General features: G+C 44.6%; 6 protein-coding genes across 8 annotated transcripts in view; 3 read left to right on the top strand and 3 right to left on the bottom strand.

Moving 5' to 3' along the window:
• The window catches only part of cemip (cell migration inducing hyaluronidase 1), a 68,579-nt gene extending 66,003 nt beyond the window's left edge, over nucleotides 1–2,576 (top strand). For both annotated transcript variants that reach the window (XM_062549392.1, XM_062549393.1), the window contains exon 29: nucleotides 960–2,576. In XM_062549392.1, the coding sequence (XP_062405376.1) occupies nucleotides 960–1,087 (128 nt within the window). In that variant the 3' untranslated portion in view covers nucleotides 1,088–2,576. The remainder of the gene's footprint in view (nucleotides 1–959) is intronic.
• A 2,122-nt stretch (nucleotides 2,577–4,698) lies between these two features.
• mesd (mesoderm development LRP chaperone) lies at nucleotides 4,699–10,241 on the bottom strand. Its single transcript, XM_062549832.1, has 3 exons — nucleotides 10,069–10,241; nucleotides 9,261–9,493; nucleotides 4,699–5,601 (listed from the first exon to the last, which is right to left on the bottom strand). The coding sequence occupies exons 1-3, from the start codon at nucleotides 10,225–10,227 to the stop codon at nucleotides 5,367–5,369; spliced, it is 627 nt and encodes a 208-aa protein (XP_062405816.1). The 5' UTR covers nucleotides 10,228–10,241; the 3' UTR covers nucleotides 4,699–5,366.
• A 2,781-nt stretch (nucleotides 10,242–13,022) lies between these two features.
• On the top strand, nucleotides 13,023–16,585 carry tlnrd1 (talin rod domain containing 1). The gene has a single exon (XM_062549443.1). The coding sequence runs from the start codon at nucleotides 14,888–14,890 to the stop codon at nucleotides 15,950–15,952; it is 1,065 nt and encodes a 354-aa protein (XP_062405427.1). The 5' UTR covers nucleotides 13,023–14,887; the 3' UTR covers nucleotides 15,953–16,585.
• An 8,294-nt stretch (nucleotides 16,586–24,879) lies between these two features.
• Nucleotides 24,880–44,814, top strand: il16 (interleukin 16). 2 transcript variants are annotated; one of them, XM_062549458.1, is made up of 22 exons: nucleotides 24,880–25,137; nucleotides 28,925–29,472; nucleotides 30,876–31,009; nucleotides 31,126–31,261; nucleotides 31,965–32,084; nucleotides 32,372–32,456; nucleotides 32,797–32,945; nucleotides 33,692–33,802; nucleotides 34,217–34,331; nucleotides 34,773–34,846; nucleotides 35,180–35,408; nucleotides 35,881–35,998; nucleotides 36,133–36,265; nucleotides 36,402–36,489; nucleotides 37,187–37,725; nucleotides 38,748–38,859; nucleotides 39,146–40,526; nucleotides 41,104–41,269; nucleotides 42,762–42,863; nucleotides 43,057–43,303; nucleotides 43,495–43,623; nucleotides 43,861–44,814. In XM_062549458.1, the coding sequence occupies exons 1-22, from the start codon at nucleotides 25,116–25,118 to the stop codon at nucleotides 44,046–44,048; spliced, it is 4,926 nt and encodes a 1,641-aa protein (XP_062405442.1). In that variant the 5' UTR covers nucleotides 24,880–25,115; the 3' UTR covers nucleotides 44,049–44,814. The 2 variants fall into 2 exon arrangements, with proteins under 2 accessions (XP_062405442.1, XP_062405441.1); XM_062549457.1 differs by having other exon boundaries at nucleotides 24,882–25,137; nucleotides 39,140–40,526.
• Nucleotides 44,815–44,924: 110 nt separating this feature from the next.
• Nucleotides 44,925–48,850, bottom strand: stard5 (StAR related lipid transfer domain containing 5). Its single transcript, XM_062549459.1, has 6 exons — nucleotides 48,339–48,850; nucleotides 48,129–48,178; nucleotides 47,816–47,948; nucleotides 47,397–47,514; nucleotides 46,760–46,853; nucleotides 44,925–46,386 (listed from the first exon to the last, which is right to left on the bottom strand). The coding sequence occupies exons 1-6, from the start codon at nucleotides 48,426–48,428 to the stop codon at nucleotides 46,242–46,244; spliced, it is 630 nt and encodes a 209-aa protein (XP_062405443.1). The 5' UTR covers nucleotides 48,429–48,850; the 3' UTR covers nucleotides 44,925–46,241.
• Nucleotides 48,851–49,037: 187 nt separating this feature from the next.
• LOC134095779 (transmembrane channel-like protein 3) lies at nucleotides 49,038–64,439 on the bottom strand. The gene is made up of 22 exons (XM_062549460.1): nucleotides 64,206–64,439; nucleotides 63,413–63,550; nucleotides 62,071–62,146; nucleotides 60,418–60,499; nucleotides 60,089–60,195; nucleotides 59,475–59,573; nucleotides 59,172–59,314; nucleotides 58,896–59,043; nucleotides 58,467–58,510; nucleotides 57,455–57,602; nucleotides 55,745–55,854; nucleotides 54,780–54,861; nucleotides 54,342–54,587; nucleotides 53,566–53,694; nucleotides 53,383–53,450; nucleotides 52,831–52,959; nucleotides 51,647–51,757; nucleotides 51,315–51,440; nucleotides 51,073–51,151; nucleotides 50,774–50,816; nucleotides 50,305–50,584; nucleotides 49,038–50,057 (listed from the first exon to the last, which is right to left on the bottom strand). Exons 1-22 carry the CDS (start codon nucleotides 64,304–64,306, stop codon nucleotides 49,166–49,168), a joined length of 3,381 nt encoding a protein of 1,126 aa, XP_062405444.1. The 5' UTR covers nucleotides 64,307–64,439; the 3' UTR covers nucleotides 49,038–49,165.
• Between the last annotated feature and the right edge of the window lie 5,766 nt (nucleotides 64,440–70,205).

Raw genomic sequence — 70,205 nt, 5'->3', positions numbered from 1 at the left:
GTCATCACTAATAATTAGGTCAGAGCGTGTCCACATAAAATTGTCTTCTTTGTGAGATTTAGGATTTCCACATTCCCATTGCTCTTAGGTGAAGTGTGCACTAGAGGGCAGTGTTGACCCTTTCTGTAAGATGAATGTGTACCGTATCATGCACTTCAGTATCCACATGGCTTTGTGGGTTGTAGACATGAAGTCATTAACCATCAGCAAGATTTATAGCTATTTCAAGCATGGATTACATCACATAAACATCCTTTCTACAGATTCCATGTGTATGTTTCTACACATAAAAATAATGCCTCACAAATGGACATAAGTGGATAAGGCAGATAGCAGTGTTTACTTCATAGTTGCCGTGGTTTCATCCCTTCAGCTTTCTTCTGTTATACATCTGGAGCTCTTGCTCACGGAGAGCCAGACAAACACATCCTACACGTGTGTGCAGTGCATGCACAGGGTGCCTCTGATGGCCATAATCATACATGCCAGAACAGCAGGGTCCTTCCTCTGTCTGCTACTCCTTATGTCATGTTATTTCCAATACTGCTGCTGCTGCTGCTGCTGCTACTGCTGAGAGCTACATCTGCTAGTTAAACAATTTTTACAATTTAATGGTTGTAGGGGACGTTTAGAAAATATTACATAGTAAAACTATAGAAAAGCACTCAGAGAGCGCAGACCTCTGACAAGGAAAAACATAATCGCCCTGGATCCAGATGGTGATCTCGATCACTCCCAAAATTTGACGGTTTCTTCCTTGGGTCATTTCAGACCTTTCCTGACAATTTCATCGAAATCCATTTATAACTTTTTGAGTTATCTTGCTAACAAACAGACAAACAGACAAACAAACCCCGATGAAAACATAGCCTCCTTGGTAAAGGTAATTACTGTAAGGGCAAGCTGTAGGTAAAAACAAATCCTGACCCCATCTCCATTGTCTCTATTTTGTGTTTCAGATAAAATGGTGTTTGTGGGATTCAAAGGGAGCTTCAAGCCCGACTGGGTGAAGATGGTGGTGGACGACAGTCAGGCCAAAATCCACCAAGTCTTACCCATCCCCATCGTCAGGAAGATGAGCCTATAAGGGAGGCCTGCGTGCGTGAGCACTAGACTAAGACTAGACTTCAGTCTCGCTCTCGCCACTGCCTCACTAAAGACTGTGTGGGAGCACAGAGTCGTCAAAAAGCACAGAGAGGACTACTGATGAACTCGAGGAGACAACGACAAAGACTTAAGACGAAGAAGAAGAACAAGAAGAAGATAAAACAGAACCATTCAAAAGCATGCGTTTGTGTTGCCTAGCTTACCCTCCCAGCTGGTCTCAATATCTGTGACTATGTGGACGTGAGTGAGTGTCGTCAGTTGAGTATACTTGACTTTCCTGGAAAAGAAAAACAGAAGAAAAAAAAAATACATTCCTCGTTTCGTCCTACTCGGTGATGTCAAATCTGTCTCATTCCAGAAGTTGTTTTTACTTCGCTTCTATGGGGTTTCCAGCTTAATATTGTGATGTTTTTCACAGTCGTCTCATATCAACATTTTGTGGTGTTATGTTTGAGTTCAAGTACCAGCGACCAAATTGTACTCTAGTCTAAAGGACTAAAATATTTCGGAATGAGCATCCTCAAAGATAGGGATGTGTTTTATCTTGGCCACTGAAACTATTATGAAATGTAAAAGTAGCAATTTCAGAATTATAAGTAGAAATCCAGAAGTAATGGCAATTTAGATTGGGCCACACTTCTAAATTATGCAGGGAAGATGATTTTATTGTCTTCAATTAAAATGAGTTGTTTACAATATGCAAACTGTGGATGACAACTTGCACTCTTAAAATGATAGCTTGCCATAAATACCTGTTATGTGTATTGGAATGGGGCACTCCATCAAAATTTTGAGATTAGAAATACTGGGACCAAAAAGAGATTAGGAAGACATCTACATGTTCAGTGGCACAACAGCATAACACCAGCGCACTGGTACAAAATATATGGGAAAGTTTTTGAAAGTGTTCTTTGTTGTAATAATTGATATTGGCCACTTCATCGACTCCTGGAGTAATTGTATGTGGTTTGCTTGCAACAACCGTTAGCTGGAGCTGAATTGTAAAGAGATTGTCTGCCATATAGCCATTTTTGATGGAATGCCTCCTTACACGTTGTTAATTAGCAACCTTTTGGCAAGAAGCCGGAGATTCCTTTTTGCCGAAATAGCTGGTCTTTTTTCGGAGATTGTAATTGTTTATGTTTTATATGTTTTATGTGTTTCTAAAATTCCTCAGATTGATAACAGAGATATATTTTATACTTATTTATTGTACAGGCACAATCAAACAAATATAGAAGGGACATCTTTTAAGTTGTAATGCATTTCTGTCCTTACTGTAAAAATATAATTTACTACCATTTAAATGAGTATACCACGCCAAGTGTATGATTCAGCATATACATCAGCCATTGTTTTAGTTGTATAGTGGTGTTATAAATGTGACTTTGAGAGAAGCAATGTAAACTCATTACTTGTTCAGAATATTTTGTACAGAAATAAAAAAAAGAGAAAAAAAAGAACCATCGTGTTTACTTTTTTGTATTTTTTGTCAGATTACATCAGGTTAACAAGTGACACCTAACTAGCTCTGCAAAGCAGAGTAGGGACATGAACTGGATGTTTGTCAACCGGTGTCTTTGAAATGGAAAATGAAGAATTTAATGAATGAGCATCGCAGTGAGCGCAAGTGTGATAAGAAGAGGCATCAGTAATGCGTACAGTTTACAGGGCCCGCCCGCCTATCTGCTGTCTGGGGTCCTGCAAGCTTGTGTTGAGGGAGTGGCTCTCAGGCCCCTTCTAAATCACACTGGAATGCTCTCCAGCTCACAGGAAGAGGGAGGAGATCAAAACAGGACTGAATTCCGATCACAGTCTTTTTTTTTTATACTTTTTTTAAATCATTATTATTTCATGTCTCTTCAGTGTTCAAGCAACAATATCCATCATCCTTCTTCAGCTCCTCGTGAAGCAATAACCCTCCACAGCATTAGGTGATCTGCTCCAAGAAGATAAAAGTGTTACGTTCTCACCTATATCTGCATCTCTCCACTTCACTCTCCACTCCACCAACGTGATCTGGCTGGGCTCAGTACATCTCATATCAAGGGCTGAGGCCAAAACATCTTGTCCTAATGAACAATATTGCTGTTCAAATCTGGGCCCAGCCTGGGCACGGGGAGCAGGGGGATAAGGTGAGATATTCGCCGGGTCTTCCCAGATGGTGGAGAAATGCGAGGGCCACTGAGGTCATGCTGATCTGGCTCGCCTTGTGGAGGTCAGCGAGTCACAGGGTGCCTCTCAACATCTCTCCTCGATCCTCGAGGGGCGTTCCCACTGATATTTAACTAAAACCGGATAGACTATCCCATAGTTGCCGCCCCATCATTCTTTATGTACAGTACATCAGTGAGGATCGAGGCCCGAGGAGCGAGGGAGGACGTCTAAAAGCCGAATGAGAGGCACCTACACAGAGACATCATCTGGGGCTGGGACCCATAGGGTGCCTCTCATCTGGTCTTTTATGCACCCTCCCTTCCCTCCTCGTCCTCAATGATCTACTGGAGAATGATAGGGCAGCAACAATGGGATATTCTATCCAGTGCTAGTTATAGATCAGTGGGAACGCCCCTCGAGGATCGAGGAGATGTTGAGAGGCGCCCGTAGTGCTTCAGATGCCTCACAGCTGAAGGAGACACAGAGGCACTATTTTCACCAACAGCAAAATCTTAGACTGAAGTAGTAGTGCATTCATTTGGGAGGGTGGACTTACATTTGTGTTCACAACACAAGAGATGGAAATGTTACAGATGTATGTCCAATGATACATGGCACCTGTGGTCTTTTATACACCCTTCCTTCCCTCCTCACTCTTCGATCCTCACTGATAAAGAATGATGGGGCGGCCAGCAACAATGGAATAGACAGTCTATCCAGTGTTAGTTATAGATCAGTGGGAACGCCCGTCGAGGATCGAGGAGAGATGTTGAGAGGCACCCATAGTGCTTCAGATGCCTCACAGCTGAAGGAGAGACCAAGGCGCCATTTTCACCAACAGCAAAATCTTTGGAGTCCTTTTTGATAGTAGTGCATTCATTTGGGAGGGCGGACTTACATTTGTGCTCACAACACTAGAAACGTTACAGATGTATGTGTACTATCCAATGATACATGATAATTAATTGTATTATAATTTATAAATGGATTAGAGTTCCACATTGTTGTAGATCCCATCAGGCACTGCAATTGTACACAATCAACTGTGACGAACATTCAGCTTTGATTTGCCTAAGGCAAATAGACACAGGGAACATGTATATATGTCCAATCATCACAACCATCCAATTAATTGTCTTATTCGCTGAACATCATCTGATTGAGTTCAACTAATAGATTATAGACCAAAGTGTGCAGAATTTCTTTGTAGAATCTGTAGTTAACAGCACACATTAGTCTTGAAGATCACAGTGACACATGATTCCAGTTAAGGGGGGAAATTGCATTGTCATTGGCTCCTACTTAACCTGTAGCTATAACTGTATTGTACTCAAGAAGACAGTATTGCAAGTCCACAAGCATTTTCTATGGAATATCAACTTCCAATTACAAGAAAAACTATTTTAGAACAAAAATCATAACCAAATGTAGGAGTTTTATGAAATAAATCCCTAATGTAGGTTTATTTATAGTTGGATTATCAGACGGAATTTTCAAAAAGCAATTCTGAGCCTTGATCTAGCCCACACACATTCCAAACCTTGAATTACATGCTTGTTTGCCTTTGCATTGGTTGTGTGCATGACAGGGGAAAAGGACATTCACAGTGAACATAAAACAGTGAACATTTTACAAACTCAGAAAACTCAAAAAGAAGTGCATTGAATCATAGAGTTAAACACTGAAAACACAAATGGAATTGTAATGCAATTATAAAGTAATTGTCATTACCATGTACCTTATTTAAAAATTGGATACATTTATCCTGTTCGAATAAGGCAAAATGGATATCAGCACAGGTAAACATGGATTTAAAAAGTCACTAGAAATCAACAAATTATCATGTGTAGGATACAGAACAGTACCGGGTACAACTCATCGTTAACAGTAAATGCATCAGTGAATTCTGTAACAAAAACAACCAAACATTTCCACTGAGCAAATATTGAAGGAAAAATGTTGAATAGCCTGGTTGACCAAGCAGTGACGTCACGACTGTCATTCCCAGCGTCCCTTGAGCTGTTTTCATGTGAAATCGCTGAGTCACAGCTGCCCTTCACGTCTCCCAGAAGCCGCTGGGAGGCCACTATGAAGACGCCACATCAGAGCTCCTGCTTGCTTTTGCTAGCTTTGTTGGCTGCTTTTTTATCTGTCTTTTTCTTGGCGTCTTTCTGATCTTTTCCCTTGGCATCTGGCTTGGCAGCTTTCCCAGGGTACACCTGGCCTTCCACGGTCACATCTTCACAGCGGTCCTGGGCCACCAGGAAGTCTTTGATCTCCCAAGCGTAGCTGCCGTCACGCAGCATGAAGATGGCACGGTTGGAGCCCACCACGAACCTGGAGAGAGAGCATCCCAGAGATCACTCAATATCTCTATTTGCGCACACACAAATGAACTGTCAGACACAAACAGCAGCAAGCGTGTCTGTCTGTCTGTTCGATTTTGTTATTTTTAGATATGGCAAACCAGGGACTGACAACCGAATGATTTTTATTTTGTTTCATTCTGAACAAAAAAATTATGTTTTCCATTCCTGGTTCAGTGTTGCAAGCATAGACTGTAAAGCCTTTCCTCTAAACAGTAACCGTTTAGAATGTTATAGAAGAATGGTTAACAACGGTCCTTTAAAAATTGCATTGCCATTTACAAACTGATTTATGGCAGGTCAGGTGGTGCAATATTATACAGTACATTCTTATTTCTGCCCAACAGTCTTTAAACTTAAATCAAAGGACATTAAATATTAAGGCTAACTGTTAAAAGCAAGATTGGAAAGAAGACAATTAGTCTGTACAATATTAGATCTTCAGGCAGACAAAATATCCTTGCTTTAAGCCCTGTGATAGCCTAAACTATGTGTGGTGCTACCAACTACACAACTGCATGGCTTATACATATTTTCCTAATGTCTCTGGTAGCCTGTTACTTCACACAATGTTTCAGTGATAGTGAAGTAAATAACCACAAATACCGTTATCAACCAGTTATCCAAAATTGAAAATAGTATTTTCACTCCAGAACAAGTGAAATTGATTTTGTTCCGGTTTTCGGTTACATTTCCCCCCCGATATTTTTTTTTCTTTCCGGTTTTCGCTTTTTGAACCGTTTATTGAACCAGTTATCCAAAATTGAAAATAGTGTTTTCACTCCAGTGGGGTATACTACGAATCTCGCTGAACATAACCAAGCTTTCTTAGGATAACCTGGATTGCTAAAAACGAAAGTCGCAATCAGAGTTGAGTGGTACTACGAAACTCACTCACGGATGAATTTATCAAACTAGGCTTTCAGCTCAGATCTGTGCGCGTTCTCGTGGTTGGGGTGACTTTGACCAATTGGGAAACGTGGGGACGCACAAGACCGCCTCGGTTTAAAAATGATAACTTCCGCATTTATGAGCGGTAGCAAAATCTGGTCTTTTTTAGTGTCCAACCTATAACATCAAACAATCGATGGTCATCAGATATTGTATGCTATGCATGTCCATAAAAGTGATATATCTGCATGCGCAACATAGTTAAAACGCCTTCGAGTTTCAAAATGTTTGAAGAGGCGAAGTTGCTCCAGTAGATGCGATGACAGATTCTCACACGTGAGATGACTTCGTTTTTCAAGATAATTGATTGGTCAGTAGTCAGTAGGATTAGTCAGAGGGTGGTGATTTTTCACGATTTGAGCTATAAGTTAGCACATAACCTGCTCCCGACCAGGGGTGCGTTTCCCGATAACGATGGATAGACACTCTTACGAGGGTTTTCTACGATTCATCTTAAGATCGATCGTTAGGATTTGCCGACTGTTTCCCGAACACGCTCGTAGCGTGAACGCGCGTGCACTGCTCTTACGATGCTCTTAAGGGAGCTGTCCACGATAAAAGTTCTGAAATATCCCCTAATTTGATGGTGATGTCAGGTGACTGCACGTCATAGCTAAGCCACCGTCTGAACTTCGGATCTATACATTAATTAACATCAATACGAAAATAGAAAACCTTTGACATCTGCATGTAAGCATTCCAATTAACCTAGGCCATGTACCACACGCATACATACTTTTGCATTATTTAACATTAGATTGTTGCCCCGTTTTTATGTTTGTTGGAAGATATGTATATTAGGCTTCGGCTAGCTTACTCCTACATCGTTTATGCGAGTTCTTTGCTAACCTACTTGTGAGAGCACGGTGTGCTGCCTGTGCAATAATGTTTCGTGTCACTTAAGCAGACGTTTGAATAAAGAGGTTGATAAGAAAATTAGGAAATGTGTAGGCTTAAATAACATAGCCTATAGGCTTAGATTTTGACGCAGAACAGACTATTGTCACATATTCCTTTCTCTGTTTTTACCTCATAAGCCTAATAAAAAAAATAAAATAAAAGGCTACACAAAAAGATAATGGCAAACTTTTCTGGCAACGTCTCCTTTCATAACTTGTAGGCTATTCTTGTCCGGTTTTAATAACATTATGTCCATTGAATGAATGCTATTTTGCACGCTAAAATCTGAATCATCACAAGTAAATTTACAATAAAGAATGGTAATGTAAGTTGGATCATTGTATTCTTAGTTGTAATCCCCCTGCATATCCTGCTGGTGACTCCACTGAGGCATTAGGCAGTAACGAGCCTTAGGCAGTAACGAGAACTCTGTATCACTCGTAGATGTACGAGTGTTTTCACAATGCTCTTAAGCTACGATGGTTTCGGGAAACAGTCGGCAAATCTTAAGACTGTCGTAAGAGGGACTTTACGATCATCGTAGGCTTACGATGCTTTCGGGAAACGCACCCCTGAGGTTTGGTTGCGAGCATAAGATACCATGGTGATACAGCGACGCTAAAACAAATCCACTTTCGTATGACAGCATACCCTGGCTTTGAGCGCAACATACCTCGCTAACCCACTAATCGAGATTCGTAGTATACCCCACCGAACAAATTAAATTGATTTTGTTCCGGTTTTCTGTTACATTTCCCCCCCAAGAATTGTGTTTGTTTCCAGTTTTCGCTTTTTGAACCGTTTCTAATCCCTGCGGCAAACTACTACTTTAAACACAGTTTGGAATACTACATCACACCCTCAGTTCATAATATTTTTTCTTGATATGCAAGCCTGCTTTTGGATTGCTCCAGGATGTTGTCATTACATACTAAATCCTCTGGAGCTAAACTTGACTTGAGTTCTCGTGAGGAGATTTCACCATGTGGAGAGCATGTGTTACAAGTTATAAAATTGTGCAGACCATGTCACTGCGGTACAGAAAAGAAGAATTGACTGTTTTACACTGTTGTATTTTACAACAGAAACACCTTTGACAGAACTTTACTCTTTCTATATGTGCTTGCCAATTGAACATTTTATGAGATGCACCTTGATCTGACCTTTCACTCATCCTCCTTCATAAGTGAAGGTCAAGATTCACGAGGCCACCTTGTCAACTCAGGAGACTTGTATAACATACAATATATGACATATAATACATAATATATACAAACACATAATTCACATAATAAGGTATAATTTGCATATTATGAAATATGCAATGCCTACATAATTTGGGAGGCAAGAGTAATCAACAGAAAACCAATATAATACAGTTTGATCATAAGGAATTATGTATAACTTAGAAATGTAAAATGATGTGACAAAATGCCTTTTGTTAAATTGCTTTGTGTTGAGAACAACTACAAAACACGAGGCAGTGTCTGCCACTCTGCTAGACCAGTAATCAGCAGTAAAATACCCAACGGCTTAATTACAACTCAAAACATCTCCAAAGGGAGACGGGCATTTCTACAGTAACTCTCCATTATTTTGTGGTAAACAATGTAAGTCAGAATTAAAACCAGACTCAAGCACATGTATTCTGTGCCAGATTTGTATGATCATGTAGGAGGACCGAGATATGGTGACACCTTGCAACATAAAATCATCGCCCTATAGGAGAGTATGGGGCAATCATTAAATAATGCTAAAGAAACTGATGTATGTATGTACCTCTGAAGATCATAGTTGGCGTTGAAGAGGCTCGACTGCCACAAGCTAGTGACCTCCTCCGTCTCCTTCTCGGTAGGATTCCCTGACACAGACGCAAACACCATCAACGTCTTCCCCTTCTTGGACATTTTCAGAAGTTCTTCGGGCTTGGATGGGTCCACTTTAGAGAAGTCTACAGGGGGAGGGGATCTTTTGTGTTCAGGGAGATCACCCTCCTCAATGTCATCATCTTCCTGAAAAACATTGGAATGGTTTGTTCACATGTGGAGGGCCTACATTTACTGAAGCATATCTACCTTAAAGATCTAACTACTCGTTTGCTCATAATCATTTCAGCAAGTGAAATCCATATCCAAAGAATGATGTGGTCCCAAAGAGACAGTCGTGAATTGATGCAGATAACAATCTATACATCAGGTGCCACACATGACAAGGAAGATCACTAAAATCTAAATCAAGAAAAACATTCGAAGCAACGTTAAATGTTGTGTGAGCGCCAAAGCAGTCGACTGTAAACGAGTCACCTGACAAGGTAGTGATGCTGTTAAACGTTAAACGCACAGAAGTATGCTAGTCAGCTAAACAAAACGTTATAGTCGACAAACTTCCCTAATATGGCCATCATTACATGAACTACAACATTATGTCCATTTCGTCCACTGCCACACACAACTTCACAAACCAAAATGAGGGCAGCTTGTTGCTTCAAGTTAAGATAGTATCACACATCACTATTCATGTGAACTTAGATTTGGAATAGGCTAACGTTAGTTGCCAAGAGAGAAAGAGAACTTAGACCCCAACTGACCTCCCATTGTTCCAGAAGTCTCGCCATGTCAGCATCATTATAATCACGAATGTCTTTCTTCTTTTTCGATTTGGTGTCTGTACATTGTACAATTAGAAAAGAAATAGCAAAAATGAAGAGTATAACACTGAATATTCTCGACTTGACGGGGGACGCCATCTTTACTGCTGGTGCACGAGCTGGAAGTCTCTGATTGGCTAAATGTCTATCGTCACAAGTTTTCTGAAGGGGCGTGTTTCCTGCCAAAACCAAAGCTGCAAGGAAAGAAGAAGAAAGTAGTTTAAAAAAAAAAAAAAAAAAAATATAACAAATGGATGAAGATTGGGAGGATGATGATAATGATAATGATAATGATAATGATAATGATGATGATGATGATGATGATACATTTATTACACTCTGCTAAGAAACTGATACAAATAGGCACTGGAGGAAAAAACAACTCTTGACTTCTAATAAATGCATTCCAACAGTTCTGAAACCTGAAGATGATTGGCAAAGTCAGGGATTTAGAAATGTGAAAGTCTTTTTTAAAAAAAAAAAACCAACAACAACAAAAAACTTTTATTCTTTTGGGGAAAATCCAGAGTCTTTTCCCCCACTGACGAAGGAGACGAAGGAGAAATAAATCTCTCTAACCAATTGGCACTCCATAAAGTATAATTTAAAATCATGATCTATAATATCATAAAATATCTTTAATCTGAAAGAGACATGTCCATACCTAAAAATGCCCACGCGTAGCGGCTGGGGCCTTCTTCAGGGCATTTTTTATCCACTATTATACCTATACTGAGCGATGTTCTGAATACCTGCATAATCATAACAAATACAATATCATAAATGCGTGTGGAAAAACAAGAATGATGCTTCTGTGTTCATTCACAATTGGATTTGGGCTATACTTAGAGAAAAATATTTTATTTATTATTTATTGAGTTATTTCTCTAAATTAAATAGGCTATGGTTTGTATGTTTATGGCTTTTGTTTACATGAAAATGCATTATTTACATTGTGAATATTTTATTGTTTTTAATATTCATTGTTATGCTTAATGGCATGAGTTGCAAAGGCATATAGGGACAACTAGTGTTATAGAGCTGAACACATTTATGTTTGTGTAAATATATACTATAAATTGCTTTTGTCCAAAGTAACTTATAGTATAAACACTAAATAACAGTTTGAAATAACGTTGAACCTAAATGAGTTGCAACTCGTATCTTTACATGGGAAAAGATAATAAGACTAAGCATACAGTATGCATACATCTGTTCTGCAACTTACACACTTCTAAACAATGTTATTCTTCTCTACCTTCTTAATCAAAGTTAATGTCACATGGGCATCCACCATGGTGCCCTTGAGCAAGGCGCTTAACTCCAAGTTGCTTCAAGGACAATGTACAGTAATCCGACCGTTGCAATATAGTTGACATATGTAAGTCACTTTGGATAACAGTATCTGCTAAATGGTCAGAAAAAGGTGCAGTTCTGCTTCACTTCAACAGTCTCTTAACTGGGGGGCTGGCTATAGCCAGGCTAAGCCCACCTGAGCATTGTCTTGACCACCTAAAGTCAAGAAGTCAACATCCAAGTCAGAGACTGCATTTGTTGTTTGTACACTTTTATAATTTCATCACAACTACAAGAATACATGCCTGTGACTTTGACTTTGATTTTCTGTGTTTGCATTTCATGTTTATGTCCATATTGATCCAATTTGACCACTTCACCATGTAATTTCTACTAGCCCACTCAATTGTAGTACTGTAGGCTAAAACCGGCCCTACTCCTAACACATAGTATTGCTTAATTGCATGCATACAAATATGTTTAACCATCTGGAATTGTCCTGATTAACCAAGCAGATGGACATGCACTTTTGCTTTTGCCAGAGAAGGAGAGAGAAAGAGAGAGAGAGAGAGAGAGAGAGAGAGAGGGAGAGAGAGAGAGAAGTCAGCAATCAGTGACATAGAGATGATGACAACCAGTCACCATTACATTTCTGTCCATCTGAGTCTTACTTCAATGAGAGGCCTCCTCCCCTTCCTGCCTCTGTTCGAGTTGAGTGTTAGAAGTGAGAGGCTCATTCAACAGAATCTAAGCAGTTTCCTCTCAGGACACTCCACCCAATGGCACAGTGCCCTGTGCAGCTGTAGGACTGACTAGGCAGAACTTTGTAGCCGCAGTGAGTACAAACTGCCGGTTCAAGACCCCCATGTTTAACTCGGCTAACCAAATAGCCTAGTTTAACACTTTTGTAACAGCACATTATTAACTCTAAAAAATAAGATACAATAATATAAAAATAAATCCCTGACCTTCCAAAATAAGTAAACATAAGAAAACATTCCAGGTCAGTAGTGTGCTGTGCCTATGCCTGAGACTAATCTGAGATAAGGAGAGCAAATCCTTCCTTACTTTATTGGCAGCGGCTATTCCTTAGCTTAGATTCCCTTTTTTTCATTTGATTTCCACTCTAGGAAATAAAAAGGACACATAAAAAAACATGGGCTGCATGAAATAGACCAGCCTTCACCTTTCTAAATGGTTTCTGTCTCGAGTGATCTTTTATCAAATGTGTCACCAGGGACAGCAAATAGGCTAATGTATTTTTTTTAGTTACATTTTTTTCTTCTTCTTCTTTTTTTGTGCCAAAGTCTAAATGGCCCAACCAAGCTCTCCATGTCATTCCAGGCTATCCTTTTATCAGAAACTTTAAACAATACATATCATATAAATGTCATGCATAACGTATAACGAGGCTTATAGAGATGAACCGTTTCTCCCAAGCAACAGTTAAAACAGACCCAAGAGAGAGCATAACCCAAGAGAGAGCATAATTGCAAATCTAGGCTACACACTGTCAACAAACTCCAGTCTGCTGTATTTGGCTACTGTTTGAATACGTCGTGACGTGAGGGGACGTGAAACGTAAGTTAATCTTGAACTGTCGTTACGGCAAAGGCGCCGTTCTCTAGAAGTAGAGAACAGCTGTGTGTTTCATTGACTGAGACAGTAGAGTTAGACAAGTCAGATAATCGCTTGAAAACGGTGGTAAAACGCTATTCAAACTGTTGTCCATGGTCACTGTGGCTGAAAAATGCTTGAGGTCAGACAGGGAAATTGAAGGCGGGCATTCTGTCCTTTTGGGAGCGGCTGCACGGGTGTAACTTTGCCTCTACACCGGTAGTCGAATGCGTCCCACGTCGGGGCCTCTGGAAGGGATGGATTGTGGCAGATGGATCATTCAGCGCTTGAACGAGGATATTAACAACTGAAACAACTTTCTCCTGTGTGAAAGAAACGCGGGCGGGAGTGACTTGCTGTTTTCCTGTTTTCGGATATAATATTCTCGTGGTCACATGAACTCAAATACACAGCTGAAACTTGCTAACTGGCTATATTTTCGAGGAAGCTAACGTAGCTAGTATGCTATCCCCTTGCCTTTGGTAGTTAGCTGCAATCAACCAGCGCAAATGCGGCCACACCCTCTACTGCTTCCTGATACTGGAGATGTAGCGGGAGACTAAAGCACACTTTGTAAGCAGGAATAACAACCACTTCTTCTGAATGAAGTTCTGAAGTAAACAGCAAGTGTTAAAGTTGTGGACTACTTTCATGAAACTACCATTTCAGTCGACAGGATACGACATCGAGATGAATATCAAAACCGAAACCCGACACCATCTATGCCGGACAAGACTTTGCCCCGCTTTCTGCTAAGAGGGCATATTCACAATAGATATGCACATGGAATTCAGTTTGCAGAAAGAACTCGTCTATATCACGGGATCTTGTATGAGAAAGAAAAGGTTGAAAGTGGAGGGACGCACGGCCCCGTGGCCCCTCGCTCGTTTTGAATCTTATTTTGCTTCATTGATGAAATGATGGTGCAGGAAAAGCAGAATGATCCCGAAGAGGTCAATCGGAACTGGTCACGGAGCGCAGGCATGCGTCTGCCGCACTGTTACAATAGGGTGGCCAAAGTCGGTGGGTACAGTTTAGATCATAGTTCGGTGCATCTACATCCTGCTACCGTAACGCAACGAGGATACCACAATTCATTTTTGTTTGATTCAATTTAAGAAAGGACATGATATATTATTTAAATTGGCATTTGTTGAGTCAAGAAAAACGTGAATATTACCCATTTTCGTCAGGAGGAAGAAAAAACATCTTTTGAATCTCTAGTCAACCTGCACTTTGTTTTTAAGGCACTGCAGTCAACATTCTGGGTTTTGTTCATTTGATATGCTATGGACCAAGATAGCTAATGGAAACCTATGAAAACGTCACTTCTACAAATATCAGGGGCAAAATACAAATTCATGTGTTGTGATATAACAGTGATGGAATCATGTAATGTGCAAGATTGAAACGATAGTTTGACACTGAGAAACTCAGCATGTATCATTGAAGGGATTTTTGTTCTTTGATTGACTATTTTTTCCCTCTTATTTGTTGAATATTACTCATACATAGAAATGTACGAATACTCTATAGAGTATTGCCAATCCCACATCAGCAGTGCCGAGACATGAAATAAAATTTTGTGTCTCGTTGGAAAGGTTCCTGCAAATGTTTACCACAAAGTTTCAATGTCCTGTTCTCTTTCAAAGTTGTCAGTGGATTTTAATGTTTTGAAGGACATCAAGGAAGACTTCTTGGCCAGTTTCAATATTTGTAAAGAAGGTGCAGATATATCTTTTACTTAAGAAGATGTCTTAATTTACACGTGTTCACTATGGCTTGTACAGCATAATCTATTTTTGTATCAGTCGGCAATCCAGACTATTAGCTCAACCATCCTACTATGGCAAGTAGTGGCTCGGGGAAGTCAGTTTGTGAGGTTTCTACCAGCATTTTGAGTGGGAGCTTGCAGCAAAGGAAAAAACTGTCTTCCATCTGTGATGCGTGCAAGAGCAAAATGCAGTTGGTGGCAGACCTGCTTCTGCTCTCCAGCGAGACGAGGCCTGTCATGAGCTCGGAAGGGGTGTCCGTGGCGGAGACCTTCGAGAAGTGCAGGGACACCGTGATCGCCCGGACCAAGGAGTTGTCCATCCTCACCCACGACATCCAGAGCCAGCTCAACATGGGCAAGTTTGTGGAAGTTGGGGACCGGCTCGTGGAGATGGGCGACCTGGTGGTCTCTCTGACTGAGTGCTCAGCTCATGCCGCTTACCTGGCTGCCACGGAGACCCCCGGCTCCCAGCTGGCCGTGCCGGGCCTGGTGGACCGGTACAAGGTGACGCGGTGTCGGCACGAAGTCGAGCAGAGCTGCGGCGTGCTCCGCGTCACCAGCCTCTCGGACCTGACGCCCCAGGTGCTCCTCGAGGTGTCCCAGAACATCTCGCGAAACCTCAGGACCCTCTCGGACGTGTCCACCCAGGCCAGTGAAAAGTCCAAGGACAAGTTTGCCAAGGAGCAGTTCCGAGCGAGCGTGAAATGCATCAGCACCAGCGCTCAGGCCCTGCTCGCTTGCGTGAAGGAGGTGAAGACCTCGCCGAGCGAACTGACACGGAACCGCTGCGTCCTTTTCTGCGGGCCGCTGGTGCAGTCTGTGCACGCGCTGGTGGGCTTTGCCACTGAGCCCCAATTTTTGGGCAAAGCAGCCGTCATCAGCCCCGAGGGGAAGGGCGTGCAGACGGCCGTCCTCGGAGGGGCCATGAGCGTGGTCTCCGCCTGCGTCCTCCTGACCCAAGGCCTCAGGGATATCTCGCAGCATCCCGAGAGCAGCACCAAGATGCCGGACTACCGGGAGCGCCTGCGGAATTCGGCGTGTGCCGTGTCGGACGGGTGCACACTGCTCTCTCAGGCACTAAGGGATCGATCGTCGCCCAGAACTCTACCGCCAGTCAACTCCCACTCTGTGAATTAAATCCCCCCTTCACTTTGCAATTGATTCAGTTCTACCCATTAATTGACATACCAAAGAAACTCATGATTGTCCAGGATGAGTGAATGTGTTTCTTTATTTTTCTTCTTTGTCTTCAACTTGGTATGCCTGTCAGTGAGGTGAGCAGAGTTCAACAGCCAAGTTTGAAAGATGTAAAGAAACAAAGTGTAAGTCACAGGTTTTTTTGTCACGCTGGATGTGATTTAAAGCCTTCACTAAAACTGACCATTAACTCATTTCTAATCCACACTCACCCTTGGCTTCATATTGCCAAAAGACAGAAAAAAAGCATCCCAGTCAATTTAAAAGCAGATTAAAAAAAAAAAGTTTACCTCAGTTTTCAGCTATATGAAAACGACAGACAAAATGATGGATGTAGCTTCACTTGTCTGACCAATGACATGGTGATCTGTAGAAGTACATGAGTGTAGTGAGTGAGCGTGGGAAGAGTGTTCATACTTGTGTGAATTTTTAAAAATGGGTTCAAGCTGCTGTGAGTGTGTGCCATAGGTTTTACACTATTATTTACCAGACTTACAATGGTATTGTAATGTGTTTTTGAACATGCATGTACTGGAGTATTTATTTCATCTATTAAAATGTTGTTTTTTCTCATGTATGTCCCTTCTGGCCTGCTCCTTGCGATCGGAAAAGGGTTTTCGTTATTGAATCAGACAGTGAAGCTGTTATTAACCACCGACCGTTTGTAATGAACCAGATGTCCGACATTGCATCGCTGAGGGATGTTAATGTGAATGTATTTTACGATTCACTGACTATGGCATGATCACATTCACAGTTGAGTGCAGCTGAATGTTTTCAGGGTATTACAGAGGATTTTTTAATGTCTCCAGTGGGTGATGTTTTTTCATTCCGTGTTTATTTTGTAGGGTCACGTCTAAAATATGTGTACCAATGCCTATGCCTTGTAGGTGTAGAAACCCAAGGTTTTAAGGAATGCGCATACTAATGTGGAAATGGATTGATATTGTTATAGACAATGTAATAACAGAACTGACAAGTAGTCTTGATGATTATTGGTTAAACACATTACGGCTTGATTTGGCTTGAAGTTTTCTTTAAGTCTTGAGTTGACTTCACTGTTTAAACTTGATCGTATATAGGTGTGGTGTCTCAGTGTAAAGGCATTCCAAGCAGTCAGGTTTTCTCACCGTTGAACCTAAACATGTCTTAAAAGTCTACTGGTACAAAACGGATGAACGAAAATAATAAGTGTGTTTAATGTAATTTGATTATATAACAAAAGGAAAACATCAAATGCCCAGGAATGTTTTCTTAACCTATGTGTCATGCAAAAAAACGTCTGCCTTTGAATATCCCTCCGATACAACCTAAGCAGGACTAGACCCCGATCTGTTCCATTTGTTATCACAAGGTATGATAAGCCTCCAGCACCCTCCGAATCCAAGCCTGTGCTCTTTTGATGTCTGGTTCCAGGCCTCTCTTGCAGCCCCCCACACATGGAAAAGCATAGCTACCATGTAAAGAGACCTAACCCACATACTTCCCAGTAAAAATACCAGCATACGATGCCTTATGAGAATAATGCTCAGAAAATGGAACGGGTTGGGTTGGATTACACAGAGCACGCTGGTTCCCCTTTCATTCTGTTCAAGCTGTGCAGGTCAAAATCTTAAGGCTGTGTACAATTTCACGAGAAAATTTTATTATGTTGGCATAATGTATTTTACATTAACAGAAAATATCTTGGGGATAGAGAAGAGTTCTTAAACTGACCGTACATTTACTATACAAAGTAGGACTAACTGTTTGATTTTGGGTGTGAAAGTTGCTGCTTGGTTCAAGGGGTATTCCTAATGACAATGGATTCTTTTGTTCTCTTGGTTTTTTGAATGGCAAACTCCTAAACAGTTAGTTCACAACAGGAAACCAATAGTCCTTGCTATCAGGAGACACTTCCTTCTAAGCGCAAACTGTTGGAGTAATAATTTCAAGCAAGGTTTCGCCCATTTCCTGCTAGAGAAAGGAAGTTTTGCCTATCCCAATCCCAGAGAGCTACTAGTTAACATCTGTGTTCTGAGGTAAAGTTTTGTCTAAATGAGTATGAGCCTTTTTTCCCAGGCAAGCCTTGAGCCAATATCCTGTTTCAACGCTGTGTTGTCTTTGTAAACACGTCATACTCACAGCTAGTGAGATAGAACAGCCCTATCAGGAATGACAAAGTAACATCAAAGCTAAGCAGAGGTATGGGCGGCTAGCGAGCTCAAAAATATTTAAATTCAAAACATTTTTCCTGGGTGAAATGCCTCCCCTGCGTGAACAAAATATATGTCCACACCTATTCATCTGTTGTTTTTATCAGAGGTACTCAATTGTATGCGTCTAAAAAGTATGCCAGTACCACCTCAGTAAAGATGAGTTTTCTCTGTGAGGAGCTAGATCACTGATCCTTGTAAACCAAGTGACACTTGCTAGTTGTAATAGGACACTACAACAGTAAATAGGATGATACTATATCCATTATTCATAGGTCCGTTGGATCCAGTGACAGCGATTTCCATGAAGTAGTCGCTGAGCAACCGCTCAGTGCTCACAAGACAGGTTGGTTGAATAATTCTCATAGAATAGTGAGTGCCCATGCAATCTAACCTGGGCAAAGTTGAACATCAGGCAATTTATAGAGATTTGCTGAAGACAACAGGTACACAGAGTATATCAGTTGCCCTCACTACATGTCTTTAGTGTCTATAGTCTTGTGTGCTTAGACTCTTGTTATTGTCAGGGCAAATACTGTATATGTTTGTGGAGTAGATAAAATAGAGTCTGTGTTTTTGTCATGTTCAGATAAGATAACAGGAGAGCCCGACTCACACGGAGAGCAAATATACTGCACCCTTAGGCTACTGTGGGATGGCTCCCAGAATATGATCAGTGAGATGGAGAGACGGCTGCCCCTTGAATGCCCTCCTCGCAGCTTCTCCCTGATTTTGGCCGAGGGGAGAAAATGTCGGTCTGTGCGTGAGATATGACACCCAAAGCCTGTCAAAACATTCTTCCATTCTGTCTGTATAGACCCACCCAGGTTTCTATCTATATGTACTGCCATAAGTCTATGTAAATCAGTACAGGGAGTGAGTGATGGAGGGAAGGCCGGGCAAATGCTGGACACATGTTGAAGACTGAGGTAATTCAGGCTGACAGTGGATATATTTTCATACGAGACGTCATGAGCAACTGATGCTATTGTTAAAAGTATCAATATCAATTATAAGAGCGCTGAACAACACGAACATAGCTTTTGATCCCAACATCTGTTACATTGCTTGAGTAGAGTGAGACCACTTGATTAAACTTGTGCCGAGGGAATTGACGAGAAATCAGAGACGGAGACTCCAGAACATATTTGATACACCCACCCATGTTTTCTGGGTTCTCGGTGCTAATAATAGGACCAGCAGCATGTGTTCCTCTCCACACCTCTGTCTTTGGAACCGGCCTCCCCACTCCACGTTCTGGACCGCAGTTATTACCCAAGAACATTCTGGCACAGGCCTGGACAGTGGCCTCTTTGTGTGGCTCCCACCCACAATCAGCAGCGGCTGTGTGTTTGGCGGAACGACGCACAAGGCCTTTTCCCACCCTTCCCTGCGCACTGCACTCTGTACGCTCCCCCCCGGCCGGGGTGACCCCACCTAGCCCGCCATTGTCTCGTGGCCCGCAGAGGAACCGCGGGGTTAAGTAGGACAGTGCGTCAGCCTTGGAACTGCTCGGCTGTTTTTAAAATAAATGACACAGGAAGAGCGCAACCACCTGTGGAGCTGACCGTTTCCGAAAATCCCAGGATTCCTTTAAAAAAAAATTCCGGATCGTCGACGAGCGGGGCATGGGAACAAAGAGATTTCCCATCAGTGCTCGCAAGAACGCTCACTCTCTCGCTGCCCAAATTAGGGATGGTCCGAGTGGAGGTGTCCTTTTTCTACCCCTTTGTCCCACAGCCAATCTGCTTAAGTGCATGTGGGGAAATTGGAGAGCTGAGTATGCAATGTAAGACTATAACCTCCTGCTGGCAACATGATCTGATTGCCTCCAAATGTATACGACTCCTTCAGACAGCAAGAGGCTTCACATTCTCTCATCAAGACATCTGCTGTCAGGGGAATCCAGTTGGCCCGGGACATCTATCATAATAACTGTATATGAGGGATGAAAACATAAAAGAAACATCCGGTGGGCTCTTAAATGTCTTTAATGTTGTGGCTTTTCTGTGGCGTAGACACAGACGAGAAGCGACTCACATGCAACTAACCATAGTCAAATATTCACCCCCGCACCTCCCGCCCATAATCACAATTTTTATTAAACAAATTCAAACAAGTTGGACAGCAGACTTAGTAAACTGTTTCTTCAAAAACCACCGGCGTTTACACTGCAAAACCCACTCGCTATAACAGTTTACTCAGCTTCCTCAGACGGCTTGGTCACAGTGGTATGTGGCACAGATGTGTCAGGGTAAAACATGTTACACAATGATTAAGAATGGAATTTCAAAATGGGCAAGCACTCTCACAGCTTCATAAAGTACATCTTTCTGCCCTGACAGTGACAGAAACATAAGCAAAAAACCCTCCCATAGCAAGGATGACCATTTTTTTTCTGACTGCAATTGCAGGATCACAGCAAGCAATGACCGCAACAGGGTCAGTCCCCGTCAAGCTGACACAGGAAAAGAGCATTAACATGGGAGTGAATTGTCCAGATCCGCGTTTGCTTGGTGTACCTCCCCGTCGTGTTGGAGGCTAATGTGAACCAGCAGTAGGTCTCTCTGAGGGGAGCATTCTCTGGCTGTGATGTCATTCTTCCCAGTTAAGACCAAGCCCTCCATTTTTTTGTTTCACAAATAATATAAACAAGCAAACAAACAAAGTGTGGCTCTCTTCCCTTGAATGACGAGCTGCTAAACAAGTGAGTGATAATGAACATGAAAAAAGAACGAGGGATGCTGCCCACCAACCCCCCCTCCCCCCCACCCCTCTGCCCTGCCTTTCTCCAAATTGTCAACAAGTAGCAGGCAGTCCGAGCACACTCCGAGGAGACCTTCTGCTGCTGGTCGGATTCCAGGAGAGCTGTACTCACAGACGTGCACAGAAGTGTGATATTTCACAGATTCACAGCTCATTGTTTAGAACCGAGATAAATAGGCCCCATGACTGAACAGCGCACTGTAGCGCCAAGACATCTCCTCAGACGTTTGGTCTGGGTATATTGAGAGAGAAACCTGGAGGCACAACTCACTCTTTATTCACTGATCACACAATGTTCATTTCAAAAGTGTGACTCTGAGAAGCTGAAGGACTCCTCGCGTGTAGATGGTATAGCTTCTCTCTGCGTTCACCCTTGACTCTGTCAGGGAGGAACCGGTGGCAGAGGGTGTTATTGTTTAAAAATATTACATGCAGTGAACAGACTGCTGGAAGTGGGAGGGCACTTGTCGACTGAGGGGGTGTTTCATGAGCAGGCCAGTTGGAGTGCACAGCCTTCCTTTTGGCCTGTGTACAGGGGATGTTGTGCCCCCCACCCCCTCCCCTCCTCTTCTCTTTCTCTCTCGGTAAGGTGTGGCCCATTTCCTCAACAGACACACAGAGCTGAGCCAGTCTCTCCCATATCCTGCCTCTACTGAGCATGCTCCTCAAGAACTCAGTCAGAACAGAAGATAGCACCTTTCCATGTGGCCCACCCCCCATTCTCTCTCTCTCTCTCTCTCTCATTCTTTCTTTCTTTCTTTCTCCCTTTGGCTCTCCTGCTCTCGCTGTTGCCATATGGCTGAATTGTTTCAATGAACAGGGATTCTAAAACTTTTTGCAGAATGAGATCATTAGACAGGCACTTAGACGCCAGGCAAAATGACCCATTATCCCCTTGCGTTGAGGGGTGAAGCGCAGGACACCATTTCTCTTGGAGATATTCGACTTTTGCAATGATTTTGTGAATGTGGCTGCAAAGACTTACAGTGATGATTTACTCCTTCAAGTCTCAGTTCCTTTCTGTTTCATTGTTCTCCGCCAGTGTTTTGGACCGAGACGGGTGGTGCGCTCTCCTCTGCCAGAGTTCTGTTTCTGTCTCTTCGGGTCAAAGGGAAAGTAATGCGTCTGAACTCCCAACACAGCGATGAGAGATAGAGAGCCACCTGTTGGTGATCTACTGAACACATCAATCATTAGTCATTTGGAACAAACAAGTGTTCTTAATGAGTTCTTCATGATGAATATTGTTTACTGCACATCAAAGTATTTCTGAATGTGGAATTATGTATTACCTGTACACAGCAGATTACGACTGAGAGTAAAAATATGGGATTCAGGCTCTGCCTTCTGTCTGATTGCTTTTGCCAGCCATTGACAAGACCTTTAGGGGGGAAAGAGGCTGTTGTTTGCACCAGGTATAACACCGCAGTGATCAAGCTAAATTGAACCTAAAGCTCTCCAGAAAAAAAGCCCTGGAGTCAATACCATTTTTATTGCTGCTTTCTTTGGATGGCTTTTGCATCCACACACTGTAAAGCTATGTGTTTATGCCTTTCCTGGTCTTTCAGAGCTTTTGCACTCTAGATAGAGTCTTTATTGTATATAAAGGATATTCTTTATGGCCAGTTGCATTCATTCTTTGGTGTCTATTTGGAGAGCGAAGGGTTAAATGCAACATAGGCTTCAGAAGCAACAAAGGCCTCAGACATGAATTTACATTAAATAACTTGTGTGTCTACAAATTTCTTGTCGTCATTGGATTTTGAGTTGGGTTGTTGGAGGTCACCACCACTAGAGGGAGACATACCCTTACTTTACTAATGTCAAAGTAAAAATACTTGCTCTTGACTGAATTTCACATTTCTGTGAATCATTCTTTTATAATATGATAAATTGACATGTAAGATACCCCAATAAAAACAAACCCCAAAATAACAAATGTGACTAAAAGACAGGTGACTTAAAACAATAGTAAAAAATTATATTTGGATTCTGTTCCGATCTTGGCAATACTTTCACTTTCCTGGAATGTACTGTATATATAATACAAATGTGATCCATTATCCTGAAGCGTTTGGCTCTGTTTGTGAGGGAAATCTGTGTGTGTGTGTGTCTTCTGATGAAGAAAGGACCTCTTTCTTGGGAGGACTGGAGTGGTTGAGAGGTTGTTTCAAGAGGAGAATGTTCAGGCCATGGTGTAGAAGGTACAGATAACGACCCCATGACTATCGAATGGCACCAGCCAATAGGGGTTTCAAAAGGCTTCATGAGAGGTTCAAAGTGGGTTCAAAACTATGCAAAATAGTGTGTGTGTGTGTGTGTGTGAGTGTGTGTGTGTGTGTGTGTGTGTGTGTGTGTGCGTGTGTCTCTCTCTCTCTCTCTGTGTATGTGTTTGTGTGTTGTGTATTCATGTGCACTGGATATGTGTATGCATATCCACATGTGCATGTGGGTGTGTTGGGGGAGGTGGTTGGGTTGGGTGGGTGGTTTGCATGTGCAGCGGCGGTGGTGGTGGTGGCGGCGGCCTCAATCCAGCCTCTGTGCTGTCTCTGTTGGTTTAGGAGATCCCTGTCTGGCCACTGATTCATGCACAGCAGCAGCGGCAGCGTTAGCAGCGAGCGAGTGAGCGAGCGCCCACACAGGCTCACAGTGAAGACAGGGAGCAGCGGAGACACACGGAGTGCTCCACTGAGGAGCTCTCTGTGGCCTGCAGAGGCCTCGATTAATCAGGGGGGGGGAAATCCACCAGCAGCCCCCTTTAATCCCCTGGCCTGTGGCTGGGGGAGCCTGCATCCACTCGGACCACATAAATAAACAGCCACGGGGCCCGGGGGCCTGGCCAGAGCAACACTGGGTCTGTTCATCCTCTCAGAGGGACCACTTATACGGCAGCATGGGGGGGTGGAGGGGTGGCTGCTAGTTGATGCAGTCAGCCATAGAAGAGACTTTCAGTCGAGGGAAAGAGGCTACTATGCTTGTAGAATGCAAAGGTGTCCTTCCTTATATTTAGAACACTTTCAATTACACGTACAGAAACAGCATTCCAAAAATAGGCTGTACGTCGTCTATAAGATGGATGTTGATGTCTCAAGTTTCACAGGTATACACTGTCATGTTAAAAAATACTGTGAGAGTTTTTCAGTTTGTTTTTGTGAAACTGATACGTTTTCCCAGCTCTTAAGCTGAGACGGTTTCTATGCAGAACCTTTTAGGGATTTTTCTTCCTAACTTACAATGTATCAGTGCAAATAACGTATTAATAATGATAATAATAATAATTTCTACAAGGAAGTCTACTTTAGAGAGTTTGTAATGCATTTTTAGGGCAACAACTAGTGAGAAATCTATCAAGCAGACACAATCGCTTGAGTGGTAGAAATGACAGGTACTTTTACTGGTCCTTCACATTCCTATCTACTTATTAAATATCACAGAACTATAGCAAAAAAAAATCCATAATTTTATTCTAAAGAATACGATTTTCTTTGTTATCTTAGCATAACTATTTGTTATGTTATTATTCATTTGAAAACGACAACAAAACACATTCACATTCATATGCATGTAAATGTAAGCTAAATGATGTGATGAAGTCACAGTACAGTTCTCTTTAGCACATGCAGACCAAAACACTATTTAAATACATCAAGAGCGGAGACTGCATCCAATATTCAGCACTTCTTGGAAAAAGGCTGGTGGCCCACTGACACACCCCCAGAGAAAGACTAACAGCATTGTAAAACGACAGAGTAGGTGTGAGGTCATATACTCCCAGGGAAAGTTTCTGTTTTTCTTTTTTTTTCTCCCCTCCCTCTCTCCTCTCCTCTCCTCTGGGTAGGACAGGAAGGGGCTGTAATTCGGTGGCCGGGCTTGAGAGAGGTCTTGTGTGCTACAGGGTGCAGGGGAGGGAGAGAGAGAGAGAGAGAGAGAGAGAGAGAGAGAGAGAGGGTGGGCGGTAGTTACAAATGGCCCAATCTAAGGCACTGAGAGCCTCTGCTGCGGTGGCCATCTAAGGGGACTTGACAGAAAGAAACACCTTCATCACCTTTCCACTGAGTCTCTCCGACTGGACTGGATACTTTCTCAGGGTGAAGACTGGGAGGGCGCTGACACGGCTACCATTGGCATGAGTGGATATTAAGATGAGAGAAATGATCAGTTTCGGTAAGTCATTTGCATTTCATTAGATCCATTAGATCGGCATTCGTTTACCATTACACATTTGTTTGGATTCCATTAAGAAGAATGAAGCAGAGTAAACCATTCAAAATAACTTTATTTTGACATTATTAGGGGGACTTTTATCAAAGAAGGAACATTTTACAGCTTCAGGGATACAATATGTGGCATTATATTACATAATATTCAAGTAGAATTGAGCTATTTATTTCTTCCATATAATAATGTTTGGGGATCAGTGCACCAGTCTCAGGCGAACGCTGTTGTACCTTACAGTAGTTCCCACAGTCAGTACATCTTCATAAGGACCATTCTGACCTTTGGTGGTGTGGTCCCAGAGCGCTGTCATACTCAGAGAGATGGTAAAACAATGGGGCACCTTTATTTACCATAATTAAGGCAGCCTGTTGCTGCTGGAGATTGTGTGTGTGTGTGTGTGTGTGTGTGTGTGTGTGTGTGTGTGTGTGTGTGTGTGTGTGTGTGTGTGTGTGTGTGTGTGTGTGTGTGTGTGTGTGTGTGTGTGTGTGTGTGTGTGTGTGTGTGTGTGTGTGTGTGTGTGTGTGTGTGTGTGTGTGTGTTGATACATAGGACAGACAGAATTATCATTACCTTAACACGGACAACATATTCCACAGTAATGCACCATCCTCTCAGTTGTTGGTTAACACAATGATCTTATAAAGTGGATTGATTCAGAGCGCAGTTTTGCCAGCATTGTAAAAGATTCAGTAAACATGGATCATTTCCATTCAGACGGATGTAAATGCACACTGTAAACATTCTTATGGAGTAAGGTGATCAATCACAGCACTAGACAGGTGGATCTTGCGTAAAACAAGATGATGTGAAATGCCTACACTCAGGTAGATGTCGGAGAAAATTCCAAAAATTATAGAAAAAAGGGAAAAAAAAGAAAAAAAGTCCTTTCCTTTTTCTGATCAAGAGGCACAGGAGTTGCCAGGAGCAATTTTGCCATTTGATGGAAAACATGTGCGCGTAAACAAAAGCAAGGCGTCCGGCAACCAAACAACATCCAGATTATGAAATGAAATAAGAGGGATGGCCGTAACTCATTAGCGACTCATCACGCTCCTTTCCCTGGAAGCTACATGATGTTCTCTCTCCTCGAAGAACCATGACACGAACCCTGGCACGCCGGCGGAGAGGCCTTCCAGTGGCCAGCGGGCCTCTGACGAGCATGCTGAGGGCCAGACTCCGTTCACACATTGGCATGGTCTCCTTTAAACAGGATGCGCCTCTTAATCTGAAGACACGGCCTCCTCCAGTGGAAAGACCAACTTGTGCACAGCAAACAGCCAGCGAGTGTCTCCGAGCCCTGGGGAAGGGGCGGGCCACGTCCCTCTCTCGGGCTGGAGCTCTGTTTGATGTTCTGCCCCTGTGCCAACTCATCATCACTGCAGCTAAAGGCAGTAAATGTGTCTTTTGTGTCATGCTTACAGTCTCTCTCTCTCTCTCTCTCTCTCTCTCTCTCTCTCTCTCTCTCTCTCTCTCTACCTACCTCTCTCTCCTTCTCTCTTCCTTTCTCTCTTCCCCCCCCCACACTCTTTTCGGACTCCAAAGTTTTTAAACAAAACAATATTACTGCTGTGTGCCATTACCTCAATATTGGAGTTTGCGCACTTGAAGGGAAAGTCAGAGTCAGAGCACAGGGCATAAACGAATCCAGCACATAAAAGGTCGGCAGAAGTTATTACGTAAAACTGAAACTGGTTCCCAGCTTAAAAATAAACTGAGAATGGTCAGGAGCTTTACAGACACACGTTTGGAGGGTTGAGGAATTCACATTCATTTAATGTAACATTTCCCAAAACAGTTCTCAGATCATTTCATACCGTATTAGCCTAGCACTTGTTTTGACACAAGAGCCAGTGTGCTGTTGGAAAGCAAAATAAAAATGCACACAAACACACACACACACTTCAGCAGTCACCACAGAATGTTAAGTGGGCAGAAATTATGATCCTTGCCCAGCTGAAACTACCATGAACAACACATTTGGCAAATGGTTCTGAAGTGCTAGCTGCTGCCAGTGCTCAGTCAGCTATAGGCTCAATCGTGCTAATGTCCCGGCAGAAACCTCTTCCACACCTCCACCATGTAGTCAACCCCACCACTAATGCACTTAGAGAGGGCTGACCCCCCCACCTCCCTAAAGGCCCGGTGGGGGCTGCCCAGTGGCGGTTCAGCCATGTGTCCGCTAGATTTACATCTGTGTGGCTAATGAGGCTGGATGTGGGGCTCCCCACAGACACGTAACTTAAAGCGCACCAGCGTGTTGTATTATTCTCCCAACACAAGGAGTGTTTGTGTAGCATTTGAAGTCAGAGGCTGAGAGAGAGAGAGAGAAAGAGAGAGAGAGAGAGAGAGAGAGAGAAAGAGGGAGAGAGAGAGAGGGGGGAGAGAGAAAGAGAGAGAAAGAGAGTGGGAGAGAGACAGAGAGAAAGGGAGAGAGAGGAAGGGAAAGAGAGAGGGAGAGAGAGAAAGAGAGAGGGAGGGAAAGAGAGGGAGAGAGAGAGAGAGAGCATGGTCGTCTGCCAGTCCAAACACTGGGCAGGACATGCAAGAAGGGAGTGCTGCTGTGGTGCTGACAAAATGTGGCGGCCGGTGGTTGGGTCTGTCATAATATTCCTCTTTCTTTGTGCCGAGGGGTGGTGGGGGCACAGCACACACTCAAGTCAGGAAGCCCTCTTTCAATTTTCATATGCACACTGGGAAAGAGAATGGGGATAATGAGACATTTCCCATGAAGACAGGCGTGTGAGGTGTGTGTGTGGGGGTGAGCACCCCCCCCCCTCTTCCCCTCCCTCTGCACTGTATCAGATTTGACATTCTTGCCAGCTATACAGTTCAAAGCTGAGTTTCAGGGAAAGTGGAGTTGAGAATGTGTCACACACCATTACATTTGAGCTGCACTCTGTTATGCAGGAACGTTTACGTTCACCATTTAAGAGCCTTAATGTATATCCTGGCGGCCTAAAGACTCTTAACTGCATTGCTGGTGGATTACAGTAGCTAGAATACACGTGGCGCTGCAAAATAAACACTGAGGTCAGGAAATGAGGACGCTTTCTTGACTTGTCCCAGTGGTAGCAGAGGGAAGGCTGGACACCAGTACGGCTAAAATGGCAGGCTCTAAGCTGTTAGTGAACTTCATGGTCAAACCCTCTAATAGCACGAAGCAGCTCAATTAATGTAGCGTTCTCTCAGAACCCTTTAAAAGGGATCACATTTATGACTTAGGTGTATAGCACTCCACATATAGTCGATCATCAATAATGCAAAAGACAACATCCTTTGAAAACAATGTGCTTCTGGGCTCCCAATCAAAAAGTTGACTTGGCCTTGAAGAGATTCTCAGCATGCATTATGCATTTCTTAGAAGACATTACTGACATGCATCTTTCTGTGGCATGACATCAGTATGTTGAGCTGGTGTGTCTGCCTGAGATATTTCTGGAGCTCTGGGAGCCACGTGAGGGGAATCTCTGCAGCGCCGGCCGTGGCTGACTGCAGACCTTTCAGGGCCGGGGAGCGAGTCATGAGGTGCTGGGCCGGGTGCTCGGCTGAGGGGAAGAAAAGAGCTCTTATCTGGCCACAGCACTTTCTCTCTGAACACTTATGACACAGGCAAGGCAAGGCAAGGCAGGGCAGACAGACAGGCAGGCAAATGCAGCTCTATAGCCCAGCCCTGCCCTGCCCCTAGTCTGCGCAGCGTGCTCTCCTATAACTGAATTTTCTAATTGCTCCACAGAGCGTCCTCATCCATTAGCCCTGCAGTCCGGCAGGAGCCCATCATCATCATCATCGTCCTCCTCCTCCTCGGCGGTGGCGGACGTGCCTCCCAGATACACCCTCCACCACCTCCAGCAGCACTACCACCAGCACCCGCACCGGCGCAAGGCGGCGGCGGGCAGCAGCGCGGCGGCCCGCAGGATGGAGCTCCGCGGCGGGGGAGCCCACGGGGCCGGCCTGGGCAGGGCGGGCCAGCGCTCCAAGAAGCTGGCCATCCTGTCGCGCTCGCTCATCCTCTGCAACTCCAAGACCAGCGACGAGGGCTCCAGCCCGGACGAGAGGTACAGCGACGGCCAGCCGGCGGCGTGCTGGGAGGCGGACCGGGAGAGGACCTGGGGGAAGACTGAGGACGGAGCGCCGCACTGCCCGGAGTTCATCCTCATCCCGAGCACCACCATCACCGCCAAAGCCTCCACCACCACCACCACCCAACAGGCACGCTTGCCTACAGCACAGCACAGAGCAGAGGACAGCAAGAAGAGTATGAGAAGGTCCTTCTCCATAAAGGTATGGCTGACATTTTTACTTTCTAACTTGTACTGCACATGATTGGTTACTACTGTCAGTGACAGCTCTGTGCAAGATGTACACTATGCTATGGACATGCCAAGTAAGCATTTACTTCAAACTAAAAGGAAAATTAACGATGGAATGTTTCCACAGGGGTCATGTGATTTTTTATTTTATTTTGCTTTTTTTCTTTATTATTATTTATTTATTTTTGATGAATGGCTGGAAGCAGCTACTTGGAGCTTCTGCTGTGCAGCTGTCTGCAGTGTTCTTTACACCCTCGAACCAAAAAGAGACCAGATATATTGATGAAATCTTGAAACACCACTTTGTGTTTGAAACAAAATCTTAAGACCGCGCAGCCGATTGCTTCACTATACTAATGCGAAACAGAGGGAGCAACTTGCAGAAGTTTGTCTCCTCTATCCTGCCTGTGTTTGTGGTGCTGTCCTGTAAACTGAATCACGATCACATGTCCTCAACATGAGGGGTTGCGCTGCACTCATTTGATTTACACAAAAGAGGTTTTTGTTGGGACGCGGAGGGGAGAGCTCACTCCGCCGTGCGCAGGTCTCATAAGACATTCCAGTGATGTCATGGCCACCAGATCCCGCCAAGCAGCAGGTCTGTGGCTAAGGCCCATTGGAAATCTGCTTGATACGCCGATAGCACATTCTGATCACGTGTGTGTGGGCGTGTGTGTGTGTCTGTGTGTCTGTGTGTCTGTGTGTGTGTCTATGTATGTGTGTGTGTGTATGTGTGTGTGTGTGTATGTGTGTGTGTGTGTGTGAGTGTGTGTGTGTGTGTGTGTGTGTGTGCGTGTGTGCGTGTGTGTGTGTCTATGTGTGTGTGTGTCACAGACAGAGGTGGCAGCCAAAACGCCAGCGTGGCTATGGGGAGACACAGCAGAGCCCCACTAGTTGTACTAGTTGTTCTGTCTCAGAGAGGCAACATTGCCTAACATCTGTTGAGAAATTGTGCTGGAATCAGTGGATGATATTGATTGAGCCAGATGCTGTCTTTTAGTGTCAGAGTTGAATAACGCAATACAAGGGAATGGGCAAAGAAAGAAATATAATCACAAAATGATCAGTGGCTTTCAAAAATACGCATTAACGTTGAGTGTAGTTTGCTTCAACTTTTATCACTTGTTTTCTCGCTTTAAGTTCCTTTTTTGTCATGTTATTACTTTTCCGTCATCAATTCATTGCAATAGTTTCTACTCAAGCATAGTATTACAGATAATATGCACCCATAGGCTAGTAAAGCACCTCTGCCATATACATTTTCAGCTGCCAGAAGGTGAGCGTAAGGTCTTCATTTGGTCATAAAGCCGACCCTTTATGACCTAGCATAGGAGAGCCCTTGTGTTTCACACTAGGATGCCTTTATTGAAACAGGAGAGCAGTATCTGGAGAATGTGTGTTGCGACTGGCGAGGAGGGTCTGGGACCTCAGACGGGCGATAACAGGCTCCGCGCGCTCGACAAAGGCCCCAGTGTCTGCCAGGCGCGCGCAGGCGAGGAGCGACTCAGGTAAGAGTTCACACACTGGCACTTTTTTGAGGAGAACAAGAGCCCCACTGCAGCACGGCAGCCCCCGTATAAAGTCAACTAATGGCGCTGATTGTTTCCTCTCCTCTCGCCCCCAGGGACGGTAGCGTTGAACCTGGGATCAAGCTGGCCCCGTTTAACGGGCAGATCATAAATGGCCACGCAGCACAGGCCAGGGAGGAATCCGGCAGGGAGCTGGCGCTGACGGCCGTTCACATAAAGAGCTGCACTGATGTAAGGAGCGGCTCGGCAGTACATTCCCTCCCACTTCCCCAGCAATCCAACCAGACCCCCCCGACCAAAAAAGTACAACAACATAGAGAACCAGCAGGCACGGGGGGGGGGAGACGCTTGCTTCCCACACGATATGCAATGAATGGAGGCTTCATTACAGAAGGGAATGTTCAAAAACAAACTCTCTGTTGTCGAAAGGGAGCGGAAAATAGACCAGGAGCGCAAACAACAGCCCAAATCTGCCATTTGATGCATAATTTCATAAGCACATTTTAGAAACACATGGCTGTTTATAAAAATGTGCTTATGAAATTATGCATTAACGGCAGAGCTTGAAAAAAAAATTGGAATGGTGTTGTTTACTGAGGCAAAGCATGCAGCCAACTACAGAAGACTGATTTGAAACATTAATGCTTGACCTCACCACTCTGTTTGCTCTGACTGCCTCCATTTCACAACAGCAAACTTGTCAACAAATATTTATTTCATCAAGACTTTCCCTCAGAAAGCTTAAAAGAAGAATATGCAAATATCGCCTCACAGAGGGCCACTATTGTTTATGATTCATATTTCTATCATAGAGCTCCACTTTATACAGGGGGATAAGACTGCACGAACATGGACAGCGGATAAACTGACAGACACTGCTGTGAGCTGAGGCATTCTGACATTTTGAAAACATTTCATGTGTGTTTGTCTACAGCTGGATGGTCCTCCCTCGAACAACGGCGGCTTACATCCAACGGCCTCAGCTAATCCTGCAGACGCTCAGTCCAGCCTCAGCTATGGAGACAAGGAGGCGGTGGGACCCAGCAACCTTAGGGTGGGTATCCTCAACGCATCCATCTTCTTAATTACCAAACGAGACGCAGTTCTCCTCGGCTATAAACTAATGAGAGCACATCTCGAGGTTTCATATGATTCCATCCCATGATGGATGGCTTTTTTCTGCTTACATCAAATACTGCTTAGCAAAAAAATAAATCTGGGCAAAAATGTAACTGTCTAATTTACAATGCATTCAACGTCCCCCAAGTCCCCATGTGTTGTTGTGAGTAAATCACCCATTGTTTTGTTGTGAGAATAACTTTGTTGTTCAATGGCGACCAGATTCCCATCGTGGAGGTCACAGAGGACAGTGGCAAGAGCTTGGAGACGGAGACCACAGAGCAAACCTCGCCGGGCCAAACCGCCAGTAAGAGCACGCACTCTTGATTCCACCAGTGACGCACACCTACACCATAATGTAGTACACACTAGAGTGTTTACAAACAAGACAAAAAAAAATCCCACAACAAAAGCAGAGGAGGAACCAGCCACAAACTGAAGACTCTCATTGGCATGGCATTCACTGATTCATCACATGGAGATCAGGGACCTGGAGATCACAATACAGCACGTGCCCTACAAGAAGTGCATCTGAACACGCCTGCTGCCATGGTCCTACACAGTCCCATCTCACAGAGTCACTGATAAGCACTGCTCAGTGTCGTTTCTAACACGCGTGGTTGTGTTATCTGCTGTCACTGTGTTAGGCGTGCACCCTTACTGGATCGGAGACTTGGACGCCATCATCATGAAGACGCCGGAGCTGTATCGGAGTCACCCTCACGCGGGGGCCGGACTGTACGGGAACAGGAAGTCTCTTTCCCAACAGCTGGAATTCCCCCACGGAGCGTCACAGGTGAGCCAACAACATCTGCATTGGCTCGGGTCCTGAGCTGGAGCATCTTTTTAGAAGCAGAGCAACAGATCATGCGCCGGTCACAAAATCCAATAACGCCACGGCAACAGAACAAAACACAGACCTGGCCATTGTCTTCTCCCAGTAATTTCATGCACCCTGATGTGATTATGTCCTAATTATGTAATGGCTTCTTGTGGCAAGATCAGGGCCATAACAACAGATGCTGAAGTACCAGCAGAAGCCTTTTCCATTGAGGAAATGTACTAAAAATGCATTAACTCTCGGTGTACCTGACAAATATGTTATGTTGAATGCTAACATGTTTCATGCACTATTATTGCTGCATGTGAGTTATTATCTGGGCCGATGCTAGCATAGCATGCAGAAACTTGAAAAGTTGTGAGTTCATTTCCTGGCTTCAACCAGTGACTTACTTGAGCAAGGTACCTTTAACCTCGAGTTGCTCAGGGGAGAATGGCCCTTTTAATGTAATTGACATGTAAGTCGTTGGCATATGTTTTTTAGTGATCTAGTATTTTATTATTATTATTATTATTATTATTATTATTATTATTATTATTATTATATTATTATTATTTTGTTGTTATTGGCTGTTCTTGTAAGGTGTCCTTGAGTGCCATGAAAGGCGCCCCAAATAAAATGCATTATCATTATACATGTAAGTATGTAAGTGAATGAATGTAAAACATAAATCTATTCCTGACCTGTCTGTCTGTTTGAAGGCTGTCCCCAAGCCGTCTCGCTCCCTGAGTTCAGCACACCTCGTCCACTCCAGCAGCAGTGTCCAGGCGTTCATCATCTGCAACATCGTGCTGATGAAGGGCCAGGGCAAGGTGAGGACAACACAGCGTTCCATTCCAACAGAGCTGATTTCAGTAACATAGGGTTCTGTTTACAGTTTATGAGCTTGCAAGAAAACAGTTTAAGGAAAGTATACTTAACCTCACAAAAGGGGGTAAATTAAGGTTATAAAGAGGTACTGTACCAAAGCTTAACTCTTTAAGTGCCTCATATGAACTTGAAGTAAGAACAGTGAAGTGAACTACTTTTCTGTGACAGCTATGGGAAATACATATTGTAATTATTGTATGTATGTGTCTCTTTAATATAGAACTTGGCATCAGTGTGGACAGCAATGGAAGAATTTGCGCAGAGAAACTTGTTTTCCTTGCTGTATATGACAATAAACACTTTGAACTTTAACTTGACCTTTAACTTTAACTGACCCTCTCTTACGGGCTCTCCAGGGGCTGGGCTTCAGCATCGTTGGGGGCAGGGACAGCATGTATGGGCCAATGGGCATCTACGTCAAAACCATCTTCCCTGGAGGAGCAGCGGCCGCAGACGGAAGACTTCAGGAAGGTACAACATAAGAAAAACATCCCCATTAGTTCATATCTCAACCATCTACACACACATGCACACACACACACACACACACGCATGACCACAAACACACGTGAGCACACACGCACACACATGTGAGCAAACACACACACACACACACACACACACACACACACACACACACACAAACAGATACATGCTAACACACACACACACACACACACAAATACACAAACACACACACACACACATACAATAACACGCATACACAAACACGTTTTTCTCTGTTGACTGGGTCATGGACTAGTGGTCTAATGAGGTTATTTGGGGTAGTTAGTTCTGAATCAGGTGGTAAAGCACGTAACTGGAATAACAGAATGAAGAGGGGTCAGTGGTGGGCCATGCTATGCGCTAGCCACAGTACGCTTATTGTGTTCCGTTCTGCATGTTCCGCAGGGGATGAGATTCTGGAGCTGAACGGAGAATCTCTGCATGGACTGACCCATGAAGAAGCGTTACAGAGATTCAAAGTGAGGCCAAAGCTCTATTGCAAAACACCATTTCTGTTGTGCTGTGTACATAATGATTATTCAGATTAAATATTGAAGTTGCTGCAACTTCTGGAAACTGTACTCTGAAAATGGCTAAACTGTCTCACTCTCAAGGTTGTGTGAACAGCACACACACTATTTATTAGTATGGTCCAGGTGCTGAAATAGAGAGACTCTGTTGCCAGACTTGGGTTAGAGTGAGAGGCTCTCACACAGTCTCCTCTTCTCTCTCTCTATCCCTCTCTATCCCTCTCTCTCTCTCTCTCTCTCCCTCTCCCTGGCTCACCTCCCCTCTCTCTTCTTCCTGCGCAGCAAATAAAGAAGGGTCTGTTGACGCTGGCGGTGCGCACCAGCCTGCGGGTGGGGGCCCTGTCCAGCAGCCAGGCCCAGGTGGCCCAGCTGTGCCGCTCGCGCTCCCTCAGCTCCAGCACGGCCATCAGCCGGGTCAGCGCCGACATGAGCGACTACACGCTGCCGCCCGGCCACCCGCCGCCGGCCAAGCCGCGCGACCGCATCATGATGGAGATCACGCTGCAGAAGGGTAACGGGACAGCCGGCCAGCTCAGCTGGACCCTGGGGGGGGGGGCGTACAGAGAGGCCCTCTGTAGTGTAGCGTCCAGAAGGCTAGCTAGTGAGGCGAGGACAGGGCTGTAGAAATGGTCAGTCCTGGTTTGTGGGTAGCGACTATATATTTGAATATTTTGATTGTAACAAAGACTTTGCCAAGCTTATGCTGAAGCCTGCATGCTCTCTTCCAACTAAATGTTTGTTAAACTCAAATTTAAATGATATGGGGCTAGTAGCTTTACATTTACATAGTACTTTTTTGCACATTGACACTGTGCTTATGTGTAATGTCTGCACAAAATAGCAAAAATGTCAACTGACAAAGGTGTGTGTGTGTGTGTGTGTGTGTGTGTGTGTGTGTGTGTGTGTGTGTGTGTGTGTGTGTGGGCACGTGCGTGTGTGTGTGTGTGTGCGCGCGCGCGTGTATGTGTGTGTGTGTGTTGCAGAGGTTGGCGTGGGGCTGGGCATCGGGCTGTGCTGTGTGCCCTCTGCCGAGGGCTGCCCAGGGATCTACATCCACACGCTGTCCCCGGGTTCTGTGGCCCATATGGACAGCCGTCTCAGGTGAGGGACCCACACACACACCAAGCTAACTGCATCTGCTCAGTCACAGCACTCCGCCTCTCAAACCCCCTCCTTCCCTCCCTCTCCCTCCCTCTCCCTCTCTCTCTTTCCATCTTCCATGGTCTGTCGTTCAGATGTGGAGATGAGATCATGGAGATCAACGACACGGTGGTCTGCAACATGACGCTGAACGACGTCTACACGGTTCTGAGCCAGTGCAACCCGGGTCCAGTTCAGGTCATCATCAGTCGCCACCCCGACCCAAACGTACGTGCCGTGGACTCCGTGCACTCGGAGGCCACATCCTCCTCTCCGGCTCAAGAGCCTCTTCTCAGACAAGCCAGACTGACTGCAGACCAGCCCCCCTGACTGTGTGTTATTCTACTCTGCGCTGTGTCTACAGGTCTCTGAGCAGCAGCTGAATGAGGCGATTGCACAAGCCGTGGAGAACAGCAAGCTGAAAAAAGACAAGAGCCACTGGAGCATGGAGGGTAATGTCATGATCATAAACACAACAGGAGGCGTTGGAGTGGAGAGGGAGACAGTGGGAGGAAGAGAGAAACAGCGAGAGAGGAGATAAAGAGAGAGAGAAAAAGAGAGAGACAGAGACAGGCAGAGAGAGAGAAAGAGAGAGAGATACAGAGAGAGGAGATAAAGAGAGAGAAAAGAGAGACAGAGAGAGAGAGAAGAGAGAAACAGACACAGAGAGAGAGAGAGAGAGAGAGAGAGAGAGAGAGAGAGAGAGAGGGAGAGACAGACAGAGTCTCTGATCACAGTTTTATTTAACCCATAAAGCCAGTGCAGTGTGAACATTATCCATTCAAAACTGGCAGTGATTTCTTAGAGCAACATTTCTGCCTTTTTCTCCGTTCTAGACCGTAGCATTTCAGAATTCACAGACTCATATCAAAGTAATACTGCACTTTTGCTCCACTTAATGAACACAGAGTGGTAGTTGGCAAGAAGTTTGAATACATTTCAGAATCATAAACCAAATTAAACACTGAGGCTATTTCTTCCCTTCCTAGGTATTGTGTGCTATATTTCTATTTTTTTCATTTTCAAAAGTAACGGCTGCTGTAACAGATTTAGATCGGAATAAAACCCCATAAAAATGGCCCTACTGTACTTCCTGTCCCTGCGGTGTCAAGAGGTCCTCGACTTCCTGTCTCTGTCTCCTGTCTGCAGGGCTGAGGTGTCAGGACCCCTGCCCCCACGGGAGACAGAAGTGCGAGCGGTGTTCGGAGCGGACCTTCAGCCAGCTGACCGCTCGCCGGGCCCAGAAGGTCATGACCCGCTCCTGCAGCGAGGGCGCCTACAGTCAGCGGTGTGGCCCGGCGAGCGGAGCCCAGCCCCAGCAGCACGCCGACCCCGTGGCTCGCGTCCACAGCATGGACGTGTCGATGACCGCTGCCGCCGCTGTCACCGCCGCCGCCACCACCATCCCCAGGCCGGAGGTTTTGTCCAGTAACCGACTGTCTCCCACGTACAGCGACGACGACTACAACGTGCCTTACAACTCCCCGGCGAACTTTGCGTGTCAGCAGCCGCTCGAGGCGGTCATTGGGGGCTCGCGGGGGTCCAAGCGTAGACCCCTGGCCCCACCTAAGAGGTACTGCAGACAGGAAGATGTGACCAGTGAGGAGACGCTGACCGACACTAGTGGGTCCAGCCAGACCTCGCCTGTCAAGGAGCAAGATCTGCTTCCCTCCACGGACGGCTGTCAGGTATGCACTGAGTGGTCATAGCGTTCATATGTGAAGTGTAATAGCAGGTAGTGTAATAGTAGGAAGGAGCCTTCAAACAGATAGGTCAGGAACAGTTAATAACTCACATGCAGAAAAAAAAAGGTATGAGCATATCAGCATTCAATATATGTTTGTCAGGAACATGTCAACTTATAGCCTATTATATACTGTAGAGTCCCTTTCCAGAATGGAAAAGGCTTCTGCTTGTTCATAACCCTACGTCAGTGACCTGTGATAGAACGTGTGGGTGATAACTCCATTCACAGTCACCCACATAATGTGAAAAGAGGAAGAAGGCCTATTTGAAAAACCGTTTCCCTTATATGGTTTCTCACTGACAGGGGGTGTGTTTGACAAGCTGGCAGTTTTAGCTAGTTCACCACAGTGCAGACCAGTTCCAATCACATGTTGCTTCACACTTTGCATCCCCCGTGTTTGCATCCTCTGTGTCTACATCTCTCAAACTACCTTATTTCAGACGCTCCACTGCGTAGCGCTACTTCTACTCTACATTCTGCATAGCAGGTATTATGGTTAGAAGCCACAGACCCATCAAAATAACCACTAATATGTTTCTGTCTTCCGTCCACATGCGTTAAGTTTTTCTGCAGAATATACAAGGCTCTGGTAAAGATTTCAAGGCTAGTGTTTAAAAACGTATGTTCTCATCACAATGTTGGATGTTTGGAATGGATGTTTGTTGCACGACTGTTGAATGTCTTTTGGCCTGAGATATGGCCTGACGTGTTTGCTATCCTGTTGAATGTGAGTTAAGTTAAAGTGATGTTTATAAGTTAAAGTGATGTTGGTGTACTGAGTGGGATGGCATCCTGAGGTATTACTTTGTTCTGTTGCTGGGCTTCAAAAGCATGTTGATGTTGTTTGTATTGAGTTTGTGTCTGTGATGCATGTCGACACTAAGCTAGTCTGCTGCATTACTACACCTTTTGTGGTCTGCGCGAATGTGACATGATCGCTCTCGTTTCCTGTTTGTGCTACAGGAAACGAGCGAGCACTCAGGGGGAACTAAAACAGCTCTCAGTAATTCAGTCGGAGACACTTGTGATGTGATCGAGTCCTCCAACCAAGACGAGTGCCTACCAGGAGAAACAGGTAGGAACATTAGCATATAGGTTGCTAGCCAAAAGGCCATTTTCCGCATTGAGTTGAGCTGAGCAGATTTAAAAAAAAATATATACATATATAGCAATTGTACCATATTACGCACAGCATACTTAACGTTGCATGTTTTTGACACCTACAATTTTGACCTTCAAAATGTAAGCAGACAAGGATTCTAGTCAGTAAACTATATCGAGGAATGCCATTATTTGATACCATTGGTCATCCGAACATGCAAATAAGACGTTAATCCTTCGTCGCTCCTGCTCAGGTACAGAGTCGCCCACCCACATCTGCTGCCAGAATCGCCGGGTGGCCCTGAGACGGCAGGCACGAGTGGAGGCGACCCCCGACCCTCTGCAGGACCCCTGGGTAAAGCTTTCAGACAGTCCAGAGAACCAGCCCAGCCCCACGCACACCCCCACCACCGCCATGGCCGACAACACGGAGCCAGAGCTGACGGAAACGGCAGACACCAATGGCGTCACTGAGCCAGAGAGCACAGCCAAGCCAGAGGAGTCCCCCGGTGGCAAGAAGGGCCCCCCTGTGGCCCCCAAGCCGACGTGGTTCCGCAAAAGTCTGAAGAAGAACGGGCAGCTTCCCCCGGAACCGCTGAAAACGACAGAGAAGAAGAGCCCAAGTGTTAGCAGGACGTTCGGTGTGAATTTGCGGTCTACGCCATCAAACTCGTCGATCAAAAACAGGATCCACTCTTTTGAGACCTTCTCCAGCGCAGAGGGGCCTGAGCGGGGTGGCAGAAAAGTGGCCGCCCCAACGCCAGTCTCTTCCGCCGAGAGAAGCACACGCCAGAGTAGCACCTCTGTCTCCTCTGACGCAAATAACACAGGAAGGAGCCAAGCGTCTTTGAAAAACATCGTCGATAAACAGGAGACACAGCCTTCTACCGTCACCCCAGAGTTGGTCTCTACCGTCACCCCAGAATTGGTCTCTACCGTCACCCCAGAAGTCGCCTCTACGGTCACCCCGGAGGTCGCTCCCGAACTCCCCACGGAGGTTGCGTCCGAACAGCCCTCGGAGGACTCAAAGGACACAGAAGCAGCTGAGGATCTTTCAAAGGACACAGAGGCTGCTGGGGATCTTTCCAAGAACACTGAGGCCTCTGAGGATCTATCGAAGGACACAGAACCAGAGGTCAGTGAAACTGCACTGAACCAGGAGCCCGGCGAGGAGCCTTGCAGCAGTCCTGCAGAGGATGAGGCAGCCACTTCTGAGGCAGCCGACCAGGAAGCGGCCTCCCCTGCAGAGTCGTCCACTCCGACCCACTGCCCCAGGAGAGCCAGCAGCTCAAAGGCCACGCTGTCCGACAAACCTCCGGCATCCGAGGGCGATGTAGCCCACCAGGCCAGCCTGAGGACCCGGAGCTTGCCCCTGAATCCCTCCCCATGTCCGGAGGCGATCGGAGGCAGGGGCCTGGATGGGGAGAGCCTGGGGAAGATCCTGTCCTTCAGCAACCAGGTGTCCCATGCCCTGATGCGGTCCATGCAGTCCCTGCCTCAGTCCCCCTGCGTCAGGACCGGTAACCCTTGGCCTTCTCATGCCTCACTGATACCCGAGTCTGAGGACCAAGAGAACACCTCCACAGACAAGGGGCCCCTATCACCTGCAGCCGATGGCACCGAGAAGGGATTCTCTGTGAGGTACGCATGAATATATATGGTTAATGTTTCCATATGACACTTACGAGATAAGATTGTGTTTAACAAATGGTGCAAAACGCACGCGCCTCTTTCAAGTCAATGCACAGGGTTTAGCACTGCGTAAATCATGCTGAGATACTGCTGAGGTAAATGAGATCAAGATCCAACTCTTTCAAGTTTTCAAGGCCGCAGACAAGTCCCAATGGGGGAGGCTTTTTTTGTGTCTTTCATATAAAGCAGCGAAAGGAAACACAGTTCTTGCAGTGTCAGTAAAGACTAAACAGATGGTTTATCTGTAGTTCCTGTTCCGTGTGCGTACAGCCGAATGCCTGCAGCTTATCTGTTATCTAGACTGAACAAAGCTTTTTTTGTCAGTTGAGAAAAACGGGTACCAAGAACAACTGCAACCATCTTAAGTGGAATGCTTTGAACACACAGACCAAATTGTTAAAGCATGTTCCCATGTCAGGTGAGGTGGGAGGGTGTGTGTGTGTGTGGGGTGGGGGGGGGGGGGGGGCTGCACTGACTGTAAGGTCTGTTTGAAGGTCTCACTCTGTCTCTTGTGTTGGACCTCCAGCCTGGCCGAGATCAGAGAGTGCACCATGGGGCGGCTGGTCGAGGACGGCCCAGGTGAGACCTCCGCCTCGTCCGCCTGCGCTCAGTCCATGATCTCCGCCATGCCCCAGGAGGAGCTGGACCGGATGATTGACGAGGTCAAAGCTCTGGACGACGACACTCTGAAAGTAAACCCGCTCTCTCATGTTACTCTTTACAAAGCAGACTTAATGATAATGGCACAGACATACTATAATAGACATTAAACATACATCTCATACAGTGCATTCCACATGAAATAGTATTTTCATTTCTATATGGAAAAATGTATCTGCATATAAACCAGGCCTGATAGAGTTCAGGCGTGGTGCCTGAAGTCAGGCTTGAGCTTGGCCATGTTCGATGTCAAGAAAGGCTATTCTCTATTTTGTCTTCGAATGTGATAATATCAGGCACAAATAATTTTCTGTCTATCAGCCCTGAAAAACACATACATTTACTGAGGCCTTACACTGTGTGATGTGGCAGGGAGGGTGGTACACCTGCAGAAACCCTTTTGCTTGATGTGGCATTGCCGTTTATCGGTTTGCCCTGAAACACGGTGGAAAGCCAACTGCCATTTTATTATTTAATATTGTGTAAGCTGTGGCATGGTGTAGACACAGGAGCCAGACCAGCTCGGGTTATGTCACTTCTGGGACCATTAGGACTGAAGACAGAGTGCAGCTGGCATTTGAAAGCTCTCTTGGCCGGAGAAGAGACGTGCGTGCTACCTACAGGAATAAAAGCTTTCAGGGCGGGGAGAGGGGGAGAAAAAGACTGCGTGTATTGTGTTTCTGCCTTCATTTCCGTGCAGTGCGGTAATCAAAAACCTCAGCCTCCATGCAGCAATCACCCCCCCCCACCCTTCCCTCTCTCCCTCCCTCTCTCTTTTATTTTCTCTCACTCACTCTCTCCCTCCCTGAGGAGCACTTGGACTGCAGCTAAACAGAACATCTGCAGATATTTCCGCACTCGATGTGTCATCATCTCCTCTCGTTCGCTCTCTCTCTCTCTCTCTCTCTCTCTCTCTCTCAGCAGCGCCACACTCTGAAAGGCGTCTCAGTCCTACCCTCTGTTCCAATTAGGAAAGCTGACAGATCCCACTGGTCTGCACGCGTGCAGTCAGCCAGTCAGCCACAACAACACCATGCACAGCGTATGCCCATCACCAGAGCTAAAACAGGGGCGGGGGGGATAATCGTCAGCTGTCCGTCCGCTGCCAGGGCGGGTAAGGGATGGGTATAGGGATGGGCCGGCTGAAGAGACAGCTGTTAATGCCAGTCTGGCGTGTGTGTGTGTGTGTGTGTGTGTGTGTGTGTGTGTGTGTAGGGAAGACGGCCGTTTCCCCCCTGGCCCTCACAAAACTCCGCTGCTGCACAGAGCCATCTGTAGGTCGTCCCAAAGCCAGCTGTTATTTTGAAGGAAATAAAACTCTAATCTCTCAATGAATACAGATGATTCTCCGACATGTTATATAACAACGTGTTTGGCCTCTAAAACACTGGTAATGGGATTAGAATATTCACACACCTGCAGGATATTCATCTATAACAGAGTCAGATGGGCTCGAGTCTCAAGTAGGTCTGTGAAAAGTGCTGAGGAAAACATCCTTAGTGGCCCCATTCTGTCTCCATGCAGCAACTGGAGGAGATCCACGTGGTGATCCTACACAAGGAGGAGGGAACAGGCCTGGGCTTCAGCATCGCTGGTGGGATCGACCTGGAGAACAAGGCAACAATAGTGAGTGACAGACCCGCTCAGCATACACACTCCACTGCAGTTGAGCAACATACAGTACCAAAATCAAAACAAGTATGTGTGTGTGTGTGTGTGTGTGTGTGTGGTGTGGTATGTGTGTGTAAATATGTATGTGTGTGTATGTGTGTGTGGTATGTGTGTATGTGTGTGTAAATATATATATGTGTGTGTGTAGGTGCACCGCGTGTTCCCCACTGGCCTGGCCGCACAGGAGGGCACCATCGAGAAGGGCGACGAGGTGCTGTCCATCAACGGGCAGACGCTGAAGAACGTCACCCACGGCGACGCCACGGCCACACTCCGGCAGGCGCGAGGCCTCCGGCAGGCGGTGGTGGTGGTGTGCAAGAGCCGCGACGGAGACGGCTCCGCTCCGGCCGGCGGTAGCACCGCTAATGACTCCCGCGCGGAGAACCGCTTCATGGGTGAGTTGTGGCGAGCGCAGCCACTCCCGGATCTTTGCGCTCGCTCGGCAAGGGCAGCGTCTGAGTAAATATAGACTGGAGGAATGGAGCTCTGCACTAAGCTCTGTTTGGGCAGAACAAAAAGCCCTCTTTCATGAGGAAAGTTCTTACACTTTCTCTTTCTCTCTCCTTGTCTCTCTTCTGCTCACTAGAGGATGAGGCAGGTGAAGTTCTGACGATGGAGATGGAGAAGAATGCAGGGGGCGTTGGATTCAGTGTGGAGGGAGGAAAGGGCTCCATCCATGGAGACAGGCCTCTGACCGTCAGTAGGGTCTTTACAGGTGAGGAGACTTCAGTCACAGAAAATATTACAAAAATAATATGTGCTTTATGCGCTAAGCTCTTTTCACTGTAAACTAAAATGTACAACTTTTAGTATTTCTACAGCACAGTATATTTTTGAAACTCCCTAAAGTTGTCATCATGACGTGTGTTGTGTTTACACATTGCATAACACAACTACACGCAGGCCTGCACAAAGGGTGGGTCTAGCTAACAGTACCGGCTTTCACCTACAGGTGGTGCTGCCGCGCAGAGAGGGATGCAGGTCCAGGATGAGCTGTTGCAGATCGCAGGCTCGAGTATGCAAGGTCTGACGCGCTTTGAGGCCTGGAACCTCATCAAGGGCCTGCCAGAGGGGCCCTTCACCACCGTCATCAGGCGGAAACGAGGGGAGCAGGACGGAGCGAAGGAGACAGCCGAGTGACCACGCCCACCCAAAACATCACCGCACTCGTAACGGCTACTTACTCATCCACTCAACAAAGGCAAATAAAAATAGAAGCAGAAATCTTAGATTCATACTTGGTCATTCAAGAAGACTAGGTCACTCGTACAGAGGATTATAATAGTGTGTGTGAGGATGTTTTTTTTCTTCACTAACTGGCAAGGGTGGCTTCCCATAAGCACTTTAACATGTGGTGCATTTCGAGTTACTCTGCTAACACGGCTTTTGTACTGTTCAGGTGTCATGTTCAGGGATATTTGGGAACTTGATCAATTTCAGGTTTACCTATTTTTAATTCTGAGATTTGCACAGACTATGTACAGCACATTAAGAAAAAATATTATATGTATTTAACCATGAACTACAAATTGCTTTGTTTAAAAATGCCTTAAATATCACATGTTAATTATAGAAGTCTGCCACAACTGTGATATGATTTGGATCCTGTGAAATATGAGGTCTTCAAAAGTAGTCTCAATAAAGCTCACCCAAGACTCAAACATTTCAGACCAAAGACTGATGCATCTAATCACGTGATTGGTTCAACAAACATCCTCAAGATGTGCCTCAGACCTATTGATATAAGATATCAAATGTGTTGATAACCAACTCTCCCCATGTGAGTTAGCTCGTGATTCGCATAGCACTGTTGTTTTGTTATCCCAAATTCCAACAAAAGAGCCTAATAAAGCTTGTTAAATGTTTGGATGTATGGATGCAATCAAATAAAAATGACTCAAACGTTTGTCTTGTGTTTAAATTCATATCAACAACAAAAGAGCAAGCCGCTATTCACCATCACTCAAACTACCATTCTTAGTGGATAGTACAGTTTTGTTTTTATTATTGATGCTGGTGAAATACAAAAATCTCAGGAGTGATTTATAGAAGTGAACTGATGGTTTCTTTCAGGTACCAGCGAGTTAACAAACAGTACATGTAAGTCACTTTCCTTAGCAGCAACTGATTTCAACGTGGAGGAATCAAACACCGCATTCGACACATACTGAAACAGCAAACCTACCAAACCAATGACTGGAAATAATAAGCATTAACTTTATAACCACTGAGGACACTATGCAGTGACTGACCACAGACAGAATGAAACAGAGCAACCTCTAACAACACAAATATCACCTGTTTGTTTTGGCACAGAAAACAAGGCCATGGTACAGTAATTCCAAACAGAAAGTAACTATATATAAAAAAAGCAGGCAGTAACTCGTAAAACGAATATTGACGGGATGCTAGACTAGGCTAACACCCGTACATCTGAACATATGGCTCTTCTGTGTTTGAGCAGCCGTGTTTGAGGTCATGCATATCACTGACGATACAGTACACAACATTGATTGGTGCAGACACACACAGACTAGGTCAGACAGTCATGCTCCCTTACGTAAAAACCAATGATCACAGTGTAAATGGCAGAGGTCACACTCAACAGATGAGTCTAGTTACACGCCAAACGACATGACTGGCCATACAGTAGATTTCCAAATAACATGGAGAGTGTTTACGACTAATGCTTCCTTTTCCCTTTCCTATTCTTTCATAAATCTGTCAATAATTTACTGAAATGTAAACAAGAATCAATAAGGATGTAGTGTGAATCATGCCGTTCATATTCAGAAACAAACATAGATAAATATGAGGATTTCGTTTTTTAAAGATTTTTTGAAGTAACAGCTATGCCTCCACTCCTTTATAACCGGTGTGGACTGTATGAGCATGCCTCATATAGGAATCATTATCTGCAACATATATGAATCATTATCTATAAAAAAGGAATGGATTTCATTATACACAAGAAATGTAAAGGATTGTGTAGTTTGTGCAGTTAAAATTATCTAAGAAAATTAATCATATCCCTTTCTGGTCCAGATTCTCGATAATAATAATAATAATAATAATTATCAAAAAAAAACATTACATGCTTTACAGTACATCATTTTGCTAACATTTGTTAATGTGTACGGGTTAATACAAAGTCAGAGGTAACATTTGTTCTCATACTGACTTGGGTGAAAACGCAATTATTTTCCCTTACTAGACACAATAAAACCTTGTTTTAGGAAATATTCTCGAGCTCGCACCATTAAAAAGTCTCCTAATCTCTGGCTGACAGTTGGGTGGACAGCTTTCCCTCACGGATGGCAGTAGTTACTTGTGCTATTTCAGAGACTTGACCGCTTTCGAGAGGTTGCTGTAGAACTCGGTCATACTGGACGGGAAGAAGGAGTCCACGACAGAGCGTGGAAGAAAGCCTCCCAGGTCTGTCTGGAAGAAGCTGTACACCTGGGTCTTGCCTGGTTCCCTGTAGAGCAGAGAAAACACACACACACACACACACACCATAGATCAGTACAACCCTTTCCTTTTCTCTCCGTATCTCCATTTCTCCATTTCTCCATCTCCATTTTCAAACCTAAAATGACTGTGTTGTCTACATCTAATGCAATTCTGATGTCATATTCAAATCCTAACAAAATGTTCAAGGTACTTCTATAATTAGCCAGGCCAAAATACCTTTGCACATGCATAATAGCAAAGCTAACAGTGTTTATCAGCATCTAATGCTATGCTACTAGTGTCTGGCTCTCTGCTGCCTCTCACTGTCTGCCAACTGTAACTACAGAAAACCTGAGCAGTCAGTCGGCACTGGCAGCCGTGACTCAGGCTCCACTCACCCGGGTATGGGAGCGCAGAAGCACCCACATGGATGATTAAAGCCCCTGACATAGCCAGCCTGAGGAGGACAGCCAGGGTGTCCTACGTGGGTGGCTGAAGGAATCGAAAAAGCAAAGCGTGAATACATACGGGACAGACAAACGGACGGACAAGTGTGGGCAGGTCTGAATGCATGCACTGTGCAACACAGCAGAAGCGGTGGCTGGCAGCTGGCAGCGGCGGCTATGTTTAGATAATGGATTTACATTCAAAACGATCTGGGATCATGACGTCTTATCGTGAGAAAACCAAAACAATTGCTTGAGAGGATTATTCAAATGATTCAGTTCAGAGTGGTGCAGTATAGAAATAAATAACTTGAAAAATCAAAGTCAGGGAAGAGAACAAGCGCATGTAAAAGATTAAACTCTACAGTGTGTCCTGTTTTATCTAACTGATGTATACTTGTAAGCAATTACACATTTTCTACACCAATGCAATAGGCTATAGGGTATGCGTCCCATAGGATATATGATCAAAAAAACATCTGTGGACGGTTAAGAATAGAATGTTAACATGTTTTTACGGAATTTCTTGTAACAAGAGAGCATAAGAAGAGAAGTGCAATTCAGACAATGAAGGAACTTTATTACGCACCATTCGAAGTTATGGTGCCATCTTCGTATTGCTTAACTAAAATAACATCTACAAAGTCTCGTGGTGATATAATACCCATAGCTGCCGAAGGAGTAACAGTTCTGCAGACAGAGACATCCTGTGACAGAGTGGGGAAACAGGGCAGACTGTCTGGGTTCTGTGCAGTTGTGAAGCAGGCAACACCAATATGACAACAGGAGAGGGCAATTTAATGGCTGTGAAAATGTGAGTTGAATGAGAGTAGCCTACCTTACCTCTTCCAGTAATTAAATGTTGCATATACATATCAAGTTACAAGAACAATATTCCTCCATCACTATTGTTAACATACATAAACAAACTTAAAGAAATAACAAGGAGTTATTTGAAGCACTTAGGGAAAAAAAGGTCAGCCATCTCTGAGCTGTGGTGGGGTTTACCTCAGTGATTTGTTCAAGCAGCTCAAACCTCTTGACATTGCTGTCCCACTTGACTCGAAGGCCATTGGGCTCTGGTTTCAAGCACTCCCACACCTTCTCTGGGCAAGCATTAATGACACCCTCACCTTTGTACCTATTGATAGCATTATATATGCTGAATTTATGTAGCATCCAAATAGCAGTGTTCTATAAACATAATTCATGCCGACATTAGGAGACCTACTTCTTGGGTAATATGCAAGAAGACTGCATAACTTTGAACACATGCATATTTAAACGCTCAATACACATATATAGAAATATAAAAACTTACACATTCCCAGGAAATTCTGTTGATGGCCGCCAATAAACAGCAACATCATTCTAAACCAAAACAAATCTGGGTAAGTTATCTGTTCTATACAGGCAGGCACATCAGCAAGTGGGGAACAAGGGGGGAGGGGGACCACTGTCATGTCACGCTATTACACGTCACCAACTCGTTATAATATCAGGAATCTAGAAATAAAAATAATCTACTCACCGATTTTTTACACACTTTCCATCCAGACGGATCTTTGCTGTAGCTAAGAAGGCGATCAGCAACTGTATTCGCAGTTTCTTGATATTCCATGTTTGTAAAGACAATATTTTTTGCTAGCCAACTAGCAGTAAATAGTTGACCTACACTGTACTGTGTTCAACTTCAAAGCAATCGGTGATTGGAAAACCATTTAGCAAAGCGATCACAATTGTTCACTATAAATCTTAATACAGATGTTAAACATCCTTGAATCCGAACAACGAATAATTTGCATTATCTGCAAATAGCTAGCGTTGACACAGGTACAGGTTGGGAGCACAGATCTCTGCGACACTAGAAACACTTCAGCGGACGAACAGAGTGATCATCGATTAATTCATCTATATCTCTTAACTGTTAAAACGAACTTTGCTCTCCTTTAGTTGTAACTGGTTATCTACAATAGCTAAATACATCAGCTGAGCGGTATCGGTACATTTCAACTGTTCAAAAAAATGAATGAACACTTCCTTGATATGACGAGCATCCTCGCGCAGGGGACGCTGGGATATGTAGTTCATCTGCAGTTGTCGACTCATTGTTAGAACGATAACACAAATTTCCATCTGAAAATTAATTACATTTTCCAGACATCATTAAGGTACAGAAGTCAGTTTCTCTGCAAACTAGCAGTTTTTATTAGTCAACCAAACAGCGTTTTGTTCATGTTTTAAGGCACAATTTGATAAGCAACATGCAAACACAATGCCATTTTTTATTATTAATTTGTCTGTGCTTTACGACACCATTTGTTACAGCACTCAATACTGACACAATGCATACACAAACTATACATTTGAGCAGACAAGTTCACTCGAGCCTGACAAATTCATATCATTGCTAGCTTTGGACTTGGACTTCTTTGCAAGTTTGCCACCAGATTTGAGGTACTTCTCCTTATTGTGAATGACCTGGATGTACTGGTCAGTGCTACTATTCTGCTGGTCGCTGCTGGAGGCCAGAGAGGCCGAATCCGACTCTGTGAGCGACGGCTCCACCTTATGTTTGGCCTTGGCCTTCACGTGGGGCTCACAGTGTCTGTGGGAGGGCTCTGCGCCCTTTATGTTACTACGGGAGCAGAAGTGTGGGCCCATCTCGTCCCAGTCCTCTTCATGGTCCTCCTGGTGTCGGCAGTACACTCCCCTCTCTTTGGCCATGGACAGCTGGCTGCCCGCCGGGTCTCCGATGTAGAAGCGCACAGGCTGGTGGAGGTCGGACAGGGACCGCGGTCGGTGAGACTGGCTGAGGGCACCCCTCCGGGCGCTCTTGCCGGCGACGACGGCCTCCTCCTCCTCTTCCTCCTCGCTCAGGTGAGGCTGGTGGGACCTGTGCGGCGTGCGGACGGTGTAGCGCTTGATGTTCCTCGGGTACAGCTCCACGATGTCGCCCGGGTCGTCGGCGATGCGGTAGTGGCGTGGGATGCGCGTGGTGGAGCGCAGCAGCTTCTTCCGAGGCTCGTGCTCGTTGACGATGACGTAGCGGGTGGTGTGGGCGCGCCGCCCCACGTAGCTCTGGGCCGTCACTATCCCGGCAGCCTCTGGGTGCATGGGCCGGATGCTCTTCCTGTACAGCGGGTCAGAGTGGATGTTCTCCGCGTAGCGCACAGGCGGGTTGTATGCCACGTGGTGATACGACTTCGAACGGCAGGAGCCACTTGATCCTCCCAGATAGCCTGGATGTCTTGAAATAAATGCAAAGAGAAGAATATCAGGGATTATTTTAGAATTGCATTGAAATGACATGGGCCTTGGAGACTTTGGGACCTCAGCCCAGTGTTTGCTCCAGTAGTTAGGAGTCAAATGGAGTCAAATGGATATTCCAACTGATTCTTTTGAGCCATGAATCACTGTTATGTGGAATAATATTAACATATTACATCTATTTGAAACACCCTTGGCTTTATTATTATCTTGGAAAACACCCAAACCTGTTAGGTATGTGTTCATATCTGTGCTTTTGCCGGACAGACACCGCTGGGCTCCGGGCAATGGCAGCAGCGGCGGCAGCGGCAGCAGCAGCCCTGACGTCCGCCCGCGAGGCCGACTGAGTGATGGTGCGGATGCTGTTCCCACGACGCACCGGGGACTCAAAGTTGGTGACGCTGCCGTTGCGACGGGGAGACGAGGAACGGATGGAGGACTCCATGCTGGTGATGTCGCTCTCCTGCTCGGTCTTCTTGTCACCTCCTTCCGGGGCTTGCAGCCGAGCTGCGGTCGCGTCGGGTCACCGAGAGAGGACAGAGACAGACAGGCATCCTCAGATTCCTCTCCGAAATGAACTGGACATTTATGTGTCTTTGTAAATACAGCCGACTGCATTAACAGCGTGTCTCGGTGATTATGCGAGTTAATGCAAGTTCAAATGACCTACAGGGGCAGTAATAAAAAAAAGATTACCGGCTGCCAACTGAAAGACCTTCTTCTTGTCCTCGGTCCGTTCCTGAGCACATAACAATCCATTCAGACATAATGCAGTATTGATTTTGCTCCTTCAATTTAATTCTATTTCAAGGACACGAAGCACAAATGGCATTGTGACTGGCACTAAGTCTTTTAACTCTCACGAACAATGGCACATTCCCTTTACTCATATCGTCAACCATCATCATTATTGACGTGATCAATGCTATTATTATCGGATGGCTGTCTTGAGTTACAATAACAATGTGCATCCCTTGCATGAGAATACCACTCACTGTCTGAAGTTGCATCCTCAGTTGGTTGTTGGTGTATTTCAAGGATCTTGCAATGGCCTGCAGGTAGTAGATCAGCATGCTACAACACAACAAAGAGGCAGCGCTGAAGCTTGGACGGACTTCACTGAGATTGACATTTGTGTTTATTCATGTTTGCTCCATGTCTTTTTTTTTTTTTAAAGCCAAGCGTCCTCGGTGGAGGAACTGAGACAGACACGGTAAAATGGGGGAACCTGACTCACAACAGTAGCAGCAGAGCGGGCAGAACCACCACCGGGCTCGTGACGTAGCCCATCACTCTACTGAACCACAGAGGGAAGTCGTTGGCTATAGTGTCTGAGATGATGTCATAAATCTTCTCCTGACCACTGTGGGACAGAGAAGGAGGGGAAGGCACTCGCGGATTAACGTCAGACAATTCTAATCCTTTATGGCCGTCATTTTAGCTCACTCTTATACAATCCTGCTGATTTCATGCAGATGGCCTATTAAGATTACGCCATTAATTAACTAAATTTACAAGGGTTGACTTTATATGGCCTCCTAGAGGGACTGTAGGGTGAATGCAATTTACCTAAAAGGCCCGCAGTGCTGTGAGGGTCTGTAGCGGACAATCGCGAAGATCGTGGGCAGCATGCAGAGAAAGAGCATGAAGAGCAGCATGGCCAGGTAGAAGTTATTTGACCTGAAAGGATGAAAAATACAGAAATCATGGAGTCTGGACTGCTCCAGAAAATATCGCCATTCTGTAATAACTTTGCGGCGGTCAAGCGTAAACATCTCGTCTGAAACATTGGTTGTGACAAATGTATGGACCAGGAGTGAGATCTCAAGGATGACAAAACACGTTTACAGCGACGCGATCGGTCAAACAGAGTGAAAAGCGCTCGGCGCAACTCTGCAGCACCCGTTGTAATTATTGGCTAATGTGTCTGTATCATCTCCTCTCCGCTCTCTCGCTTGCGGAGCGAATTTTTCTGGTTCATGAGGAGGGTCACGTCGTCAGCGTAGATGGAGTGCCTGTGGATTTCATGCCATCTCCACCCCCTCGTCCCCTCCCCACATCTGGGAGTGACTGATAAGCCGGCGAGAGGCTACGACAGGGCCATTAGATAAATCAGGCCGAGCAGTAGCCAGCGCAGCCAGTCGTCAGGCCGATGTGCTTATTGTTCTCTCGCTCCCTCTCATCCCGTCTCTCTCATGCTCTCTCCCCCTCTCTCTCTCTTTCTCTCTCACCCTGTCTCTTTCTTGCTCTCTTTCTCTCTCTCCCTTTCTCTCCTTCTTGCTCTCTCTTTCTCTCTCTCTCTCTCACTCTCACCCTCTCCTTTTCTTGGTCTCTCTCTCTTTCTCTCTCTCTCTGTCTTTCTCTCCTTTCTCCACTGAGTCAGAATATGAGAGTAGCTGAGATGTAGTGGAATAAAAAGGGGAACCAAATCGCTGACCAACACTTCTTTGCCTCTAAGCTTTTTTTTTTAGCCCTAAGTGTTGTATAAAATAGCCATATCTGACATGTCCGTGATCTAGACAAAAAGCTAAATTTTACCTTCTGTCGAGATAAACTCCAGACTAATGCCCCTCCTGCTTTTAAAATGGCGCAGTACCAAAGCACTTAACGATCCGCAGTCCACTTTTCTCACATCCTTCAAGTGAAGTCCAGGGTGGCGTAGAGCGAACTACCGCCTGTGCCACTCCATTAGCCCGGAGGCCACCAGGGGGGCCGGCGTAATGCCTCCATAATGAGACGGACTCGAGACTGACCTGGAGGCCCTGAACACCTGCTGGTGCGGAACATTACAGGTCAGCACGGCCCAGCTCCGCAGGTACATCAGTCCGATCAGCTTGAGCACGTTAAACGCCGGGAGGCAGGGCGAGAAGAACGCCCCCATCCTGAGGGGGCAAAAGACACAGAAGGGGGGGCACGGGTTGGGGTGGAGGAGTTACATTGACCCTTAATGGAGCTCTTGTACACCGTTCCTCAGGGCAACTGGCACTTCATTAAAGGACACAGCAGTGGTCTGCTGCACACCACTGCATCTCACATGGCTAAAGAGGTTACAATGAGGTAGGGGGTAGCACCTGGTGAGAACCACTGATGCATTACTAAAGGCTTCATAATAATCATTCATGACTAACAATACTGGATACTGTGCAAATATTGTTTAACAGTATTCAATTACATTCACACCGGGTAGTTCTGGCTGGTATTTTGAGAAAACAATTGCTTTATTAATGACTGTTCAAGAAACTTCTTATCTCTAACATTTTAATATTCACAATTTTAGTCTCACTATTGATAGACGGATCACATACCAAATCATTCCTTGATTGTATATCAGGTGGAGAACATTTTCAGCTATTTTGAACTCCCCATATTCAGGCTGTGGAAGAACGTGTATTCAGTTAATGTGATTCTACCGAGTGTGTTTGCATCCATCTAAACGTTTATCCTGGACGTTTATCACCACGGAGATGAATGTGTGCTTTGGTACTTACAAACTTACTCTCTAAATCCCAACAACAGCAGTCGCTCAGGTATCGTACCACTAGACCACGGATAAAATCAATCAACAGGATGCTTGCTACTGTGAAGATCATGTCAATGATGGAGAGCTTCAGCATTTCCTGCAAAACAAAAATGTTTTCCTCATTCTTTTGGTGAAGCCCAATTAACAAAGCAGAGCGTGTCCCCAAAAAAGCCATTCAAGTATGCCCATAGCATTTATCTCTGACTTTAAAACAACAACTCTCTCAGAATTTGGTTTCAACATCCAATGCCAACTCATCTCAGCTTGCAGAGCTACAGAAGGGAGAAAACAAGGACAACCGAATAGCATACATTCTTTTGTGTCATGCCCACATGCACTTTTGCAGTAATTTTCAACTCATTTGAAGAATATGTGAGTCATTTCATTCCTGTCGACAAAAGAGACAGTATGATGAAGTACAGCAACTGTTGGGCTCAGCTTGCCCTGACTGCTCGGTTCAACCGCTCACTTCATCATGTCTAATGTCTCTCAGGCAGTTTCAAGAAACAATATGAAGCCTTCTTCACAATTAGACAAATGGCACAAGAGCACAGCTCAGGCATTTCCTGTTCTCGTTTGTCTCGCCGAAATGTATCTGTTGAGCAACCCACTGCACGGACACTCGCTGTAACATTACACTGCTCTAGGAAGTCGTTTTCCCCACCAAAAGATTGTCCCTGTCATGATCCATCAAAAATACTAGCGAAGCCAACTGTCCCTGTATCCCATCTACTGTATACCTACCTGGCCAACGTATGTCTCCCAGCACTGGTCCTGCTGGAACTTGTTATACATATTGTATGGGGCTGTGTGATTTAGGACCACAGGTGTGGTGCTTTTGGTTCTGTTGATCTCGAGGATTGTTGCAATGGTGCTGTTCTTATGCTCAGTGATTTCAGGAGTTATGGTGGACAGGTTGTCTTCATTAGGCTGTAACACGGTGGCTAGAAAGGCAGTCGAGTCGGACCAGTTAGCCGGACTAGCAGGGATCTACAAAGAAAGACACACACAACAACGTCATCAAGGTCATATTTTTATCACATACAAGAATTCTTACTATTCTGTAGTTTTTTTTTTTAATCAATTTCAACCTTTAAATGATTTGATGCAAGTTTTATTAATACATATCTTTATTTATATTATAAAGCCAAGATTGCTGCATATACTGTACGTCAAACTTACCTGGTTCATGCTCATGCTGTTTACTTTGTCCAGCAGAGCAATGATGAGGCTGTAGAGGTTCCCCAGATACAGGACTAAAACCCTAAAGACAAAGGAATAAAAACAAGGCACATCAGTAGTCACATCCTTTTCTTTTGATCTACGTCTTTATGATGCCTCTCTCAGTGTCAGCACCCATCATGAAGTGCTATAGCATACAGCCTATCAAGTGGTACACCAGTTCAGTATGAACATAATAACACCCAGAATGCCGTGGATATAAGCAGGGTTTTATTGAGCTGAGAGAAATATTGCTTTCATTCTACTCAGAATATGGGATTTCTTGCGTTTATTGTATTTTTATTGTAATGTTTTGTTGTTGAGGCACAAAGAACAGCGAAGCTGGATTTGGCTGACCAGAATTGATCAAAACATAAGACATTGTCATCTTTGAAGAGATCTGGCATGATCTTGAAAGGAGGGACCTCCTCATCTGCTTTTTATTAGTTTTATTATTCTTTCATGACATGAAATTAGTTCAATACTTCTGTATCTCTCTATGGATGTCTTTGTCAGATCAAATGGACCTGTGACTGCCAAAGGTCAAGCTATCGAACATCACACATGCATCAACCTTATTGAGTGCTTCTTGGGATTTGTGTCACCATTTGCTTGCATTTTGCTGATTCACACACATATAATTTCCTACTAGAGGGGATTCTTTGAAAGGATTCCCAAGGTAATAACCGTCGGACTACAGGACTGTTAATCCATGCATTTCTTATACACATACAAACACACACACACACACACACACACACACACACACACACACACACACACACACACTCCACATATACACACACACACACACACACACACACACACACTCCACATAGACACACACACACACACACACACACACACACACACACACACACACACACACACACACTCTGCTTGACTACTGCTCCACTGTCTCTCACCTGGCTAGCTGGAACCTGAGGCTGGTCCTTGGATGATACATCTCCAGCTGGGCCACCAGCTCAAAGGCGGACGGGGCGATCATAGTGATCAACGATACCACCACACTCACCTGGCACAGGTGAGGAATAGGGACAAGCAGAGGTCAAGAATCCCCACATCCATAACCAGAGGACCTACCTACTGTACAACCTCGTCTCAGTGCATTGGTTTGTGGGCTTGCAATAGAGAGTCTCCTTGCAAATTCCTCTTCGATCAGGAATTTGGGATAGTGTGCTGGTAATTCTTAATGATCAAAGAAAGTAGATGTCCGCACACTGGAGACTCCAAAACCGATAAGGTTTACAGTTTTTTCCAATCGTTTACACACAATTTTGAAAACGGGGCTCTTTTTGTCTAAACATATCACACAATTAACCAAACACAACACCCAATCAGCAGAACATAACAGATTGTTAGCAAAATGAAATATTTCTGTCAAAACAATAAACACATTGATAAAACCTTATACTGTTCTCATATCATTAACACATTCTTTGAATGATTCCACACTGTCGCTATCTTATACACACCAACACAATAAATTCAAAACACATCTGTAAAAACCCTCTTCCAATATATGGATCTTATTCAGACATATTGTTTGAGAGCATTAGGATAATTACGATGACAAAAATATTTTGATGAACCCTCATCAAGCAATGCACAAAACTGATGCTGCAGACAATATTTCTTTCTTTCACTGAACCATATGTTCAGTTACAGTGACAAGTCAATCAACAGAAAATGCCAAAATTATAGTTCTTGCTACTGTAAAGTGTAGAAAAATTTAAATCTGTACACAAACAAAAAGTACTGTACACTTACAGTCACTGAAGAAAAACTAAAGCAACAATACAAACAAGTAACAACAATACATAATACTCTAATCATCTCTCTGTCTAGCTGGATCAGGCCATAAGAGTTCACCACATCACAGGCTATGGGTGCCTCTCATTTGGGCTTTTATACGTCCTCCCTCGCTCCTCTGGCCTCGATCCTCACTGATCGACATAGTGAATGATGGGGCGAAAACAATGGGATAGTCTATCCAGTGTTAGTTATAGATCAGTGGGAACGCCCCTCGAGGATCGAGCATAACACACCTGAGTGCTGCGTTTTCAATTTTGCACATGTGTGCTTACACACCTGGTGGATGTGGTTATTCAATATGTTCATTGGTGTGGTCATTGGCAAGCCAGGGCTTTATAATGACAAGGAAGTACCTAACAATCTTTATCTGTGTCTAAGGTGTGAAAATGTGTTTTACGTTTTGACATTCACTGTGTGTAATGTTTCGCAAAAAGTGTGAAGCTGAATTTGTGCTTACTGTTGTACTACTCTGCGCAGGCGTTTTGCTTCTTAAGTGTTAAGTATTGTTAACTGTCTGTTAATCTTGATTTTAGTGTGTAAACGATTGGAAAAAACTGTATTAAAAACACATGCAACGTTTCGACCTACCAGGGTCTTCTTCAGGCATCCTGGTGGGTCGAAACGTTGCGTGTGTTTTTTAATAAACCTTGTCGGTTTTGGAGTCTCCAGCCCAGTGTGCGGACATCTACTTTCTTTGATCATTAAGAATTACCAGCACACAAATATAGCTCTTTTTTCCCCTTCCATTTATCAAGTAATATTTGCAATGACAAAAACATGTCACATGTTTGGACTTCTACCTCGTTCTTCTCCCAAAGGGTTAGCTCTGGCTTCTCCTGCTCCAGTTTCTGAGAGCGATCCACGACAAAGTAGATTATGTAGATGCTGCCCGCCAGAGACAGCAGCACCAGGATATTCGCCAGTATCCGCAGACTGATCAGAACCGCCCTGGAGGGGGAGAGAGTCAATAACAATGCTACAGTACAGTGGAGGGAACGGTCAGTGCTCACAGGTGCAGTCATATAAAGAATGATTTATTCCCACAGTGTTATATTACAGGCAGACTACACCAGGCATGGACCTGAAGCATTCTGCTCACTGGGTGTCTGCTGCAACAATTAGTTTCCACTATTAGCAATGGGACTGGCACCAGACATGATAGCAGACCATCCATTCGAAAAAAAATTAAAGCAGTCTTGTAAATTGATTTTTTACGGTCCAAGAATTAGAATGCTTCAAATGCCGGCCCGGTGTAGCCCAGCTGTGTGTGTGTGTGTGTGTGTGTGTGTGTGTATGAGCAAGAGCGAGAAAGTGAGAATGTGTGTATTTTCAAGCGAACTGATGATGTTTAATGTGTTAGCAAGTTTGATGGTGATTTAGGCGCAGTCGTCTGCTGCAGTGCAAGGCAGTTTTTATGAGTTACAGCAGGATGTTTTCCACCACGCTCACTCTGCTGGGATTGCAATGGACTGAAATAGTGTTGATAAATCAGAATGGTCTCAGGTAGCACCAGGAGGGAGACACTTCTGCTGGAAAAAAACACCAACCTTTGAATCCCTTATAATAAGAAGCCATCATTCCGCAGAAAAGTAATTATTTCACACTCAAAGTCTTTGGATCCTCATCTCAATAGCCAAAATAACACACAACCGAAGTTCAGATACAACTGACACTGAAATATTGAAATCAATGCTTTTAAAGGAAGTGGCATCAAAACATTGAAATCAATACTTACAGGAAGTGACACCGAGACGATTAAATCAATACTTACTGTACAGCAAGTGTCAAGGAAACATTGGGATCAATACTTACAGGCTTGTATCTTTCTTTTTCTCTTGTTCCTCCACAATGGCCTCCTTCAAAGACCAAAGCAAAGCATTAGCATATTAGCACACAGTCAGGCGTTGGGTCAAGCAGAGGGGATTTGCATAATGAAGCCTCTGTGCCAGGCAACACTTTTTATCAATTAGAGGGCCGCGCTCTCCTCGTGCTGAACGGGAGAGAAGGCTCCGCTGGCAAGCGTGCGCGCTTGTTTATGTGCCTTAGCGTAGATTAGTGATAAGCTGCAAATGACAGGCTCTCCTTTGGGAAATCAGGCAGTAATACAACGGTGCATAAACCCCCTCCTGTAGATACTGCCGGAGTAAATTAGGAGCAGCCGGTCGTTGGGAATTGGATCAGGCGAGTCCGGGGCCCGTGTGTCTGAGGATGGACGGGCGGACTTGAGCGCCGCGGACTCACCCTGATGTTGTTGACGATGGCGGCCGTTTTGCTCTCGGCAGCCTCAGGGTTGCCGATGAGGTAGTCCCAGGCGCAGAAGATCCTCCAGCAGAAGGTGTAGTTCTCATCAGACGCACTGGCCAGGCTGAGGCGCGAGTTTTTAGCCATCCTGATGAAATGACACACAGAGAGGCCCAAAAGTCAATCACAAACTCACTATAGGGGTATTAGTCACTACAGTATTGTGTGATATAAGCCGTGAATGAAATCTAATGTATGTTCAGTAAGCTTTCTTACTTTCGCAGGAGTGTGATGAAACTGTAGGCAAAGACAGCCATTCCAACCATAAAGTATGCCAGGGGCAACCTGTATCCAGCACTCCCAATCTTCCTCACATTGCCATAGTAACCATAAAACAGCACAGAGTACTGGAGGTAACCCTGCGGGGTGCGGAGGGCGAGACAGGAAAATCAAAGCAGGGCGACAGATTGCACGTCCCACAAACAGGGGGGTTATTGTGTTGGGCAAAATGGCGCGCGCAGCTTGTACAGGTGTCCTATTGACAGAACTATAAAAGAAACACATAATGGCCTTGCTTGCCCCGAGAGACCAGATGGTGTCCAGGTCCTGTGCCGAGGGGAGGTGCTCCTTGGGAATGGTCTTGCTGCGGGTGCTTCCGAACGGCGCTCCGGCCAGGAGCTGATGGGATGGGATGGGGTGGGAACGCCGCGGCATGGTGGACAGGTGAGAGAGGGAGAGAGAGAGAGAGAGGGTGACTGATGCGCTCAGGCGGATGCTGCGGAAAATTGCCAATGGCCCCCGTGTCAGGCAGCGGAATAAATCTGCCCCCTTTTAACAGCCAACAGGACAAAAACACTGGGCCGCCCACATCCCTCCCCGTCAAGCCTTTTACAACCGCAGCTCTTCAGCACCCCTACATGTTCTACCCCATTTACCGGCCTTGCAAAGTAGTGATACAACCATTAATGCGATATCGTGATGAATCAGGCTGTTATGCTGGATATGTTATTCACAAAAGCTGGATGTCTCAATACAACATAACTATAAATGAGCTGTTATATATATTGCATTACTGTCCATATATCGAGCTAACTGACTTTGGCAAAGTAAATCTGATTCTGGAAATGTATCAGTCAAACAATTATTTTAAAAATGCTTCTTTATTTAAAAACATAACATTCTAAAAGACATACCTCGGGCAGAACAATGAAAGCCCCCGTCATTATCGTTAGGACTATATTGATTCCAAATAGCCATCGCAGGAAGATAAAATAAGACGCTACTCCCGATCCAAAGTGACCTTTAAAAACAAGAGAGCACAATCCGCTGAGCAGAGTTGTGTACAACCTGGTCCCCATCCAAGTCTATCTCACACTTAGAGTGTCAGTTCAAAACTGACTCTCTTGTTAATGAGGATATACAAAGAAATGCAAGCATTATTAATATGCAAACTATGGGTATACACATGGACACCATAATCAAAAGATACATGCAGGGCACGAGAAAGCTGTATGCAACTTACTTTCAATTTTCTTGATTCTCATTTCCCATGGAATGAACAGAACCACAATGTTATAGAGCAGACGAGAGAGTTTTTTCAGCAGCTGTAATGGAACATATTGTGTATCAGACATATCATGAATCATCATATTGACTGCCAACACCTTTATTAAGTAATGCCAACAGCAAGGTTCTTCTGTTTGCATCAATCACTGGAATATTAATAATGTCTATTATAATTTGTTGTTCTGTTTTGCATTTGACCAGACAAAAGATTTATCAAGTCACTTCAGTTATCCTACGTAGCAGAGCAATCATAATCCCATGAAAAAAAACATATCAGTAAATAGATCCATTTGACCAATGTGTATGATTTCTCTAATTCTAATTTACCCACAGCCAGTTCTGTAATTAATAATTCATCATTCATCCACTTGCTAAAAGTCAATTAATTTTAATGGTGCTTGGGTAGCCCTGCCGAATGCCTGTGGAACATTTTAATTAAACTGGGCCATAACAACAGGCCATAAATTCAGCCGCAGCGTCTGGGAGTGGGTGAGTGGTGAGCGGGGTTGCTGAGGCAGGCTCTGCCACGTGGAGATGGAGACCTCTTACCCAGCTGTCACATAAACACACACATACAGGCACACGTGTACACACACATACACACACACATGCACGCACGCACATACACACACACAGACAGATCTATGCACATTCACACACACACACACACACACACACGCGCGCGCACGCGCACGCGCACACACACACACACATATGCGCGCGCGCACACACACACACAAACACACGTGCACACACACACGCGCACACACACACGCGCGCACACACACAAACACACACACACACACACACACACACACACACACACACACACACACACACACTCACGCACGCACACACACACAGATCTATGCACATTGACATACACACACCCATAAGCACCTACATTCACTAAACTTCTTACTCTCAACAATCTTTACTCACAGCACATTCTCTCTCTCTCTCCTCTCTCTCTCTCTCTCTCTCTCTCACACACACACACACACACACACAGAGAGAGTTTGTGAACGCAGATAAACATAAGTATCATAACTTATCGGAAAACCAACTAAAGCAATCGCTACATTTCTTTGTTGTTCACGCACTCCATTGAATGTGCTGTAAGCTGAAGTAGGAATTAGGATAGATGAGAGTATGCTGTGGTCAATTGGCTCCGTTTACAAAAGCGACACCAGGAGAACTCTGGTGCAGTGTAATTATTGTGAGTGCACTGCATTGAGTTGCTGGATGCAAAGCAGACATCAAATACCAGGAAAACATCAACAACTAAGCACCTCCTTTAAGATGAACATAAAACTCATCGACTTATTCAAGATATTTGTCAACGTAATAAGAATCACCACCACAATCTCAATGTGGACAAATATGAGACATTGGTCTGAAGAGGACGTGGCAAACGTCGAAATGTTAGTCCACTATGTTGCCACCTTAATTAAATACATATCTAAACTTCACATATGAGTTGCTCCGGTGAACCTTGATTTTTTATGACACATTGGTCTATTAGTAAGGTGTGTTAGTAAGATAGGTGGCATTAGGGTTGTGTGGTTGCTGTTAGTTGAAGGTGGCACATGCAGGTGGCAGGACTGACATCGGCGCCGGCCGCCTGGTACCCTCTGGTTCTGGTGAGCCTCCCCTCGTACTTCAGCACGATCTCCCTGGCTTGCCTGGAAAAGCACACACACAGCAGTCGTGGCCAATAACACATCATTTCATGGACTGATCCCAGGTCAGATTTACGGCCCGCAGTCTCTCTGATGAAGCCATTAATACCGGGGGGTTTACTGCTCCGCCGACCATATCACGGCGTCAGGCGTTTCTCGGGGATACGCCGCGCTGCTTTTATCAACATTTTCTTCAAGAGCGCTTTTATGGGCTCTAAAGAACCTGTGGCGTCGCATTAGAGGATTCCTCATGAATAAGTAACGATCGGATTCTGTGTGTTTCATATATTTTTAGGGAGCACCACAACATCACTCTAAAGAGATTCATTAACAGGAAACAAATGAACACATACATATCAAAACGGTGTGAGGAAAACCTCTCTGTTGGATAAACAGTGATTATATATACTGTATATATATATATATATATATTTGCAAGGCAGAGCAATCATGGGCACTCAGCCATATATTACAATGTGCATAAAACGCAGGCTTGCATCTCATCAATGATGACGGCCATAAAGCCGCCTGTAGTGATGATGAACTGGCTGTGAAAAGAAGCTGCAGCAGCAAGGCTTCCCGCTGGTCAGGGGAAGGGAACCACCGAGGGCATGTTTGCATGGGGAGAAGAGGACCCCCCCCCCTCACACACACACACACACACACACACACATACACACACACACACACACACACACACACACACACAAACACACACACACACACACACACTGTCTCTCTCTCTCTCTCTCTCTCTCTCTCTCTCTAACACACACACACACACACACACACACACACACAGACACACACACACATACACACAAATGTCAGAGCTCAGACCTGATCATGGCATTTCATGACTCTGGAACTAAAGTAAATATGCGTCACACCTCAGTGCAATTCTTGATGGATTAATTATTCCGCTAATGGAGTTGGTTATGTAGGGGCTGTTATTAAGATGAAGGGTGCCCTCAGGTGTGGAATGATAACGGTTGTTTACCTCATCTGTGTTATGCCTCACTGAGCCCTCTCCAGTATTAATGTGTTGTTTACTTAATGCGTCTAATTTACCAGACAGTGTTTACCATATTTACAGTAGCCTAAAAACAAAACATAATACATCTCTGTACTATAGGCAAAAGTTACTAGAGGAGTAGTAAGTAAAAACAATTCCAGTCTTTGTCACCGTAAACTATTCTAATGATGCATGAAGTAAGATATTTTTGCACATTTTTACACTTGACATCCTATGTGCGGTGAAACTCTTACTTGAGGGCTTTGAGCTTCCGTCTCATTGGCCAAGGTCTGGTTCGAATGTTGGCAATGAGCTCCTTCTGATACTGAATGTTCTGGAACACTTCCTCGGGATCGTTGCTGTCCCCATCTTTATCCTCATCGTCCGAAAGACTGAATGGGAAAATAAAAGGTTGTGGTATAGTGCACTATTTATGATGTCTGTCCCACTTATGAAGTTCTTACCACTAGACATGCCCCAGAACAGCTGCTACATGCCATGCAAACAAGAACAAAAACAAAGTACAGTATAATGTCTATACAGTTGAAATGTATGAGTTACACACAAAATTGAGTCACTTTCTGTCCCACAAAATATTCACATTTTAAAACAACTGATTGCATTAATATTAAAATAGCTTTTAGAGAGAACAATGATTCAAACACAAATATATATTTCAGAGCTGTCAACATCTCAGCCAACAAAGACAGAGCTTTTTACATGGCACATTTTCATGCATACAGACTGTCCATTAAATCATTTACAACACACAGTGCCATCTTCACACATTGCCGTGTAAAATGTTTTATGGAGACTCAAAAAAAAACCCTGAGGATGATTAAATATTCTGACAAGAAATTCCCATTAATCTCCCAGCAACTCATTTCAACATTACAAGTGTGACTGCTGAGATCTCCTACAGAGAGAATGACTATCTGGACACGTACGTAAACAAGTGAACTACTACAGCAGGCTCTGGGAGCGCATGTGTGACTTGTTGAGAAAGGCAAAGAGTGAATTCAAAGAGAGATCTGAGCCTGCACTCACCCTTGGTTCTGATCCTGGTACGGAGAGTAAATCCTCCTGGAGTTCTTCCTCATGCTCTTGTGCCGCTTGGACAAGGGTCTGGAGATGGTGGTGGGCTCCATCCCCGCGCCGCTCGCGTCGCGCCCGGGGTCCGGCTCTGCCTCGGGGTCCCCGCCGGCCGTGGGGGTGGGGGTGCGGGTGCGCGCGGGGCTGAAGCTGGGCGTCTCCTCCGGCAGCGGGAGCGTGTGCGGAGCGCGCGGGGACTCAGGAGGAGCCGGAGGCTGTGTGAGCAGCATGGGGGCGGCGGTGGTGGTGGTGGTGGTGGTGGTGGTGGGGAGGGGGGGAGGAAGGGCCGGTGCACGGCGGCGCTTCTGCTGCTGCTGCTGCTGGTGCTGCTGCTGGTGCTGGTGGTGGTGGGGGAGAGCGGGGGGCGAGGAGGAGGAGGAGGCGGAGGAGGCGGCCGCGCTGCTACCCGCTGACTGGGTCCCTCTCTGGAGAGCATCACACACCTCCTGCAACTTGGGGGGTTTGCGAGCACTCTCAGTCATCGCACCCTTCACAGAGACTTTGGCCCCCTTAAAGAGACAGCACGGGACCACAGACCATAAATCCTTGTCGGAGCGGACTTAAATTATGCCCAAGCAGTTTATCGCCGTGTAAGGAATCCACCTACGCATTTACCACTTATAAATTCCATAAATACTGAAAAACTGTGTTTCAAAATGAAAAAAAAAGATCCCTCATCTGCTTTCATGAACCTATCCTCTTCAGTCAATCATTCTGCATTTCAAAAACTGCAAATATCCCATCTGGGCTAAGTGGAAATGCAACTATAATATTAACACTATGCGGCTACTCTATGCAAGATGTGGTTTCCATTCCTCTCCACAGTATGGAATGAGACAAGTCCAGGGTTGCACTGAGAATATATATACTCACACTCTTTTAAATGGCCATCGTCCCATCTGGAAGTGGACCTTGGGGAGCGCCAAAATGACCGGATATATAAAGAGACACAGGGAAGACTTTGGTGAATGTCTCCTCTCGGAAAAGTCCCACGCATATAGGCGTCGATAATATGATAATGTGCCATATGCCCGGTTGGCACTCGGCTTCACTCGACGGCCATTTGAAATGAAGCAGAAGGTGCGCAAAGTCTAAATGAGACCTAAAAGAATTTTATGGATGTGGAATGCGTTGGTGACTCTCGTTTGAATGTCTTTTTATGGAACATTTGTGTCCTGAGTCTTCCCCTGAGAAGAAAGCAGTGAAAAAGCCATATGCACTTGCAAAACGTGTGTATATGCTTGATAGATAGATAGAGAGAAAGAGAGAGAGAGAGGGAGAGAGCTGACTGAACAGGTGAGAAGTGAAGTGACAACCAGAGAGAATAAGAGGTTGAGTCAAAGGTGGAGAGGAGTAGAGGAGGAAGTTGGGTTGGACAGTTCTAATCAGAGAAAAAAGTGAGAAACATCAACACAAAAACATGGCCGCAGAATGGTCCCAATATTTCCTGTCCACAAAAAAACTCAAAAGCCCCGAATCTAATTAAATTGTGAAGTTTTTCCTCCTTCTTTGCTTTGCCTCTTCCATAGGACGGCTTAGGAAAATTAAATTAGCCTTGGATCACAAAGCCTCATCAGACCCTAAAACTGGCAGCTGGTGGGGAAAAAAAACTCAAGGTATTCAACCACGCAGCCCCAGAGCAGTGAATTACTGTATAAAGTAAGCCGGCTAAGCTTCGTAACACTGTACATAAGAGGCCTATTCCATGCACAATTAATTGGATGAAAAGTAATTGCAAACTCATGGGAGTGCAGTTTAATGTGCTTTTGTTAACTTTATCTAATTATAACAGTTGGGAACACTGTGAAACCTATTTGGACACTTTTACTCTGTGAGTCCAACACCAGGCTAGAGAATGTCTACAGACAAGCTCAGCTTTGTGCTCATTCAACCTGAATCCCAGGACATTGATGAATTAGTAACAGATGACAATAACTCTCTCGTTTTGTCAGCTTGTCATAGCGAGACTGTGCAAGAAAGGCATGAATGGTATGAAAAAAGTGCATTGATACTATTCACCGTGTTAAACACGATGGTGCAAATTAACTACTCTAATTAAAAAGAGTTTCTTTTTCAATCAACATTAGCCAATTTAAAAATAAACTGAAATGATCCGTTTTCATGTAATGTTTCCGTGGGGGGGAATAATTGTTGTAAGCGAGGCAGGGTTATTGATCGCCAATACTGGACAGGGAAAACGATGGCACAGTTTCCCTCCTCCCCTCTGCTCCTCCCCCTGTTCGCTCTCTCTCACTCTCCCTCTCTCTCTCTTTCACTCTCTCTCTCATTCTCTCTCTCTTTCACTCTCTCTCTCTCTCTCTCTCTCTTTCACTCTCTCTCTCTCTCTCACACGCATACAGTATGCGCAGGCGCGAGTGCACACACGCACACACACGTACACACACACACACACACACACACACAAAGAAGAAGGGAAAGTGTGCGACCTGTTCTGTTCTATTATGTTACTAATGGATGATGAAAAGTAAAATATTTATAGTAACATCATAAAAAGCTGTAAGTGTTGCTTTTATCATATCACATTCAAAAAGGAATGCATTTATCATTCCTCTTTTCTTCGATGCCTGTCCTCCTAATGCTCCAACATAAACTAATAAAAACAACAAACAAGGCCAGGTAATGACACTTTGGTGGGTTTAGTATTCGCACGTTGAAAACCAAGAATTTAAGAGGCTTGATAACAGATTAAATGTCAAACGATTGATCGTATTACGTTTCTCCCAACAGAATATGGTGGTAGTGATGTATTTGAAAACATTGTGCCCTTGGAGACACCAAAGAGCCCATATGGTCACGTGCTTCTGTTAGCTGATCATTTCCTATGAAAGAAATGGTACAAATCATGGCGGGAGTGTGAAGCACTCTCTCTCTCTCTCTCTCTCTCTCTCTCTCTCTCTCTCTCTCTCTCTCTCTCTCTCTCTCTCTCTCTCTCTCTCTCTCTCTCACTCTCTCTGTCTCTCTCTCTCTCTCTCTCTTTCCCTCTCTGTCTCTCCTTATAGCTCCCTCCAAGTTAAGATTACAAATCTGACCTCTGTCCATCAAGGTTGCTCATGGAGGGCTCTCTGTTCCATTACAGCCAGCTCATCCACAGAGAGGCATAACGCAGAATGTCATCTCTGTCTTTATGGAGAAATCAGCGTCCTGGGCTGTGAGTTTAGCCGGAGCTATAACTCTGGAGTACAATCAAGCAGCGCCAAATTGAATCATGAAGTTGAAATAAAGCCACTGGCAGCCACTGAATGATAGTGCTCCTCTGTAAATCCAATACGAGCTTTATCTGCTTCATAATACCGCAGCTTCCTTGGGTGAAGGGCAAAGACACACCTGATAATTGTTTATCACCTGGTGATTTAAACCGGCCACTTCTGAAAAACAGGTTTGCATGGGTATAAGGTCTTTAGGAAAGGAAACTGAATTATGTACATTATCTGTAGGTATAGAGAACCTGTTACAGTTTCAGGAAAAAAATATTTCAGGAAAAATGGTTCACAACATTGTTTGCCTCCACTTTCAATTGCAATACTTTTATATTCAGTGATGCCCATGTTCGTAATATGTGTGCTGTGTGCACGTGTGTGTCAAGGACTATGCCGTTGTGCTGCACATGCTCAGTGTATTTCACTGTACAACTGGTTAAAGCAACACTTCACCGTTTTTTCATATTAAACTATGTTACTTATTCCCTTAATTAAGACGAGTTGATACATACCTCTCACGTTTCAATGCGTGCACTCACTCACTCTGGCGCGCAGCGCAACTTTGATAGCATTTAGCTAATCCAATGCATTAATTAGGTCTAAACAGAGTTGAAGTTAGAAGCGACCAAACACTTCCATGTTTTCTCTATTAAAATACAGTTACACGAGTATAGTCACACGACCAAGTATGGTGAGACAAAATAAAACGTGGTGCATTTGTAAGCAGGTAAGAGGGATAACTATATTGTGTGGCGCAATATCCTTACTCTTGCACTTTCAGTTTCACTTTGGAGTGAGGATATGGGTCTACGTGCTCCCAATGTTATTCCGCCACACAATATAGTTATCCCTTTTGCCTGCTTAGAAATGCACCACGTTTTATTTTGTCTCACCATACTTGGCCGTGTGACTACTCTTGTAACTGTATTTTAATAGGGAAAACATGGAGGTGTTTGGTCGCTTCTAACTCCATCTCTGTTTGGATCCTAATGAATGCATTGGGCTAGCTAAATGCTATCAAAGTTGCGCCGCGCGCCAGAGCCAGTGGGTGCACGCATTGAAACGTGAGAGGTATGAAACAACTCGTCTTATGAAAAAAACGGTGAAGTGTTCCTTTAATACTTCATTCTGCCGGAAACAGGATCAGGTAAGTAGAAATAATGGTTTATACTGCAAAATATCAAAATGGTACAGTCAGTTTCACAGTATGAGGTACTGAGCTGTTGTCATCACAGTATTCTAGTGAGCGGTGTTTACTGGCCACGACGGCTGTGCCCCACTGAACAAATTGACTGATTGACTGATTGATTGATTGATTGATTGAGGAGTGGTACACCTGCAGCTTGTCGACTGTGTATGATTATCAGGGATAAAGAGTTGCGAGTTGGGGCGCGCCAGAGAGAGCTCGGGCTGGTTTGAGTCGGGCGGCCAGCCGGAGCGTTTGGCTACTTGTGGACTCTATCGCTACTGTGGATTACCTGAACTCTGTGAGCTAACTGTGGCTACTTGTGGACTCTACGCTGACTGTGGATTATCTCTGGACTCTGTGGGCTGGCTGTGGCAACTGGGACTCCACGAACTAACAGGCATGTATGAGTGTGCGTGTGTGTGCGGGCATAGTTTGCCCCAGGCCGGGGTTAATGGCCAGTCCCTTCCCCTAGCATAACTCGGCCATAGAGAGGGCTGTTTTAGGTGGGTTGTGTGCGGATGAATGCAGGGTGGGTGCATTGGGGAGGTTGGGTTGTGTGTCAACTTTTAAATAAATTGTAGCCTAAAACGTGACTCCCTGTCTGTGTGTGATTTAACTCCTCCTCCGACCACGAAACAAATATTACAGTTTTTCACTTTATGTACAACCCTAAATCAGAAAAAAATGGACATTGTGTTAAATGCAAATAAAAACAGAATGTGATAAAATACAATTTTTGTAAATCTACATTTAGCAGTAAAAAGGACACAGATATAGGCCCAGATAATTTGGGGGTATCTCATTATCATGTCTAAATTCAATTTTGGTTGGTGAATGGTGAAGTCTACAGCATCTCTGAATTGAGTGTCAAATTGAATGGTTATCCCAAGTTTTTTGTGAACCCATTCAATAATCTTTACAGAAAGAGGTCTGGTTTTAATGCAGCGCCATCTCAGGCCTAAAAGACCACGGCCAGTCAATGTTGTTTTTCAGCGCTCTCTTATTAAATTTTTTCATCATTTGTCCCCACAGGTTTACATAGAATGATGATGAATACCTACATCTTTATTTCTAAGAGACTCTGCCTCTACTCTCTTTTTTTCATATTGTGTTGCCAGTTATCCTAATTAGTTACAAAACATTCCTTGTTTTGTTTTCTTTATCATTTTGCTGCCCCAGACCCATTTCTTTTTTTAAAAAAGAAAATGTGTTACTAGTAGGCCTATCGAATTAAAAAATAACATTTATTCTCCATGAAATAGTCACAGTTATCAATTTCAACATGTTGTCTGTTACAGCTAAAACATGAGTTTACAAGTTTTTTAGATGATTGCATTCTGTTTTTATTCACATTTTACACAACGTCCCAACTGTTTCTGATTTGGGGTTGTATTTCACTGTTATCTATACTTAAAAATACAAATAAATATATTTAGGAATATGAAAATATGCAAAAATGTGATGCCATACTTGCAGTGTACTTTACTGTAATTGCTTGGGTTTATTCTGTCTTTGCTCAAAAAGTATAATCAATGGTTTCACTGAAAT

This window comes from Sardina pilchardus, chromosome 11 (genome assembly GCF_963854185.1).
Source record: "Sardina pilchardus chromosome 11, fSarPil1.1, whole genome shotgun sequence".
Taxonomy (NCBI): domain Eukaryota; kingdom Metazoa; phylum Chordata; class Actinopteri; order Clupeiformes; family Clupeidae; genus Sardina; species Sardina pilchardus.
The sequence above is the reverse complement of the archived record's forward strand: the minus strand, read 5'-3'. Positions and strand labels throughout refer to the sequence as shown.

What these genes read in the sequence shown, in the direction of transcription:
- mesd (XM_062549832.1), bottom strand. Translation starts at nt 10,227, where the DNA reads ATGGCGTCCCCCGTCAAGTCGAGAATATTCAGTGTTATACTCTTCATT. An exon ending in GACTTCTGGAACAATGGGAG is followed by an intron (nt 9,494 to 10,068) that starts GTCAGTTGGGGT and finishes AATGTTTTTCAG; the next exon opens with GAAGATGATGACATTGAGGA. An exon ending in GCCAACTATGATCTTCAGAG is followed by an intron (nt 5,602 to 9,260) that starts GTACATACATAC and finishes CTCTCTCTCCAG; the next exon opens with GTTCGTGGTGGGCTCCAACC.
- LOC134095779 (XM_062549460.1), bottom strand. Translation starts at nt 64,306, where the DNA reads ATGGAGCCCACCACCATCTCCAGACCCTTGTCCAAGCGGCACAAGAGC. An exon ending in CAGGTGTTCAGGGCCTCCAG is followed by an intron (nt 51,758 to 52,830) that starts GTCAGTCTCGAG and finishes TCATCCTTTCAG; the next exon opens with GTCAAATAACTTCTACCTGG. An exon ending in CAGCACTGCGGGCCTTTTAG is followed by an intron (nt 51,441 to 51,646) that starts GTAAATTGCATT and finishes TCTGTCCCACAG; the next exon opens with TGGTCAGGAGAAGATTTATG.
- stard5 (XM_062549459.1), bottom strand. Translation starts at nt 48,428, where the DNA reads ATGGAATATCAAGAAACTGCGAATACAGTTGCTGATCGCCTTCTTAGC. An exon ending in ACAGAATTTCCTGGGAATGT is followed by an intron (nt 47,949 to 48,128) that starts GTAAGTTTTTAT and finishes TGCTATCAATAG; the next exon opens with GTACAAAGGTGAGGGTGTCA. An exon ending in TGCTTGAACAAATCACTGAG is followed by an intron (nt 47,515 to 47,815) that starts GTAAACCCCACC and finishes ACTCTGTCACAG; the next exon opens with GATGTCTCTGTCTGCAGAAC.
- tlnrd1 (XM_062549443.1), top strand. Translation starts at nt 14,888, where the DNA reads ATGGCAAGTAGTGGCTCGGGGAAGTCAGTTTGTGAGGTTTCTACCAGC.
- il16 (XM_062549457.1), top strand. Translation starts at nt 25,116, where the DNA reads ATGAGAGAAATGATCAGTTTCG. An exon ending in ACATAAAGAGCTGCACTGAT is followed by an intron (nt 31,262 to 31,964) that starts GTAAGGAGCGGC and finishes GTTTGTCTACAG; the next exon opens with CTGGATGGTCCTCCCTCGAA. An exon ending in TGGACGACGACACTCTGAAA is followed by an intron (nt 41,270 to 42,761) that starts GTAAACCCGCTC and finishes GTCTCCATGCAG; the next exon opens with CAACTGGAGGAGATCCACGT.